Genomic DNA, 55,523 nt, shown 5'->3' with positions numbered 1-55,523 from the left:
TTGTCGGGCTGTACCCGGCAGTCAACGACAAGTATTAAAAAAAAAAAAAAGCAAGGTTAGCAGCTATAAACTGAAGCAATTTACGAAACAAAAGCAAACTGCAACGAAAAAGGAGGCTGCAACACAAAAGCAAAGTACCACAAACAAAACGTGAGCTACGAACAAACGCAAGCTAAATATGAAAAGCTAAAAAAGTGAAACAAATAAGGATACACACCAATCTAGACCAACCGAAACTATAGCACGGGCTCTAATGACAACTAAACAGAAGAATAAGTGGTTTTAAGGTAGAGTGAGTGACCGTTTTGATGAGAGAGTACAGTTCAGTTGGTAAAGAATTGAAAACGTTAGGAACATAATATTTTCTGGTAGAACGACCAAAACGGCTATAACACCGCGGGTTAGTGAACGTATTATGGTGTCAGTGGTCTGGCAGGAATCAACGGAAAAAGAAAATGCCCAACTTGGGATCTTGGAACTGTAGAAAGCATCGTTTATTCATACCCTCAATTTTTTTTTAAGATAAATTCCTGAATATTGCAAGCTTTCAGGAAATTCAAGTATCAAGTTTACCACTCTAACTCGGCAATAACAAGAAAACTATATCGCAGTGCTGTAAAGTGCATCTGCTATAATATAGTAGACCCTCATTGATACCATCTTCAAGGGAACAGGGAAATCAAATTTATGTGAAAATTTTATTATCCAAAGCAAGCTCCAACAAATTAAAACAGGCATACTCGGTGACAAACTCAATATCAAAGGGTTGTATGGCGTCGAGTGATACTGCTGTGCATAACACGCTATGCAGAGCAGCATCACTCGACGGCACAAGAACCACAGCCTACGCAATCTATTCAGCAACGTTTAAATACCTCCTCAATGTGCGCTGAACTTTCTTCTTTTCAGCATCTGTAAAAAAAAGTCTGCAACTTTAAAAGCCGCTGTTTTTTGTACTCAGCTGAGCAGCGGCGCAGTGCCAGTCGGTGTAGCCACGCTGCAGCATTAGCATTTTACCACCAGCAACACGCCGCATGCGTTTATCCTCCAGAGTGTCTGGGGCTTAAGAAGTTCACAGGTCATCAGAACATTTAAGCTAGTACACTGGAACATAAAGCTACGAGTTTTAAAAATGCTAGTACTAGCCCATTTTTGCAATCTTAGTATCCATTTTCTGGTAAAAACGCGATCGCAATAACCCATGAAAATGCATTGCTCCTGTGAAAAGTTGTCCGTGAAATGAAAAACAAAAGTATTATCCTGAAACATGTATTAAGCAGACTCATATTAGATTTCACTGTAGAGCCAAAGAAGACAAATATGGTGCCTTATATTATTCTAAGATATACGCCTACATTGCAAGCAGAACTTTAGCAAAACCCTCATAAACATTATCTTCATGTTCCGAAGGCTCGCTAGGCACACTAGACAATTCTGCACTCATCTTGCGAGTGTGGCGTTTCCTCAAGTTGTAACGAAAAGGGGCAAGATATTCAGCCTGGTGACCTGCAGTGCGGTGGGCCACCAGGTAAGCTAGTGGTCAATTTCATTCATTTCCTGCATTGTCTACAAATAATAAAGTTACAATATAAGAATCACGAGAGAGTCAAAACCAAATTACAATACACACGCACTAAGTGTACTCTGTGCGTACACTTAGTCTTGTGTAGTCATAAACGTGTTATGCCGGTAGTGCTTGGAACGATCCACGCAAAGTGGCATCCAGTGCGGAGCAGTGCTCAGCTTGGCTAGCTAACGTACTGCTCGTATACCAAGCATTTAGTCCAGTGCCTTCATTTTAGGGGAAGATGATCGACAATGTGCACAAGCAACGTGTAGACAGGCTCCTAGAGAAAATGAACCGACAAACGTTTCGGGGGTCGACTCAAGTGACTGCAACGAGGATCATGTTGACAGGGCTGTTAATTCTGTCTTGCAGGTTCTCACCTGTGTATTCAATACAAGCTGAAGTGACAAGTACCTTTAGCACCATTGAAAATTGGGAAAGGAATTTTCAATGAAACAAGTTGCCTTTTGCTTCTGTATCTCCATCTTGCACGTTTCGTCGCTGGCATTGTCCAGGGTGAACGGCGATTCTCTCATTTTGGTCTGGTTTGCAGCTGCCGTGCCACAAGAGAAATGGACAGTGGCTCTTTGGCAGAGCTCAGACAGCAAAAATGAGCAGTACGACTATCTAACTGCAGTACCGGTGCGGAAGCTCACGAGTCAGCAAATAGTCCAATAAACTATGTTGAATTCAAGTTCAAGTGCCTTTCCTGCTTGTCTCGAGACATATTCGAGGACCACGTACAAATACTGGCTTCTCTTGTGAGCATGGACATTGTCGCTGCCGATTGATCAGCAGCGACAATGGCAGCCCAGTCACGTATCCTGGAGCGTCGTCTGCTGCCACGGTACTGCAGAAATGGCCTACCACTTGGCCGCCACAGAAAGTTCAGGAACTGGGCCTGAACTTTACCTCCACTTATCAGAACAAACAGTGCCATGCAGACGATGGTATATTTGCACTGCTGGAGCAAATAGTGAAATGGAGAACTGCCTCAATTAGTTTACTAAACGAATAGACCCACCTCACAGTGTCCGAAAAATGAAGATGACAATACGTTCTTCCTGAAAGAATTTCACACTGCTGCTGTGCTCAGTGCGACTGTCCCCCACCCCCCGCCCCAAAAAACAAATCGTAGAGGTGTAATTGCAGAAATTTGAGTACTCACAGAGAGTCTGCTGGAATCTCGTGAAAGCTGCAGTACAGGGACTCGTTGAAGTTTGTGTCGTCGAGGTGGTCGACAAGTCCGAGGATGTCGACATTAGCCACGAGGTCAAGCTGTGGATCGGGGATTTTGAAGAGTGAACTGTCCATGCAATGTCGAAAATCAATACACATATTTTTCCCCCAGAAGGACCCCTAAAGGCCCTCAGACGGTATTACACAGTGGGTGGGGTTAATACAATTCATAAGTATTACAACAATTAACAAACATTAGCGAAATCCTAACACTTTAGTAGACAGTGTAGACAGTAGGCACTTGTTCCTTGGTCTCTTAGCATTGCATAACAAGAATGTAGCAGGCTATGAGTAACTTAGTTACATAGATGTGAAGATATACAGTACGATTCATTATAGGAGACACCAAATTAGTATGCCAGCGCTGATTACTGCTTAGGTTTAGTATGTGAAAGTCTGGAAATCTTTGTGAGAAATTTGTTTCATCGAATAGTTTCTTTCTTTGTTCCTCTAGAACTAATGAATTGGCGATGTTCTCGGCCTAATAGTGGACCTGTGTTTCGCTGCATAATTTTTGTTCCGCATAGAGCAGGTGCCAATCATTTGATAAGAGGCAGACCACGAAGCTTGCCAAGAATCTGAAATCTGGAGGGTCATGACACGTTGCTCGCTCGCTTTGGCGTAAGATTTGCCGATGATTGGGGGAAAAACGCCACAAAGGCCAACTCTCTCAATTTGCATAGGAGACTCCTGAATTCTGACTGATCCTCCAGATTGCACAGGCACAGCCGTTAACCTTTTCTCACTAGATTGTAAATAAAGGTGTCTTCAGCAATACGGTGCGCCGTTACATTGGGTCATTGCTAGTCTTGGCAACTTTTTGCCTTCCGGCTAACGTCAAGCGATGACAAGCAAGCATGCTTCATCGGATTCGCCCGAGCGTCGCCTTCACTCGACGTAACGTGGCCGCGCATCGAAGCTAAGCAGTGCAGGTGCGCTGGGGCTCAGAGGTAGGGTTTCATGTCGTGTGTCTTCTGCCAAAGCACAGCACGGTGCTCTCCCGCGCATTAGCAGACGACGGGAAGCCCCGCCTTCAAGCCTCTGTGCGCCTGCACCGCTTAGCTTGGAAGTGCGGTTGTGTGCACTGACACTTCGCGGAGCGCGGCTAAGCTGCGCCGTGTTCGTACGAAGTGTGAATAACCCTGTACACTTGTTTCACATTCACTGAGAACTGCCTGTACGCACACCAAGGCATAGGTGGCTTAAGGCAAAGCTTGCGTTGTTCTGCCTAATGTCGCCCAAGGGGCAACAAGTTCCCCAAAATATTATGCATTCTTTATATATCCCTATTCTCAGTACTATGCAACATTTAGTCATAACATAAACGTTTCCTTCGAGTATTTTTGTCTCATCCTTAAAGAGGTAATTGAAATCTAGAAATATGGAAAATAAAAGGGGTGAGACAATTTGCCATTAGTTTAGGATTCAAACCCACAACCTCTGCATGAGACGTGCAGTGCTCTGCCAATCCAGCTACAGCGGCAGCTGTCTGTACACTTGAGTGTACTGAACAAAAAAAAATAGTACAATCTGGTGTGTATCTTGTCCCTAAACAATAACCTTTGTCATTTTCTTTCCTATGATATCTGCTCTAATTTCCTGTGAAGAATGCTACACCAGGCTGACAATGAGCATGTTTGTTTATAACCTGCATAGACTCTGCACGCAGTATTTTAGACAAACCTACACAATATACAGTAGATTTATTTATTCAATACTGCCGGCCACAATCACGGTTATTGTGGACAAAACAAGCTCCAAGGCAGCAAACATTTCTTCCAGTGAATGTGTGTCCTAGACCTTACCCGAGAGTTTTAGCTAGTGCCACTCGCAGCTATGGCAGTGCATTTGGAGCATCCTTTAAACCAGAAGCGTCGCATGATATGTGAACTTGGGGGCAAGCAACTGGCTGCTAAACTCTCATTGGTTACATCAGGCCGCAAGAGTTCGTACTTGCTATGCAATGAGCGAAAGGAATTGAGAGAAACCAAGGGGCTTTGTTTTTTCTGGTGTGGTAGCAACTGTGTGAAGCCAACAGAAGCGCAATAGTTCGTTCTGCTTTACGTTGTCATTTCATTGTTGAATTATCTGCTTTGCAAGGGCAATGACTTAAGGCTGTGGAAGGTACTCAATTTTTCATATGTTTGCATACCACAGCAAGTTCCAGGAGCTACTGTACACTGAGCAGGTGGACTGACATTTATTCTTTATTACTTTTCCCCCACCATTTGTATTCACCGAAATTCATTTTCATCCTCTTCAGCGATAATTTACTGTTTTCGCCTATTGTTTCGCGATACTTGATAATATATATATGCTCCGTACTAATTTTGAATATGTTGTATTAAATTCAGAGCACATATACAATTTTTTTCTTGCTCAGAATTCGTAAGCGTTAAATCCTGCGACAAATTTTTACAACTTTTTTTCTATTCGCACACCCCTAAAAATAGTTGTAATAGGAACTTACGCGTCCATCTCCTCTTCAGCTAACAAGGCTGCCAAAGCTTCAGCAAGGGCACCTAAACGAAGACAAAGGCAAGAAATTGAGGTGACCAAACAAGGAACATGAAAACGCCCCCCCCCCCCCCCCCCCTCCAATACGTGTACAACACTGGGATTGGGACATAATATTGCTCAATATCCAACAACAGATTACTGTGAAAGACAGCTCAGCTCACCGAGATCACTGGGTAATGGGAGAAATTTTTAAGACCCATGAAAGAGGAGCACTAAATCAGTTTGTACTAGTTCTCTCATAACCCTTACTTTAATTCATGTTGTGGCAAGTGGTTCCTTAGAAGTAGGAATGTGCGAATATTCCCAATAAAGTTCCCAATAATACTAAAGTGAACACTTTTCTGTTCATTATTCTAACTATTTAGAAAGTATGTTATAAACCTGCAAACATTAAAATGTAAAAAGCAATACCGTCAAAGCCAAAAAATACTAAAATTTAGCAATAGCTATCAGTATCAGTGAAGCAATGAATATGAAAGCAACATGTTAGAATATTACACAAAGTGCAAGAATCACAGCCGTAGTGGCAGTATGAACTGAAGTAAGCATAAGCCAACAAAGTAGAAACGACCTGTTGTGCTAGGGTTCCTCAGCTTGAATCCTGCCATCACACAATTTCAGTCATGTTTACCACTTTACCAACTTTAGCACCACTTTTCCGTACCGGGTATATTTCAAACTTTCCCAAGCCGATCCCGGAGGTAGTGCACAGCCACATCAATAAAACTGCAACGTTTTCAGGCTTGATCACCATTATTGTTTGCACTTTTAATATTTGAGTCTGAGAAGACTTAAGATGAAAGGCATGTGCTTTCAGTGTGTCACGACATTTGTTTGTGGGCTGCCAGTCTCAAAATGCACAGGAATAATTTTGTCAAGAACGCAAGACCTGGTATGAGCAACTTTAGCGATAGAATGGTGTGTCAATACAACCGGAATGTACCGCATGCCATACAGCATACAAATACCTAAATATATAAAGAACCTCACGGCAAAAGTTAGCTTCGAGTGTCCATATCATTGCTATCACAATAGAAATAGTTAACTCTTCTCTACGCAAGACGTAGACTGGATATTCAAAATAATTTGGCGACTGCTCCACAGGGGTGCCAAAATTAGCGATGCTCTCTATTCGTAGCAGAAGTCATCCGAATCACAGAAAAACAAATGCTCGGGATATTTATTCATGAAGTATTAATGTAACAGCAGCCAAATATTTCACCTGCCATTTTAAAAGCGCCACTGTTGCCAGTAAATCTGACTAACTGAGCGGGCCCGAAAAGTCTGCCTCAGAAAATTGCTCAATGAGCATATCTGCATTTTGTGGAGATCACTTTTGTCCTTGCAGGATGCCTATAAAAATAGTGAAATTATTGGCGTCATTCTGACAATCTTAAGGAGCCACTACAAATCGGACGTTTTACTATAAAATTGGAAAAGCTGGCAAGCATGCATATTTTATTCGTACTGCATTCAAACTCAAAAATTGCTATTTGCACACTCCTGCTTAGAGGAAATAAAGGCAAAATTTCCATTTTCTGAATTTCCTGCTGAAACATCACCGCCAGCATGACAATGGATTTTATAGCAATTAGTCCCACTTGGGACTAAAGGAGTCCTTCAAATGAACTAGTGAAGGAATGTGGAAAATTTTATTACCGGTTACGTCATTCAATCTCAGAGAAGGCCTTGCTAGCACGGGACTCAAGCTAGCCGAGGAACTTAGGTCACCTGACAACAGTATGTCCTCTGGCAACACTAAGCCTTCGGGCCACTTCAAGCAAGCCAGAGAATTTGGGCTATCTTTGGGACTCGAGCTGGCCACAGGAGATGGAGGTAGGCTTCGTAGCTTTGGTCTGTACGAAAAGACAGACCACAAGATGTCCACTCCCGTACTTGCCGTTGATTCGGTTCTGAGCTGCGATGTCTTGCGAGCACTTGCGTCACCAGCGGCTGCCTTTTGCACCACCTTGGCCACAGTACACCCTTCCTGTAACACTTCCTGCCACTTTTTGCCGGTCGATGTGGGTGAGCAGAGGTGGCGCTGAGCCGCTGTCTTTCACACCCGCCTGTGCTGGCCGCCTTTACTTTTCCGTTGACCTGCACTTGTCCGATGACATTGAAGAAGGCGACAACGGCTCGCTCCGCTTTTTCTCGAAAGAGTACCAGTACCAGCTCTGAGTAGTACCAGCACTGGCACCAACTTTCACACGGCTCCCCGGCTGCACAGCGATCTTATTGCTCCTGGAAGGTTGCAACCAATCGTGCAACGTCCTATATGAACAGCTTGCAACGAGGGATGGCTCTGGGATGTCCGTCAGCATCTCTACGTGATTGGAGCGGCCTCCGGTAGAACACTGGAACACAGTGAATGAAGGCGACGATGTATCAAGAGCCTTATGACAGCAGCCATCAACACAGTTAGGAAAAGTCCGACAGCGGGACATGTCCGAACACTGCGTGCGCGAGACTGCGACAGTTCGCATGTTTCGGCAAGAGTCTCGTCTGCAGCTGTTAGTAACGCGACTACCACAATCGCTCTCTGCCATTTTGAGGAGGTCGCGGGCCGATTGTGGGCCCACAAGAGACTGTGGGCCGCCGAGGGACGAGGATCTTCTGGTACAAAGGGTACGTCTCTGTTGCCTTCGTCCACAGTGGTGCCATTGTCAATGCAAATGACTCTGCAGGCAGGTGCGAGCAGGTGCGTGGGCACTAACCCGAGGTTCACTTCGGAGACGTCAGCGCTCGTGGCTGTCATAGGCAAACTTTTTTGAAAGACGAAAGACCGGCAACCGCGTGGTCTTGTTGAGCATCTCCATCTGGCAACGAAATCTTGTCAAGGTTTGCTCAGTCACCATTATCTGTCGAGTGCTGGCCTCGATCAGTCGCAAGATGCGAATGACTGGCACTTGGTTGCTACTGGGCTTTGGTCAGACATTTAGATGCACTTGTACCGACGTGCCGTGCATGTGCATTTGCCTTGGCAACCCTTTCTGGAGAGAACACGTCAGTCAAAAGTGACAGCGAGCTGACGTATTGAGAAGGTATCTCCAGCTGTGCTGTTACGTTGGAAAGGTTTACAGCCGAGTCAGTCAAAGAGTTTAACATCTTGGTCGCAGCTGTCATGTTCACCTTTGAAGCAGCATTCCAGTTCTTTGACATCGACAATGGCACTCCGCTTGCCGTTCTTGTTAGGTGCGGAACTCTTTTGCGACTTTTAGCGATATGGCTAGCAAGATGCTGGAAAGCAATTCTCTTTGCAAGTCAGGACATTGACAGGCAATGCACTAGGAGCAGGAGGGTCAGACTAAGTGCACGACTCTCCCACAGCACTTCTCGTAACCTTTTCCATTATATCGCAGGCATTATTGCGGTGGTTCGATGCCACGAAGGCGGAGAGATCGAATTGCCCAGCCTTGTTTGAAATGTTGCTGGCAGCACAAACACCTCCCGCGCTGCCCGTCTCTTTCACACCGTTCCCCATGCCTACGTCGCTCGTGTTGGAACAAGCTGCACCACTGGGAGCAGGGACAGATGGGCCAGGTTGGGTGCATGATGCATCTGCAACAGATGTGTCATCTTTGCCCAATATGTCGGAGACTTCATTGCGGCAGTTTGATGCCACAAAGGCAGAGAGATCAAATAGTGCAGCCGTGCGTGAAATGGGGCACCTGCATGGGCCACACAGAGGGACACCTGCAGCACCTTCAGAGGCAACAGTGACGTCCCCGTGTTGAGCCAACACGAGATGCGACTGTGCTTTCTCCATTAGAACAGATTCCCTCGTTGTTGGGGACGCAGCCTCGGCATCGCTGTTGTCGGCACCAAGGTAGCAGCTCTGTTCGAGGGGAGTGTGGTCGTACTCCAATTGGACCACCTGGCCCACCAGGTCTTCGGCAGCATTGCCCGGCAGCGTCTTGTTCTTAGCCATGACAGAACAAGTGCAGACCGAGAATGCCACGTCTGAAAATAAAGCACCAACATATGAATCTTGCATCTTTTGTGCAAAAGCCCCAAGGGGCACTGGAGCAGAACTTCCACTTTGTCAACAATGTGCTACAACTGATGTGTAGAGTGTGTCATAATGAAAAAAAAAGGGAATGCGAACATGGTAGGGCCATTAGGAAATGATGACGAGTGCCTTTCTTTGAGTCGCTGTCGCATTTGTGCTAATTTTTTTCATTATGCAGAAAGCTCTACAGCCTACTTGGCTTTTGCAATAAGTTCGTGCTCAATGTCATAATTACACAATGTTTAACAATCTGAAAGTGCACAGTGTTATGTGGGGACACTGTAGGCAAACGCTTCGGATTAATTTTGATCACCCGGGGCTTCTTAAACAGGCAACCAAAGTACGGTACAATTGGAATCAAACCAGCAACCCTGTGCTCGGCTGCATCATCCCGTAGCTTCCACAGCTGCTGCAAGTACCGAAATGTAGTGCATAACTGGCACTATGCAAATTCAAAATAAAGAAAATACAAGGATCCGTGGGAACAAACTTATAGCACATGCCTTAAGCGCTTGCAACATACCCATATCTCTGCCGCTACAAGATTCTTAATTACGAGAGTTCTGCACATAGGCCACCAGTAAGCTTTGCCGTGAAGACCAGTTGGTTTTATGAAGGTCCAAGTTGTGGAAATCGTATTTGTCAAGCACATGCGAAAATTGCACACAATCCGACAACGTAGAACAGCTCATGCCCTGCACTGCAGCAACTTACCCGGCCGAGGTCGCCGAGCCAGCTTCCAGTGCGTTATCTGCAACAAAAAGTGCGAGTAGCTTTACCATAAAGAAGGTGAAAATGAAAAAAATTAATGCTGCAGTAACCAGTCACTGCCTTGGCAGGGCCAAAAGTGTTTTAGCAAGATTCAAGAGATACTTCGAAGTTGCACGTGACATACAGTCTATGACATAGTTCTGCGGAAACCCGCAAGGTGGAGAGAAGTAATGAATAAAGGGAAAATCAGACATCCACCCGTTCGCAGCAATTGCTACAAAGGAAACCCATACGGGTGCCTTACAGTGTAATATTACAGTTCGAGTTACATACAGTCTAACAGATTACAGAAGAAAAATCCTTCACAGATGTATCAGTTGCAGGTTGGCATACATCAAGAGACGGCGAAGCTGCATAATCAAGTTTTTAAAAGGGCGTTTACTAGCAGTTAGATTTGATTCATCAACACTGCCAGCGTGTTCGCACCGATGACGTGGAGGACGTATTCTTGGATGATCACTTTCGGCAATTCCATCACCTTCCCATGATGTAGTGTTCAAGCAGCCAATCAGCTCATCCAGGCTTGCTCAAGCAGCAAATAAGCACGCGCCGACAGAGATAATGCCGAAAGCGATCGTCCGAGAATATATGCCCTGGACCCGCAACTGCTTCAGGGTTCCTACACATAGACTGGGTTGCTGGCTGCTCTGTAACACTGCACCCGTATAAACTCCTCGCCGACCTCGAACTTGAAGCGGTAAAACATGATGGAAGAGATCTTAAATTACCGGCGCAAATGCTGCCAAGAATATGTCGATACATGCAAGGTGCATGCAAGTTATTTTAGTCATTGGTATCAAAGCAAAATTTAGGACTCCAACACAGGTTGGAGTCCCAAACTGACCTCATCTCTAGCAGACGATTTCATCACGAGAGCCACGCCAACACTTTCTATGCCATCAGACGAGCAAACTGCACTTGCACATGCTGTTTGCTAAACGAATACACCACGACGAGTCGGGGAAACAGTCTTGCAGGAAAGCTAGCTTTACAATTGTGAAAAAGGTCTGTCACAAACTAAGTTTGCACAGTGTTACTCAAAAGAACACAAATGCGAAAAATCCGCCATTTGCATCTTCGTTAGGGTGTAACAAGGGTAGAGCAGTCGATGAAACATGCCATGTTGCCAAACATGCAAATTACTTTGAAACCATAAAACAGTAGTGCAATTCAGAGAAAGGCAAAACCAAGCAATTCATGGTCACCACTATTATACACTATGCTTCTAAGGCAACAGGTACTGACAATACCTGTCAAACTGAACTTTAAAATTTGTAATAATACTGTGGAAACTGGACCAGAAAGAGGGTGGCAATACCAGATTTATTTTTCCTCCAAGTATACACACATTTTGTGGGATACATACACACTTATGAAAGATGACCTAGGTGCAGCACTCGAGACCTTTCGCTCAGCACCCAAGTAGCAGCAAATTTGAAACGGCAGAGGTTGACAAACAGTACACTGGTGCTTTGATCACAGCGACTTTGTTGCAAATTTCAACTGCTTAAGGAAGTTGTCCTAATGAACGTGCGTCAAGTAGATGCATCTCTTATAATTCGCGATTTGAAGACTTGCAAGCGTTTGGTTTGCCCAAATTTAAATGCAGCAAAATAGCACTAAATATGCGCAAAATCGTACAAGCCCGAAAGATAAAGCATATGGGCGAATTCGGGAAGGTCGGCAGGTATGCGAAGAGCAACCAAAGAAACAATGTTTTAAAAAAAATACTGGAGGCAAAAATTTAGTATATGTACACTTAAGTGCACCGAGATGTGCGAAGCGTTACTCCAGCAAAGAACAGCTTTTATAAGCGCGAAAGTGACCAATGCCGGAGTAAACTTGTGTCATTGCCGCAAAAGTTATGGAAACCAGCTCGGCTGCAGTGGCTATACATTTAACGACTGATAAGTATCTAAATTCTCGAGTTTTACATGCTAAAACTATGATCCGATTATCTGGTATGCTGTGGGGGGGGTACTCTGAATTAATTCTCACCACCTGGGATCCTTTAACGTGCCCCTAAGTCTAAGCACACGGGTGGTTTTTATATCACTTTTTCAGTATTCAGTGTTCTTTACAATAAACTAGACTAGCGTCATGCACTCACATGGTGCTATTTGCAAATTGGCAAGAGGTAATACGGGGACTTAAGCCAAAGTGCGACACGCCACATGCACTCTCCATGGCATCCTCTGCTGAAATGCACTTCCATATGTCAAATCGTAACAGAGTGCTAAACGGACCAACACTAATACAATGAGAGTCTCACCACATTCGAGTGCACGGATTTGAGGATCGGTCGGGCTGGCTCGAGAATTTCAGAAACGAGTCAAAGAGAATGGCGTAAATGAACCCAAAGGATAAAATTCACATTAAAAGCAAAATTCTTCAAAAGTGGGACAAAATTACTAACATAGGCCATGCCTGGACCACAAGAATGGAAAGTTGAACAGGTTTGTACGAGTACATGGTTGGCATGGGAGTGCACGAGAGAATGAAACAGACGGGAAAACGATTGGACAGGCAATGGCTGCAAAATAAGCGACTGAATGTTGGCCTCAAACAAAACAGCAATTGTAAGTCAGTGCCCATTTCGTTATGTCATCCCCGTTTCTAGTCTACCAAAAAAAACTTCGTTTGCTTTATGCGGGGCAACCCAGACAACAAGGAGTCAAGTCTGACCTCTTGCTTGACAGCTATCGCAGTCCTGCTACAACACCGCTAAACATTTACAGAATTTCTGCCGAGTCTAATACATCCACTTTTGGTGGTCTTTTGGGTTGGACTCCCCTAAATTCGTACGACGCGGAAAGGTCAAACAAAATGGAGGAAATTAGTCTCGTTACCAAAAACTGCACACGAAAGTGTCGCCCATACATCACTTGAGTGGTTTATAATTGACACAAATTGTCAGTCCAGGCTTTAGTGCTGTGAATGCGGATACAAGCAGGACTTCCCATGTACACCATATTTTCCCGCTGACGGGCAGGTTAAAAGTGTGCACACAGCCCTTTAAGTCATGAACTATGGCGAACTGGTGATACAAAAGTCAAACATTTATTGCATAACACTGAACACTGCTGAAAAAAATTTCTTGAAGGTAGTAGGATGACGCTTTATGTGCATTCTAGTGAGGTGCTCATAAGTGCACAGTAACTGAACAGACATTGTAGAAGCAGACACGGAACAATCTTTTTCGTAAAAGAATCAAATTTACGCGAGCAATAATTGTCTACAACCATCATGAGAAAAGCAAAGGCATTATTTTGCTGTTGCTGACAGAACGCAGCACGTCCAACATGCCGGCAAACCTAACCGGCGAGTCGACTCCGGTTAATTCGGGCCTCGCGGAACCGCGAGATTTCGTCAAGTATCCAAAATGTAAAATGAACTAACAGCTAATACAGGCGACGTCATGCTGAGCGGACAAAGCAAACCGGCGAGTATGTGGGCGTGACGACACGAAACGTGTGGCTTCACAGACGGAAGGAACAGCGGCCACTAAAAGAAAAATCAGCAGCACCGTCCGCTAAATTGACATTTTCAAGTTTGATAACGGCTCCACGCATGAGGAGGCGGCGATTGGGGACAAAATAACCGAAGCGGCATGCTTTCTTCTTCGAACTAAATTTTTCCTTCCACAGCCAATGTATGGTTTCTAGACGGAACTTCCCCGTGCGAGCTAAAATTCCAGTGGAAGTCGACTGTAGTGCTTTTAGCAAAATGGTCGAAGTAATCAACCAATGAGCCACAGGGGGTAAGAAAGGCGTTGTATTTACGCTTACCTCTGCTTGCCACTACGGGGCAAAACTGGCGAAAACAACCTGCGTGCACTGATGTGCACGGAGTGACTGATGCGAACATACTGAAAAAGCTTGTGAAGAAACATGGCTACACAGGAGACGGCGGTGCTTGGCGAGCAAGTCCGTGTAGACGAACGCGACTGCAGAAAAATTTCACGCGCAGCAGACTGTAAATAAAGTGCACTACAATCTTCGGCGCACTCGCCGCGATAGCTTGTGCACCAAACCCTTCAGGTTCACAAGACAAAATAAGCAAAAAGAAATGGGTTAACGTTTAAACAAGAATATTTCTCGGCCACTCGTCAACATCGGCGACAGCCTTCACTGGCTGCATGGGCCCGTCAAATATCCTTCGAAACAAGTCACTGTAGCAACTCACCGAAGTACACCGGGGTCGCTTCCGCGAAGTGACGTCGTTAAAAGAAACGGAAAAGAACAAATTACCAATGCCCTTCTGGCTCAAGCCTATACGTGAATGAGGACAAGTAGAATAGAATTGTCGCACACTTACGGTTCTGTGTTCTCGTCGCTTGCACGCTCGCCCACCGCAGGTTATATGTAGTGACGCATCCAGAGGAGCCAGGGCACAGCGCGAGAATCCGAAGCTTGTACACTGTAAGAACAACTGCAATACCGCCACCGTCCGTTAAACACAGCCAGTGCCTTTTATAGAGAAGGCACGGACACAACACGTCCGAAGATTTTGAAGCGCCAACGATTGTGTCACGTGACCTATCGCGGGCGTCACCGTCATGCGCCAAATCAGTGCCGTTTCATCGGGCGAGGAGGATAGTGTGCGCGGCGAGCCTTTCCTCCTCTCTGGCTTGCACGATCCCGCGCGGCGCTGCGTGAAACTATTGCAGTCGCGTGCTGCTGAACGATTTCGACATGTTTTAGATCGTACTTTGTGATATTTACGCCATGTCCGTTGATACAAAATGGTCAGGGAAGCCTTTCGGTGCATCGGTAAGTACAGTAGGCGGAAACATGTCTTGGGGGCGCAAAAATGCGACCCGCATTATCAGCCGCGGTGTACGCACATTATCAGCCACGGTGTGTGTATTTTTTGTGAACTATTTTGCTTATATCGGTTTTAATTCAACAAAGAAAACCGGTGTCTCTGTATTCCCAGCATTAAATGATAAATCAGCTCACTCTCTGATCGCTTGGCGTAGAAAGTAAAACATAAGAGCGCATGCTCGTGCACGGCCAACCTAAGGCAACCATGAAACATTTAAACGGCAGGCGCTATCAAATATTTGTGATGCACCGGCATCGTTCTCGGGCATTTCAAGTCTAGTATACATTAAATTGCTATGTCTACACTATATAGCCTTCCTGCACGAGGCCGATGGTGCTGCTCAACACAGCAATCACTGCGGTTGGTGAACCAGCACGATACGCAGGTAAGCTGTGCGCTTCGGCTTTGCCTCTTTGGCCTTTATACAGCCATAATATATGAGGGAGATCGCATAACAAGAATGCGACAGCTATATTTGAGGACAAAATTTCCGTAATACGTGTGAGTGCGTCGTAGAGAACGGAACGAACACAACCGAAAAAGAAAATTCGGTAATCATCATCTTTCTTGAAGAAGCAAGAGAAAACGGGCTAACGCCGCAATACGACCTCGCATAGTCACGCCGCACAATGTTTATAAATATATAACCCTGATGCCGTATGCTTGGACCATGTGGTATATAGAACAAAGATACCTGCTATCCAGCACCTACCACTGCTTAGGATGCTCGCGCAGTCCGTAAAGAGTCCCTTTGCTGGACAAGCTTAATTCAGACTGTGGGGTATGCTACTATTGCTTGCCAAAACTCTCTTGAAGGCGACCGGTCTGGGCACGCACGACCATTGCATTTCAGCGGTGTGTCTTGGTTGCCGCTGTTTGTTCTGTGCGGTTCTGTTCCGCAAAAGTTCTCATGTGAATGCGGCTATTTGCATCAATGAGTGCAAAGCAACGTCTCAACCACTGCTACGCTCGAACTAACAGCGTTAAGAAGCTGTCGCTATTCAAGGCGCCTGTAGACCCGGAACGGAGGTGCACGTGGGAGAGAAACCTACATAGAGCCGACGAGCCGCTAACCGCAGACTGCGCGGTATGTGAACTGATGTGAAATGATGAAGTAGGTTTGCTTTACCCCTCGGTGGAATTGTTCCGTTTTATCACAAAGCTTGGAGAAATTTTCATAAATTGCTTTAGTACACAAAAAGTTCATTGGGAACGCCTAATGGACTTCCTGCACAAGATTCATTGTGCCGCTCCCTTGAAGGCAGGATGCAGAGCTCATGCAAAGAGCCTGACTCCTCGCATACCCAGCTTTTATGTTGCCGTACGGCTCCGCTTTTTTTATCAGAGGTTTGAACAAAGCACATATTCTGTCAAAAAGAAAGGCAGTACAGCACCTTAAGCTAAGCGGAGTTACTTAGCTCAATTTCTACACTGCTTTTTAAGTGCATTAAAGCTCTCAGGATGATTCTTGTGCTATTGCAGAGCGCCTGCAATAAAATCGTATGGGACAGAGAAAGCAGTTTCGAAGTTGTTCTTCCTTCTTTTTTTTTTCTGCGCGTCATATTTCGTCTTCTGTAGCACGTGCTTTAGAATCAGAGCATCCAAAACCCTCCGTTTCATTAGGCGTAACTTGTAAATCAGGCGACCAAACACTTAGCATACACAACTTTAGTCAGATCACAACTAGAATATGCCGGTTTCATCTGGAAACCGCATCAAGCTTATCTTGCCGATAAACTGGAATCACTACAAAATAAGGCTTCTAGGTTTATCACAAGTAAATACGCTCGCTACTCCAGCATCACAGATATTAAATCATCTCTAAATTTAAGTTCACTTGAAAAGCGAAGACTTGTCACCCTGCTATGTCACTACCTATCACAATCCTTCACCGTTCACAGAATCTCATATCAAACCAGCACATCGCATTTTTCCCCGATCAGACCACTGCCTCAATGAGTAACCCAAGATAGCTCACACCAAACTTATGCGTCATTCGCCATTGTTCCTTGCCATTTATCACTGGAATAAACTACCTGCAGAAATCGTTTGCGAAAATAATTACGACGCATTTGTGAACAAACTGAAGTGATTACTCTGTGCTGGTCCTTAATAGATCATTATCAGAAGTGTATTCATTGTGACATTGTCTTGAGCATTGTGGTCCACCTGTGTACGTGTTGTCATACACTTCTTCTATCCAGATATGTTCCCTGTTTTCCTGAGCGCATGTTTGTTTATGCTTCTCTGATTTTTCACTTTGCTATGCAATATGACCACTTTATTGGGGTTTTTTAACCCCCTATATAATGCCCGTAAAAGGCCCTTAGGGTATGTGAATTAAGAAAAAGTGCTTTCTCGAGTAAATATTAAATCCGCATTAATCGACCGGATTTCCTGCATGTGCACCCTGCAGATACTGTAAACAAGGTGTCTTTTGCGATCGCGAACATCATGCGAATGTTTGGTCCAGCGAATAAGTATTGCTTCGTAAAATTGAGTACTCGCAAATTATGCCGGTACTGCCATCTAGCCCGAGTTAGTCACTAAGCGTGAAAACATAAAAGAAATTGCAGCGCATTGACTGTCCTTCGTCTGCTACTGGTTTTGCTTCGTAAGACACGCCCGAAATCATACGGCCACCTCAAAACACCTCTGTGCACATAAAGTACCCAAAAAATAATTGCAAACCCAAGCTGAATTACGTTAAAACAGCGGCTGTCTACATAACCAAGTACGCTTTCTATTTTTTTGTGTGCCACATATGCTGCAGAGGCGAACCAGGGCGAGCTTTCAAGTACGGTCGTTTGCAGCGCCGCCGCTGCAGGTGCCACCACGCGAGTCAGCGGACAAGCGTAGTGTTCCTGTATATGCTCCCTGCGGGAGCATATACAGGAACACTAGACCAGCGCGGTCATGCCACTGCAAAGTATTCCAGTACACTGTAGTATTGGCTTAGAGCTCCACCACTGGAAAAGCTGGCGCCGCCGTCGGCGTGACGTGACATGAGGGATCACGTGGACACCGCGGCCGCGTCGGCTGCTTCGGAAGCGCCGAAGCGAGCTGAAAACGAAAGTTTAAAGTCGCACCTGCGCCGCGGTTCTGATTAAGTGGTGCGGCTTTACCGCCTTGGGTGTCTGCTTGGCAACATCTGAAACTACTATAATAGGTAGTGGCATGCTTTTGGCGGCGTGCAGCATGGTAGGCTACTGCTTGGTGCCGCACTGCCGGACGTACGCAACGGAGCTCAGTGTCAGCCTTATTCAAACGTAGCCGCAGGGCAAGGAGCTGCGTGAAGCTTGGCTGGCGAAATTTAGAACCGGCAGGCAGCCATCGGCTACAGATCGCGTATGCAGCAAGTACACACGAGAGGAACGTTCCTGCTGCGGCGCCGAGACTGCGCGATGCTCGGTGAGTAGTAGAAAACGCGCACTGAGGCGCTCGCCCGCGCCCGCTGTACAGCTAATGTCAAGACGGTTTGGTCTATGAACTTGTTGATGTTAGATACTGGCAAGTTCTCTGGAACGGAAAAGGAGCGGTAAGATGTATATTAAAGAAAGGCATGGCATATGTCATGTTTGTGTTATGAATTAATGCACTGGATTACAAAAAGGAAGCAGGAGGAAATCTCACGCTGAGAAGACCGATAAACATGCAGTGCGACGCAACTTGAGAAATACTATTGAAATGCCCAAGAATTTAGAAGACAAAAAAAGATTGAATCGTCGCGACGGCACATCACAGTCGCCGTAGTTACGTAGTCTCAGTAACGAAATTATTTTTGAACAGTTCTGATAGCGTCCACGCAACAATGGTTGCTAGTGTACTGGGAAATGTTCATATGCTGCGGCTTAAAGCTAAAGGCACGGTGCGAAAATGCGCTCACAGCGAAAGCTAAACATTGTGCACGGACATGCATGCAGATGCGCAGTCGGTCGCCGTGAACCCGTGCGATGGCTGCACGCATTGAGGCTTCGTTCTGTTATGCGCCATTTGGTTATACAGACCACCCACTATAAGAACATATTTCACATAGTTTGCGCTCCGCGATTGCCGACCTTTCATGCAAGAAGCCGGTTAGGGAGACTCCATCGCGGCGACCGCGCGTAGTGGCGTTACTGTACCTATTCGGTAAAGAGATAGCGTCTGTATACGATTCTGTGCTTTCAGTTTGCCCAAGATTGTTATATCGACAGTCAAAAACTTCCCTCATTTTGAAAGTACCTACATAAATGTCCAGGAGGGCTGCCGCGTGGTGTTTTTTATTGAGCGCCGTAAGCGAAACCTACGGGGAGCGCGCCGCGTGATACCTCATACTACGCAAGGGAGGCGCTTCCGACAGATGGCGACTCCTTAACTCCTCGCCGCCAATAGGCACTGGCCAAGGGCGCTATTCTGGACTTTCCGCCATTTTCTTCGGTGCGTCACGTAGAGGCGACGCGAATAAAATGGCGCTGATAGCCCCATTTTGTTTTCGTAACGTGACGCCTATTTGACGTTTTGCCTAAGAAGCTGAAATGAAGACACTGAATGTAGCGTTATCGGTAAAGCAAAACACTTTTCCTCCGCAGTAAAAATAAAGCAGGTAGCTCAAAGCGTATGATTATTACGTCGAAAACGCTTCTCGCTTCCGTTGTCTGCTGCGTACAAGCCGTCGTCTGCTTCAGTAGCTAGGATGCGTGTCCCCGGGAAATGGAATGAGTCATCCTATGTTGGAGCCAACGCGCTTGTTTTCTTGCTTGAGGCAACATACGCGACCTACCTTTGGTGATGCGCACGTTCTAGGCCACGTTATCGCTATCTCGTGAAACGCAAGTGACTCAGCCTGACTCGGCTGGCTGAGAAACGGCCGAATATCACCGATAGCGTTGCGCGCTCCAGAGATATCCACTAGCGCGACGCAAGCGCCGGCGCTGCCATCTCTTGTTCACCTCGCTGGTTACTCGCACCGCGGGAGGAAACTTCAAGAGCCGCCTTGCGTACATTTCTTTTTATAAACTAGAAAGACGCCGTTGTCATAACATTTGATTGCGCGAAAAGGCATTAATTTTGATTACAATAGAAATGCATCAGTGAGAAGTGGACAGCATTGCCGGAAGTTTGCTATGTTCAACCAATATTATTTTGAATAAACGCGTTTTTTAAAAAAATGATGGCCCCAAAGACAAATTCCAACACGACCCGAGAGCGATGCAAATACTATGAGCACGCGTTATCAACAAAAGATTTTCATGGCGCCAAACGACGGGGAAAATGAGGCGATACGCATTCCTCTCGGCAGCCATTGTATATTGCTGCTCATTAGCATAATTCGCGCGGCTCGTCGCACCACGAATTATGGCGGAAAATCTCAGCACTGGCGGCCCAGCGCAACGTCACGCACCGTCAAAATGACGTTTACGAAACAGCCCTTCCTGTGACGCTCCTCACGAGATTCCTTCAGCAAATCAGCAAGCTGGCATGACGCGTATCTTGTATTGCCACCACATATTCCCGAAATTGCAGATGCATTGCACTGGCTTCTGTACGCTACCGTTCACATTCTTTTTGAAGCGCTAACGTCGCAATATAGCTGCCAAAGACCCAAAAGATGTATTAGACGATATAATTTGCAGCCCCACGTAACGTTTCCTCATCTCGATGAAAACGCAAAATTGCATTTTGCAAAACTTCCACTTCCCGGCACAAATTTCAAAGCACGTGACCTCTCGACAGCCCATCAGAGAGCAAACATGGCGGATAATGGCGGCCGTGCAGGCGCCATGTCTGTCGAGAATAGCGTCCTAAATCAATGTAAGAAACTTTATGCCATGCGCTACTTTCGTTACGGGTGTTGTGTGGCGCTACTAGTTCATTTTAACGTGTTCTGCTTTGACATGCTTTACAAAAATTATCAATTATACCACTATGTTGAACAGTGCGCTAAAATTTTCTACATTTTGTATTACGTTGTATTTTTTTGTCGTCCCATTGCATCGCCGCAAGCCCCTGTCGACAGTGAAGTTCAGTCCCGATGGCAAATACTTCGCTGTCGCCAAGGGCAACTCTGTCTTTGTGTACCACACGCCCGGCTACGCCAGGCGCGATTTTATGCCGTTTGCGCTGGAGCTAGTGCTAAGTACCACCTACGATGCGCTCACGTGCAGTGAGTGGTCCTCCGACTAGCGCCTTTTCGCTATCGGCAGCAAGAACATGTCGGTCCAGGTGACAGCGCTTCACAAGATGAATAACTTCGGCATCAACACCTTGTCCAGCCACAGCGACACCATCGTCAACTGCTTCTTCGGCACAAGACTCCGCAGATGTCTTTACGCTCAGCCGAAACAGACAGCTTTGCGTTTTGGAGGCGTATTGTGACTTGGGATTCGTGATCGCAGACGACGCGGCCTCATCGTTGTCGAGCAGACGACGGTGTGTTGCGACGTCAGAGCAAGATGATGGTGACGCTGAGGACAAAACAGGTGACGACATACCCGACGATGACGCCGGAGGTGACGTTGAGGTGGAGAGGGTTCGGTACCACCGAACAGGGAAGCATTCCTATTGTTGGCAGCATGCCACCATGGCGGAAATCATATGCTGGTCACCGCCTTTTCCAATGGATCATTCCTCCTGCGCGAGATGCCCGACTACAACCTGATCCAGTGCCTGAATGTTTCGGACCACGAAGTCACAGCAGCATGCTTCAACATACGGGTGACTGAATTGCGCTAAGTGGGCGACGTCGATAGTTGGTCGTCTGGGAGTGGCAGTCGGAGTCGTTTGTCCTCAAGCAGCAGGGGCATGCCAACAACATGGCTTGCCTCGCATACTCTCGACAATGCAAATCTTGTGACTGGAGGAGATCATGGCAAGGTCTGTTGTCTTCTCTAGAGTCAATTCATCATCATTATTACGGCACTACTTTGTTTCGCTTGGTAGTGATGGCAGTCGAGACATCGTTTTCATGTTAAACCTAACCGCACATGACTTCGCAATGTCAAAGATTGGGCTACTTGGTTCTGTGAGATTCAGAGTACAACAGCGCAACTTCTTGAACGAGAACAGAAGCAAAGAACACAGACAAGTAGTTGAACGTCAGCACTTGCCTGTGGTACTTTGGTTTTGTCCTCATTCCAAAGTCGCGCTGTTATACTTTGAATCACGCACATGACCACAGGCATTTTGTGACATCATTCTTAGCATTTTCCATGTGTATGTTACAAAGCAGTATCCGGAAAGCCCTTGACAACCAATACATCGAAGTTCAATGTCCTCCACTCTCGCGTCAAGATGATCATCATCATTGATTGATCTAAACTCACAGAATCCTTGTAGCAGATGTCATATTCCGTTATCTCAGAAGGCAGTTGAAACTTCGGCATCTTCATCAGTCAACTCATTCATTGCACTTTTTTAAACACAACATTAAAAAAATAATGTTAGCATAACCATCTTTTCATTTGTGATAAACACATTTTCATTATTATACGTTTTCTTTACATTACTTTTATTACTGTATTGATAGGCTTCATATTTTTGCCAAACACATCTTATTTTTCCTTGTTAGTAGTGTGTAGAAAAGCACATTTTTTGTACATTACTAGACAATCCTGTTTGTGAGTGTTTATTGTGATATTATTGCATAGCACTGTTTTAATGCATATCTGATTGTTTACTACTTTTATAACTTGTTCCCTACCAACTGTATTTCTTGATGCTTTTTGTTTTTGTTCACCCTGTTCTTGCTGCTCTAATACTGTTTATTTAGCCAAGAATGAGAGGAGGCCCCCTTGGCAGCTTCTCGCTCAGGGAGCTTCTGATGCTGTATATAATATATAAGCTTGCGTTTTGCACATACAGTAACAAACAATAAACTTCAACTTCTCTTACATTACAATGCAGGTGAAGCTGTGGCACACAGGGAATGGTTTCTGTTTCGTGACTTTCACGGGCCATGCCACCGCAGTGGCTGCGGTGGCCTTCGCTCAAAATGGCAAAGCCATTCTCTCGGCATCTCTTGATGGCACTGTTCGCGCCTACGACCTGAAGCGGTACCGCAACTTCAACACGCTGACGGCTCCAAGGGCTGTCCAGTTCGCATCTCTGGCTGTCGACACAAGCGGCGAGGTTGTTTGTGCTGGCTCACGGGTAATATCATCCATCTTCTGACTGTTGTTGCCTTGATATTTGCTTAAGTTAGGTTAACCTATGCTAGAATACTAAAAGTTAGGTTAGGACAGTAAAGGCAAAGAGCAATTAAATTTCGGGTAGCGTCGAATGCATAGCGTTGAAATGTGTAAATAAATAGCAGTTCCCGAATCAAAATTTTACGCCCTGAAGTACATACAAATGGATGCTTGACCAAAAGTTTACAAAAGTGGACATCTTTGATACCAGAACTAGAAAGAAAAGGAGGCACCTAAGGAAACTGTCTGGGTTTGACACCCAAGATTAGGCTACACCCGTGGCACATACGGTATTTCAGACTCCCGATTATTCAGACTTTCTCGCAGTTCATGTCAAGTCCGTATTAACGATCAGCGGCTGTATTTCAAAACATATTCCTAATGGGAAGGGGGGGGGGGGGGGTTGCAGCGCAACCTGAACGAAGCACAAAAGGAAGTGGACGATACAAGCGCAGAATAACAAGTGGTTTATTTTTTTCCAAACAAGGGATTAAATATACAGAGAATGGGATCATGTGATGAAGAGACGCATACAAGATAGGTGTCAGCCTATCTTGCCGTTCAAAAACTTTGTCGGCTAACCAGGCTAACCAAATACTCGCAACAACCTTAAAGTCTTATTGATGTTCTCTGCCTGCTAAACAAAGACCAGTAAGGCCCCATAAACTTGAAGTTATAAAAACCAGAAATTTTTTTTTGATAAGCGGAGTTCTTAGATAAGCAAATTCACAAAAATGTAAGCCCCTGGTGGCGCATGGGCCACCTAGAGCCATTCCAAACAGTCACTAGTAGCCACTAAATTTCTCGCAGATCAGTATGACAGGAGCAGTAATTTTGGTAGATCACCTTTGCGAGATATGCGACTCAGCATCCGGTACATTGGGCATATGCGGGCAACAATGATGAGGGCAACCTTGCGCTCCAACATCAGAGATTTGCGCTGCTTAGAAAGCACCATCCTCGCACAATTCTTGTAGCATTCACTAAATCCCCAGTGAAGCATCACAACTTAATAAGGCGTAGCGTGCGGATCCACAAACCTAGAAACACAAGAGCACAACGAATAAGCAAACTGACGACGCTTCGTCAGGGGCCAGAGTGGTGCTCCAGCCGCATTACCAATGATATCGCAGCCAGCCGTGAATGGTGAATGAATAGAGTGGCATAGAATCAAACGGAATTTGCTAAAAACTTCCGGTCCTGTCACTTTTTGGTGATATCGCAGCCGCACACAAAGTTTGAAAACATTTGGGTAGTGACATTTTCTTGACATTTTCGCAGTTGAAATATCGACAATACGGCGTGCAATCATTTAGAGATAAGAGGTTAAAAGTACATAGAGTTGACGCCAAGCCAGGAGAAAATGTTCACTTAACTGATATTTCGAGATCTCATAGTTCGAGTTAACAAGATTTTACTGTATTGCAAGGTATCGGAAGGTAAATAGCGATCAATGTTTTCAGAGGAATGCAAGAACAAAATCAGTAATTCAAGTTTCATTTTCGGCTTCATGCCAGAAGCCTACATGGCAGTCTGTGAGCTTTTCTTGTCTATCATTTAGGAGTTTCCAACAGTTTTGTTATGTAAAATTTTTATCTTTTATGCTACGACGAGTGATGTTTTTCTTGCAACAGGTCCTTTTACATGTATCCGTGGTGCACAAGTCTTTCAGCAGCTTTTTTTATTTATTTATTAATTTATTTTGCTAAACTATCAATATTTTGGTGGCGATCATCTATATAGCACGTTTCTATAGCTCCATTTCATACAGCACCCATTTATTCTTGAAAAACGTGTTTGCAAATTGGCTCTAAAAAGCTTCAGAGGCTTTTTGTGTATTTTTTTAATGACAGGTAGTGTCTAAAATGACCCTTTGTTCCTGATGGTCAGCTGTCCTTTCTTAGATTAGTTGGTGCAGGTGTGGTAGCAAATTATACACGAATAAATATTCCAGCTGTAAATAAATATGTATGTCTGCATTTTACTATTTGATATTCGATACTTCATATTTGTATTTAGGTCGTATTCGAAAAATTTGATCATTGCCCACCTTTATCTACAAGTGTGAATTATAAATAAAAACTTCAAGCCACTCCTGAAGTGAGCACATGATGCCTTCTACGGACAACCTTTTGGAAGTTGTCCGACATATACTGGCTACCACAGCATCCAGGCATGGCTTTTTAAACCAACAATACGTCCAACTCGGCGAATTTTCGGCTTTAGTTGCCAATGGTTTAACCAATCAACCTTTGTAATACATGTCCCAGCAGCTTGGCCTAGTAGTCGGGCCAGTTGGTGCTTACTGTGAAACATAATTGTCAATAAATGGACGTCCATTTGACTGCAGTTATGATTTCTGGCAGCAGATATATGTACTGCGAAGCCAGCGCTTGACTTTGACGTTCATCCTTTGATGATTTCTGCTCAATTTATTGCAGGCCACCTTTGAAGTGTTTGTATGGGCGCTAGAGACGGGCCGTCTACTTGACGTCCTAGCGGGGCACGAGATCTGTGTCTCCGGTCTCGCGTTTGCTCCTGGAATGGAGTCTGTCCTGGTCAGTTCGTCCTGGGACAAGACGTGTCGTGTTAAAACACTGTAGTACTGGCTACGAGCTCCACCACTGGAAAAGCTGGCGCCACCGTCGGCGTGACGTGGCATGAGGGATCACGTGGACACCGCGGCTGCTTCGGAAGCGCCGAAGCGAGCTGAAAACGAAAGTTTAAAGTCGCACCTGCGCCGCGGTTCTGATTAAGTGGTGCGGTTTTACCGCCTTGGGTGTCTGCTTGGCAACATCTGAAACTACTATAATAGGTAGTGGCTGCCTTTGGCGGCGTGCAGCATGGTAGGCTACTGCTTAGTGCCGCAGTGCCGGACGTACGCAACGGAGCCTGGTGTCAGCCTTATTCACACGTAGCCGCAGGGCAAGGAGCTGCGTGAAGCTTGGCTGGCGAAATTTAGAACCGGCAGACAGCCATCGGCTACAGCTCGCGTATGCAGCAAGCACACACACACAGGAAGATTTCTGCTACGGCGCCGGGACTGCGCGATGCTCGGTGAGTAGCAGAAAACGCGCACTGAGGCGCTCGCCCGCGCCCGCTGCACAGCTAATGTCAAGACGGTTTGGTCTATGAACTTGTTGATGTTAGATACTGGCAAGTTCTCTGGAACGGAAAGGGAGCGGTAAGATGTATATTAAAGAAAGGCATGGCATATGTCATGTTTGTGTTATGAATTAATGCACTGGATTACAAAAAGGAAGCAGGGGGAAATCTCACGCTGAGAAGACCGATAAACATGCAGTACGACGCAACTTGAGAAATAATATTGAAATGCCCAAGAATTTAGAAGACAAAAAAAGATTGAATCGTCACGACGGCACATCACAGTCGCCGTAGGCGTCGAAGTCTCAGTAACGAAATTATTTTTCAACAGTTCTGATAGCGTCCACGCAACAATGGTTGCTAGTGTACTGGGAAATGTTCATATGCTGCGGCTTAAAGCTAAAGGCACGGTGCGAAAATGCGCTCACAGCGAAAGCAAAACATTGTGCACGGACATGCATGCAGATGCGCAGTCGGTCGCCGTGAACCCGTGCGATGGCTGCACGCATTGAGGCTTCGTTCTGTTATGCGCCATTTGGTTATACAGACCACCCACTATAAGAACATATTTCACATAGTTTGCGCTCCGCGATTGCCGACCTTTCATGCAAGAAGCCGGTTAGGGAGACTCCATCGCGGCGACCGCGCGTAGTGGCGTTACTGTACCTATTCGGTAAAGAGATAGCGTCTGTATACGATTCTGTGCTTTCAGTTTGCCCAAGATTGTTATATCGAAAGTCATAAACTTCCCTCATTTTGAAAGTACCTACATAAATGTCCAGGAGGGCTGCCGCGTGGTGTTTTTTATTGAGCGCCGTAAGCGAAACCTACGGGGAGCGCGCCGCCTGATACCTCATACTACGCAAGGGAGGCGCTTCCGACAGATGGCGACTCCTTAACTCCTCGCCGCCAATAGGCACTGGCCAAGGGCGCTATTCTGGACATTCCGCCATTTTCTTCGGTGCGTCACGTAGAGGCGACGCGAATAAAATGGCGCTGATAGCCCCATTTTGTTTTCGTAACGTGACGCCAAATTGACGTTTTACCTAAGAAACTGAAATGAAGACACTGAATGTAGCGTTATCGGTAAAGCAAAACACTTCTCCTCTGCAGTAAAAATAAAGCAGGTAGCTCAAAGCGTATGATTATTCCGTCGAAAACGCTTCTCGCTTCCGTTGTCTGCTGCGTACAAGCCGTCGTCTGCTTCAATAGCTAGGATGCGTGTCCCCGGGAAATGGAATGAGTCATCGTATGTTGGAGCCAACGCGCTTGTTTTCTTGCTTGAGACAACATACGCGACGTACCAGTGGTGATGCGCGCACGTTCTAGGCCACGTTATCGCTAAAAGAGGAAGCCTGAGGGCGCGATGTCAACGGCGGTAAAGTTGTAGCGGCTCTCGATAGGCAGCGTTTCCGATTTGTTGTTGCGCAGATCGAAGAGCGAGAGTCGGTTGCCGAGCGGCGCTACAATGGTGATATCACCCTGTGGGTCAACAAGGGCAGTGACGGTCAGATAGAATGCACCTTACAAGCGGCGGTCTCTGCAGTCGAAACCAACCTCCAAGACACAGGTCTCCGACTATCTCCACTGAAATCGGAGCTGCTCGTCTACCGCCCGCGCCGCCGGCCCAAGCCTACAGCCGAATCGCGCCAATGTGACGACATAATCCTCTATACACAAGACGGCTCCTGCATTCCCCGAGTCCCGAAGATACGCATCCTAGGCATGCATATAACAGCCAACGGGTCAAACATAGAAGCTATTCGCAAAATCGAAGGCAAGGTTACAGCGGCTACCCGCCTGATCAAACGCATTACAAACAAGCACACGGGCATGAAGGAGGACAGTGTCACGCGCCTCATACACTCTTTTGCAATCAGTCACATCATTTATGTGGCTGCCTTCCACAACTGGAATGTCACTGAAAGGGAGAAAATCAACACCCTTATACGCCAGACTGACAAGATTGCCCTTGGCCTACCGGAGTCCACAAGCACTGCTCGTCTGCTACAGCGGGGGGTATATAACACGCTTGAGAAAATTGTGGAAGCGCAAAGAACATCTCAACTCGAACGCATGTCTCTGACAGCCACGGGCCGGTACATCCTGCAGAAACTCGGCTTCAACTACCACGTCCAACACGGTCAGAAACAGGTCATTCCACCCGACCTCAGCGACACACTGCTTGTCGCCCCTATACCTCGAAACATGCACCTCGAATTTAATCGGGGTCGACGCCAGGCCCGTGCCAAGACACTGCTGCGCTCCTTGGGTGGAAAGAGGACTACGCGCTTTGTAGACGCCGCAGAATACACACGAGAACACCGGTTCACGGCGGTAGTCGTAGACGTTAGCTCCCGGCTTACGCACGCGTGTAGTGTCGCAACGGAATACCCCGAAACAGCGGAAGAGGTAGCGATTGCGCTTGCACTTACCGACCCCCTCTGCGAGGTAGTTTAGCGACTCACAATCCGCAGTTCGCAACTACGCGCGGGGGCGCATTTCCTCCGAAGCTCTCCAGATTCTAAGGAAAGCTGGTCGACAGCACTTCGATAACACCGCGATCATATGGTTTCCAGCGCACGTCGCCACAACCCCCCCCCCGCCCCCCCCGATAAAGGCCGCATTAACTTGAACGAGGTAGTACACCGCTCTGCGCGAGAACTGACCCGCCGCGCAGAATCGGAGACCACCTCTTCGAGTTCGGAACTCCTGGTTCGAAACCCGCGAGAACGCCTGGTCAGGTACAATGACATCACCAAGCACTACCAGCTAGGCAGGCGGTTGCTGCCCCCACCTCACCCTATGCTGAAACGTCGCCAGGCAGTCATCTGGCGACAATTGCAAACACAAACATTTCCCAGTCCGGTGCGATTGCAGCACATTTTCCCCGCACAATACCCGACTGCTATTTGCAAATTATGTCAGTTAACTAGAGCGACGCTGTCACACATGTTGTGGGAGTGTCGGGTTACATCAGCTACAATGGCAGTAGCTCCGGAGGCGATTGCGTCGAAGTGGGCCGCCGCTCTGCGCAGCTCCAACCTCAGGACACAAGAGTGGGCCGTCCAGCAAGCCCGAGAGGCGGCGACGAGGCAAGGCCTCGAAGTCCCCTCATGGGAGACCTGAGCCCGGGTCGTCAAATTTGCCGGATTCAAAATAAAGTTGTTTCCATCCATCCATGGTGTTTCCATCCGGCGTTAACAGCAAGTTCCCCTTGCGGTACACCGTGCCGATCAGGTTGGAAAACTTGACCGCGAACTTCATCGTCACAGCGGGGGTTTCTCTCGGTACGGAATATATGCACGGTACACAGATGTCAGAGAAATACACACGGGTTTCATAGCACTATTATCGTACGCCAAAGACGCAACGAGCTTTGCACTGTGGGCGCCGCCATGTTACTGCTAGTAGGCACGATCACTAAGATGTGTCGCCAGCGTCGCGGTTGCATGCTGTACCACATATGTGATGCAAAGGCGATGCAATGGGATGACAAAAAAATACAACGTAATACAAAATGTAGAAAAATTTTAGCGCACTGTTCAACATAGTGGTATAATTGATAATTTTTGTAAAGCATGTCAAAGCAGAACACGTTAAAATGAACTAGTAGCGCCACACAACACCCGTAACGAAAGTAGCGCATGGCATAAAGTTTCTTACATTAATTTAGGACGCTATTCTCGACAGACATGGCGCCTGCACGGCCGCCATTATCCGCCATGTTTGCTCTCTGATGGGCTGTCGAGAGGTCACGTGCTTCGAAATTTGTTCCGGGAAGCTGAAGTTTTGCAAAATTTTTGCGTTTTCATCAAGATGACGAAACGTGACGTGGAGCTGCAAATTTTATCGACTAATACATTTTTTGGATTCTTGGCAGCTATATTGCGACGTTAGCGCTTCAAAAAAATGTGAGCGGTAGCGTAAAGAAGCCAGTGCAATGCATCTTCAATTTCGGGAGTATGTGGTGGCGATCCAAGAAATGCGCCATGCCAGCTTGCTGATTGGCTGAAGGAATATTCCCTGATGAGCGTCACAGGAAGGGTTGTTTCGTAAACGTCATTTTGACGGTGCGTGACGTTGCGCTGGGCCGCCATTGCTGAGATTTTCCGCCATAATTTGTGGTGCGACGAGCCGCGCGAATTATGCTAATGAGCAGCCATATGCGATGGCAGCAGAGATGAATGCGTATCGCCACATTTTCCCCGTCGTTTGGCGCCATGAATATCTTTTGTTCGTAACGTGCTCATAGTAGTTGCATCGGTCTCGGGTGGTGTGAGAAATTGTGTTTGGGGCCATCATTTTTTAGAAGAACATGTTTATTCGAAATAATTTTGGTCGAACATAGCAAACATGCGGCAATGTTGTCCGCTTTTCACTGCTGCATTTGTATTGTAATAAAAATTAATGCCCTTTCGCGCAATCAAACGTTATGACAACGGCGTCTTTCTAGTTTATAAAAAGAAATGTACGCAAGGCGGCTCTTGAAGTTTCCTCCCGCGGTGCGAGTAACCAGCGAGGTGGACAAGAGATGGCAGCGCCGGCGCTTGCGTCGCGCTAGTGGATATCTCTGGAGCGCGCAACGCTATCGGTAATATTCGGCCGTTTCTCAGCCAGCCGAGTCAGGCTGAGTCACTTGCGTTTCACGAGACCATGAACTATCCATGAACCATGAACTATCAATATGTCATTCTGTTAGAAAGGAACTGTGTATTTTGAGAATAATCTAAGCATTTTTTTTTGGTTGAGATGTCGATATGTACGCCTTAAAACGATGTCCTTCAGTGTATTGGTTCACATGTGAACAATTTATTCACAATGTCTGCTGCCAAATACAGTATAGGCAGGGGCCTTTGTCAAGCTTCTGGAAAAGCAGCTTCCTGCCCTTGTCCCTGGCATTTGTACTGTTCTTCTTGTAAAGAATGAATGAATAATTGACAAAGTTTAACAACCAGGCGATATGCATTTACATCATTTTCAGACATGCACAATATATGTATACAGTACATCGGCCTTGTGAAAATGGGAAAAATGGCTCTTGCTCACAGATACATGTAATTATGTGTTATGTGTTCTTGCAGAAATAAGAGTAGCTGAAACTCGACTCTCCTCCTCTATGTGACTGTCTCGTCAAACATGACCCATTGTTGTTTTTTTTTCTCTCAGTTGCTCACGATAGCTTGTAAAGTTGTTTCCTTGAGTCACATAACTTCCGTCCTTGGAAAAACAACAGAAGATGTTTAGCATGCATCTGTAACTCGCAAGCTTTTGCTATACAGTCAAAACCTCCAGTAACAAAATTCCACAACAAAATTCTCGCTACAATGAAATATCTTCGTATCCCTGGCGAACGCACATAGGAGTGTATTTCATACCTTTCGACAACGAGATGTCGCTGTACTACAATCCTGCATCAACTAAATTATCCAGAATGTAACCCCACATATTACTTACTCACTTAGCGCTAGTAGGTTCCAAAATGTGGTCAAATGCGATTGTGCACTAAAATTGTGCAATATACCACCAAATTACACTTGCGTGGGCGCCGCCATTTCGTTTACAAAAACAACCAAGCGCTGGAAGCGATCGCATGCGCTGGAAACACGTCATTACGACCATCATGTTTGTTGATCGCCCGTTTAAAGCGACATGCATGTTGCTACCAGCATGTGACAACGGTTTTTGCACACCTAGTAGAATGCGTAATGTGCGCCTCGGCGAGAAAAATGCAGCGCAAACAAGGAAATCCACATCCCACCGACATGGAATCGTTTATGGCGCTTGAGATGGTGGTAGAAGCATCGAATGCCACGCATTGGGTAGTAATTGAGCGATCGTCCAAGAATACGAATCCTTTGCTTCAGGAACGCTGGTTTTGGTGCCACCCGACAGGCATTGCTTGTGGATTTGGCGCCAGACGTAGATTTGCGCAAAGGGGCTATAATCTCGACCGATTGCCTTAAAGCATACGAGATGATCACTCTTGCGCTCGGCGCCGGACACGTCGGTACCTAGGAGCGACAGCGTGTGCAGAAGAAATGCTGCTGCATGCGTAGAGCGCTGTTGCTCTGCGTCCGGGGTTGAGAATCTCGCAACAGTGATCGTATCTCCGAAAGCAATTGATCGAGAATACTGCTCCACACAGTGATGCCACAACTGATTGACGCATGCATCGCACTTTGTACTGTCGGCAATGCGGTTCTTTATTCTAGAGCAAAGCTTGCCAAAGTAGGCTAACGGAATTTTGACAGTAAAGTTCTGTTCTGTGACGCATTACCTATCTGTGCTGTGTCATTTCGCAACAACGAAATTCTCGATCAAGCTAACTTTTTTGCGTTCCCCGCCAATTTCGTTATTGCGAGGTTCAACTGTATCAGCACCTGCGTGCCAGTGGGAACCATTTAAAAAGCCCCTCACTAGGTTTGGGCATTGCAAGCAGACAAGCGCGGATCATAGATCATGCAGCGGAAATAGTTTCTGCAAGACATAAAGCAGCTATGTGATGTGGCACAAAAACAAAATTTCAAACAGAAGCCTGCACGCCCTTCTTCTCGAGGGAGCCTCGCTTCCAGTGAGAGAGTCGAGGTCACACACACAGATGCGTCTACGCAAGACCCGCTGCCTGCAGTGTCGCCGGTAATGGCGCGTGTCTTCGGTAAATCATCCAATGTAGAATGCGCAGCACTGTAGAAAAAGGAACAGGAGCAAAATAAAATAAAAGAGGCGGGGTTTGCAATGTAAATGTGACGCTGTCCCTTGGCTGTGGTATGGGATAAGGCAGGAAAGAAAAATCACTTGCAGAAGCTGGTCGATAAAAAAGAGTGTGTCTACGTTTGCAGTGAAACTTGCCTCCTGGCAGCATGGCAACACATTTAGGTTTCTCTTATCCCTTCTAATACAATCAACCAGTTTGAAAAAAGTTTGCAGTAAGACGCTCCCTAGATGGTGCCCTACAACTTCTAGTGTATAACCAGAATTTGAAATTGGGATTGCTTGCTTGCTTGAGTCATCAGTTCACTTCTTTTTCTACTGTGCATTGCTGGTCTCAGCAACTATGGTAAATCTGCTTACGTCTCTGCAGGCAGACGTGACTTGACAAGCGGTCGGCGAGACACGGTCATCATTACAGCCAAGAGGCTGGCGCAGACACAGGCATTCACCACCCTTTGTTACTCGGCTGATGGCCAGTGCATTCTCGCAGCAGGCCGTTCCAAGTTCGTGTGCATCTACCATGTCCACGAGCAGCTCTTGCTCAAGAAGTTCGAGGTGACGTGCAACCATTCGCTCAACGCCGTCGACGACTTCATCAGCCGCCGGAAGATCACAGAGTTTGGCAACATGGCGCTCGTCGAAGAGCGTGCTGCCTCAGAGGAAACCGCTCTTTCTTTGCCTGGCGTCAAGTAGGGTGACCTTTCAAGCAGCAGCTTCGAGTCCGAAGTGAGAGTCAGTGCGGTGTCTTTCTCACCGACGGGCCGGGCGTGGGCCGCCGCAACCACCGAGCGGGTGTTCGTTTACTCCCTTGACAATGCCCTGGTGTTTGACCCTTTCGAACTGGAGCAGGACGTGACGCCGGCAACTATACGGGCAGCGGCGCGAGAGAAGGACTACGTCCGGGCTGTTGTGGTGGCATTTCGACTCAACGAAGATGAGTTGACTACGGAGGTCATCGACGGCATTCCCGTTGGACAGGTTGACCTCGTGAGCCAGTCGCTGCCGCAGGTTTACGTTGCGAAACTACTCAACTTCGTGGGTGCAAAACTGGAGCCCACCACGCACGACCCACGCACTACGTCACGTGGGTCGTGACGCTGCTGAAAGGTCACGGCGAGGTGTTGAAGGAGAGGTCACGGAGCATCATGGCAACATTGAGGACAGTGACGAAGAATGAGGGGCTGAGGCATACAGAGCTGTCGGAGGTTTGCGATCACAAGTACCTGCTGAGTTACATTGAGGCACTCCGCAAGTTCAAGGAGAAAGAGGGGAAAGAGGAAGGGATGTCCGAAGGAGGCAGTGAGGACGATGATCTCGGTTCTGAAATAGACAGTGCAGACGAACTGCTGGTGTTGTGATTGGAGCTGTGGGAGAAAGGTCATTTCTTGTAAATAAATGTTTCATGATCACAGCATTAACGACTATTGTTGCAGTGCTGCCACGTGGGCATTTGAGAGCTTTAAATCAATAACATGTTGGCTCAATGATGGAATGGCATTGTTACGTGGGCAGCTTTCACCACTGTCAAGTCAATAACTAGTCTGCCTAGTTGATGGAGTTTCATGCAACTGTATAAAAATCTTGCAATCCTTAGAGCAGACGGCACGGGTACCATCGGCAGTGTGTTTACAATATTGCAACATTGAGTTCACAGTAAAATGATAGCCAGAAGCTACGTTCCTTATAAAAGTGACTTATTCGCTTGCACCTACAATGAATTTTAAACTCAAGCCAGGATAGAAACACTTCAGCCAGCAGCCCATCATTGCCAGAGCGCTCAAAACAAAACTGACTACTGTCTGTAAATCATAAAAGAATCTGATCTGATGATAACGTAAATTAAAATAATAAACTACTTTAAATGTTTAGAAACTACAGCAATGAAAATGTGCTGTTTAAAAAGATGTTTAGATAACTTTCAAGACTGAACACTTTCAAAAATGCAGAACCTTGCGATGGAAGCATCGCAAGCGCTTGGTGTCAAATTATTGTCCATTTGGTTTGCTATGTAGCAGCGATGCCTCTGTTACGAACATTATAAGTATCATGTTCAACTAATCGGACATTGATTAACCTTAGTGAGCAAAAATTCATGAAAGAGCTATCGACATCTGGTCGTTTGCAAAATTGGCTTACTTGTGGTGCAAGAAACTTGCAGTGAGATATTTTAAGCTAAGTGCAAGTTTATACATTTGGTCAATTTCTTCAACTTTTGCAACTAAATGTGGGCTTTTTGCAAGTGCAACTCGAATTTATATAGAGTACTAAACATTTTCTTAAAGTTTGCTTTTGCTTTTCTTGCACCAGAAGGTATCGCAGAGGAGAAGAGCTGAGAAAAATGCATTGTGGATGTATATTCTTTCTTCTATAGGGCTAACATTTGGAAGCTGACGAAATGATTTTGCAAAATTATGCAAAAACCACAATCTGACAACGAGGCTCACCATAGTAGCGGGCTAGGAATCAATGTCGACGACCTGGGGGTTTCTTGACGTGTACCCAATCAACACTGTAGACGAGTTTTCGGATACCACACCCATAGGAATGCGGTCATCGCGACCTGGCGCTTAGCAACATTGTGCAATGGTAGTGATTTGGAGCAACACCACCTATAATGGATAGCAAGCCCGGTTTTCATGACGTCGTGCTACTTGCCCGAATGTTTTCCCATTGCGAAGCGCAGCGCGACGACAGCAGCGGGGTAATAGTCAGCACGGCTGCGTATTTCGTGCGCCCATCCAAGATCCGAATTCTAATTTTGGATTTCGCAAAATTGGGCCGTGCCCGGTGGTAGTGCAGTGCCGGGTCGACCCGTAGCGCGGCAGGAGCAAGCCCCCGCACACGGCGCCCCCTTGCAAAAATGCGTTTAATATCGAAAGAGCCATACAGGGCCCTATCAGATATTAAGCTGATAAGAACAGACACTGTTTAGGAAAAGTTTATTTACACTGTTTACAAGACAGCATAAAAGCAATCGTACGTTCAACACTATGTACAAAGGCAACACAGAAGTATACAATGTGAAACAGACACTTTGCATGTATGATTATAAGGAACATTGTGTATAAATGAAATTGGAAATAGTAACTCTGAAGTTTCAATTGAAGTGGCATATTTATCGCCACTCCTGACGGAAGACTAGATGCACTCGGCCGTTCTGAACACAAACAAACGGGTACGACCAGTGGCGGAGAAACTCCTGTTCCCCGAGGAAGAAAAGTTCATCCGAGAGGAAAGCGAACACCTCTCGCCTCAAGCGGTCAATTATGGGCCACATTGCTCGACGGCGACAGTTACCTGCCACTGCTGCACAGCAATTACGCCAAAGGCTGAACAGGGCTGCCACCAGCAGAAGGCCCGCGAAGTGCCCGCGCGGAAACCTTCCACTCGATACAAATTCCCGGACGCCCTGGCCTCGAAACCCCCCATGGACGGCGTGCCAAAATACACGTGCGACAACGCACTCGAATGTTGCGTGTCCGTTTTTCTCCACCGACTTGCAGTTGGGACATGTGGAGACACGCACCAAGTCCCAGCGCTCTAGCCTGTCCTGGGTTGGGAGCAGTCCCCAGCCGAGTCTCCAAATAAAATCGCGAAGGTGGCCAGGCAGCGTAGCCGTGGCAATGCACTTCCATTGAAAACGATGCGCTATGGTACGCCGGTCAGGGGGCACCAAAGGAAGCAGGACAGCACCCATTATTTCTAAGACCCTGTCAGAGCAGAGGTCGACGTACGGACACGTGGCTGACAGATGTCTGCGGAAGGCTACGCTTGTCCTGTATACACTGCAGGTGAATCCGTCGACTGCTGTCCACGATTCACGGGGCTCGCGGGAAGTAAAACTCGTAATGAAGTACCAAGGAAGTACCTTGCAAGTGTCTGCGCGGGGGTGCTATCATTGGCCAGGGTCCGCATAAGAGTGCGCAGTAATAGTATGGAGGCTATTACTGAAACATTCGGAAAGGAGAAACCGCCGCGATCGCGAGGCTGGGTTAACCGGTTGTGCCGATAGCTGAGTGCCACCCACCCAAAAAAAAACGAGTTGGCACAGCTTTCCTCAAGGCACGAAGGGGGGGGGGGGGGGGGTGCCTAACAACGTGTCATCAGTACCAAAAGCTTCCTAAGAAAACCGCCTGTATAAGGTAACGCCGTTCGAGAAGAGGCAAGTCGAAATCACGGGCTGCCTGAACATTGTTCTTTAATGTATTTATGAGAGACATCCACACGCCATCCCTAAATGTCCGATGTATCAAAACACCAATCCAAAATCTTTACTTTAGGATGCCACTGTAATGACGAGGCGAGGTGGAGACGTGCGTTTGGATAAGCAATGAAAAAACATTTGCTTTTGCAATAATTTAGCCTTGCATCAGATATTGAACCATAGTCCTGAGATGTATTAGGGCATACAGAAGCGACTGTTGGTTGTGGGCAAGTAGCACGACGTCATGAAAACCGGGCTTGCTATCCATTATAGGTGGTGTTGCTCCAAATCACTACCATTGCACAATGTTGCTAAGCGCCAGGTCGCGATGACCGCATTCCTATGGGTGTGGTATCCGAAAACTCGTCTACAGTGTTGATTGGGTACACGTCAAGAAACCCCCAGGTCGTCGACATTGATTCCTAGCCCGCTACTATGGTGAGCCTCGTTGTCAGATTGTGGTTTTTGCATAATTTTGCAAAATCATTTCGTCAGCTTCCAAATGTTAGCCCTATAGAAGAAAGAATATACATCCACAATGCATTTTTCTCAGCTCTTCTCCTCTGCGATACCTTCTGGTGCAAGAAAAGCAAAAGCAAACTTTAAGAAAATGTTTAGTACTCTATATAAATTCGAGTTGCACTTGCAAAAAGCCCACATTTAGTTGCAAAAGTTGAAGAAATTGACCAAATGTATAAACTTGCACTTAGCTTAAAATATCTCACTGCAAGTTTCTTGCACCACAAGTAAGCCAATTTTGCAAACGACCAGATGTCGATAGCTCTTTCATGAATTTTTGCTCACTAAGGTTAATCAATGTCCGATTAGTTGAACATGATACTTATAATGTTCGTAACAGAGGCATCGCTGCTACATAGCAAACCAAATGGACAATAATTTGACACCAAGCGCTTGCGATGCTTCCATCGCAAGGTTCTGCATTTTTGAAAGTGTTCAGTCTTGAAAGTTATCTAAACATCTTTTTAAACAGCACATTTTCATTGCTGTAGTTTCTAAACATTTAAAGTAGTTTATTATTTTAATTTACGTTATCATCAGATCAGATTCTTTTATGATTTACAGACAGTAGTCAGTTTTGTTTTGAGCGCTCTGGCAATGATGGGCTGCTGGCTGAAGTGTTTCTATCCTGGCTTGAGTTTAAAATTCATTGTAGGTGCAAGCGAATAAGTCACTTTTATAAGGAACGTAGCTTCTGGCTATCATTTTACTGTGAACTCAATGTTGCAATATTGTAAACACACTGCCGATGGTACCCGTGCCGTCTGCTCTAAGGATTGCAAGATTTTTATACAGTTGCATGAAACTCCATCAACTAGGCAGACTAGTTATTGACTTGACAGTGGTGAAAGCTGCCCACGTAACAATGCCATTCCATCATTGAGCCAACATGTTATTGATTTAAAGCTCTCAAATGCCCACGTGGCAGCACTGCAACAATAGTCGTTAATGCTGTGATCATGAAACATTTATTTACAAGAAATGACCTTTCTCCCACAGCTCCAATCACAACACCAGCAGTTCGTCTGCACTGTCTATTTCAGAACCGAGATCATCGTCCTCACTGCCTCCTTCGGACATCCCTTCCTCTTTCCCCTCTTTCTCCTTGAACTTGCGGAGTGCCTCAATGTAACTCAGCAGGTACTTGTGATCGCAAACCTCCGACAGCTCTGTATGCCTCAGCCCCTCATTCTTCGTCACTGTCCTCAATGTTGCCATGATGCTCCGTGACCTCTCCTTCAACACCTCGCCGTGACCTTTCAGCAGCGTCACGACCCACGTGACGTAGTGCGTGGGTCGTGCGTGGTGGGCTCCAGTTTTGCACCCACGAAGTTGAGTAGTTTCGCAACGTAAACCTGCGGCAGCGACTGGCTCACGAGGTCAACCTGTCCAACGGGAATGCCGTCGATGACCTCCGTAGTCAACTCATCTTCGTTGAGTCGAAATGCCACCACAACAGCCCGGACGTAGTCCTTCTCTCGCGCCGCTGCCCGTATAGTTGCCGGCGTCACGTCCTGCTCCAGTTCGAAAGGGTCAAACACCAGGGCATTGTCAAGGGAGTAAACGAACACCCGCTCGGTGGTTGCGGCGGCCCACGCCCGGCCCGTCGGTGAGAAAGACACCGCACTGACTCTCACTTCGGACTCGAAGCTGCTGCTTGAAAGGTCACCCTACTTGACGCCAGGCAAAGAAAGAGCGGTTTCCTCTGAGGCAGCACGCTCTTCGACGAGCGCCATGTTGCCAAACTCTGTGATCTTCCGGCGGCTGATGAAGTCGTCGACGGCGTTGAGCGAATGGTTGCACGTCACCTCGAACTTCTTGAGCAAGAGCTGCTCGTGGACATGGTAGATGCACACGAACTTGGAACGGCCTGCTGCGAGAATGCACTGGCCATCAGCCGAGTAACAAAGGGTGGTGAATGCCTGTGTCTGCGCCAGCCTCTTGGCTGTAATGATGACCGTGTCTCGCCGACCGCTTGTCAAGTCACGTCTGCCTGCAGAGACGTAAGCAGATTTACCATAGTTGCTGAGACCAGCAATGCACAGTAGAAAAAGAAGTGAACTGATGACTCAAGCAAGCAAGCAAGCCCAATTTCAAATTCTGGTTATACACTAGAAGTTGTAGGGCACCATCTAGGGAGCGTCTTACTGCAAACTTTTTTCAAACTGGTTGATTGTATTAGAAGGGATAAGAGAAACCTAAATGTGTTGCCATGCTGCCAGGAGGCAAGTTTCACTGCAAACGTAGACACACTCTTTTTTATCGATCAGCTTCTGCAAGTGATTTTTCTTTCCTGCCTTATCCCATACCACAGCCAAGGGACAGCGTCACATTTACATTGCAAACCCCGCCTCTTTTATTTTATTTTGCTCCTGTTCCTTTTTCTACAGTGCTGCGCATTCTACATTGGATGATTTACCGAAGACACGCGCCATTACCGGCGACACTGCAGGCAGCGGGTCTTACGTAGACGCATCTGTGTGTGTGACCTCGACTCTCTCACTGGAAGCGAGGCTCCCTCGAGAAGAAGGGCGTGCAGGCTTCTGTTTGAAATTTTGTTTTTGTGCCACATCACATAGCTGCTTTATGTCTTGCAGAAACTATTTCCGCTGCATGATCTATGATCCGCGCTTGTCTGCTTGCAATGCCCAAACCTAGTGAGGGGCTTTTTAAATGGTTCCCACTGGCACGCAGGTGCTGATACAGTTGAACCTCGCAATAACGAAATTGGCGGGGAACGCAAAAAAGTTAGCTTGATCGAGAATTTCGTTGTTGCGAAATGACACAGCACAGATAGGTAATGCGTCACAGAACAGAACTTTACTGTCAAAATTCCGTTAGCCTACTTTGGCAAGCTTTGCTCTAGAATAAAGAACCGCATTGCCGACAGTACAAAGTGCGATACATGCGTCAATCAGTTGTGGCATCACTGTGTGGAGCAGTATTCTCGATCAATTGCTTTCGGAGATACGATCACTGTTGCGAGATTCTCAACCCCGGACGCAGAGCAACAGCGCTCTACGCATGCAGCAGCATTTCTTCTGCACACGCTGTCGCTCCTAGGTACCGACGTGTCCGGCGCCGAGCGCAAGAGTGATCATCTCGTATGCTTTAAGGCAATCGGTCGAGATTATAGCCCCTTTGCGCAAATCTACGTCTGGCGCCAAATCCACAAGCAATGCCTGTCGGGTGGCACCAAAACCAGCGTTCCTGAAGCAAAGGATTCGTATTCTTGGACGATCGCTCAATTACTACCCAATGCGTGGCATTCGATGCTTCTACCACCATCTCAAGCGCCATAAACGATTCCATGTCAGTGGGATGTGGATTTCCTTGTTTGCGCTGCATTTTTCTCGCCGAGGCGCACATTACGCATTGTACTAGGTGTGCAAAAACCGTTGTCACATGCTGGTAGCAACATGCATGTCGCTTTAAACGGGCGATCAACAAACATGATGGTCGTAATGACGTGTTTCCAGCGCATGCGATCGCTTCCAGCGCTTGGTTGTTTTTGTAAACCAAATGGCGGCGCCCACGCAAGTGTAATGTGGTGGTATATTGCACAATTTTAGTGCACAATCGCATTTGACCACATTTTGGAACCTACTAGCGCTAAGTGAGTAAGTAATATGTGGGGTTACATTCTGGATAATTTAGTTGATGCAGGATTGTAGTACAGCGACATCTCGTTGTCGAAAGGTATGAAATACACTCCTATGTGCGTTCGCCAGGGATACGAAGATATTTCATTGTAGCGAGAATTTTGTTGTGGAATTTTGTTACTGCAGGTTTTGACTGTATAGCAAAAGCTTGCGAGTTACAGATGCATGCTAAACATCTTCTGTTGTTTTTCCAAGGACGGATGTTATGTGACTCAAGGAAACAACTTTACAAGCTATCGTGAGCAACTGAGAGAAAAAGAAACAACAATGGGTCATGTTTGACGAGACAGTCACATAGAGGAGGAGAGTCGAGTTTCAGCTACTCTTATTTCTGCAAGAACACATAACACATAATTACGTATATCTGTGAGCAAGAGCCATTTTTCCCATTTTCACAAGGCCGATGTACTGTATACATATATTGTGCATGTCTGAAAATGATGCAAATGCATATCGCCTGGTTGTTAAACTTTGTCAATTATTCATTCATTCTTTACAAGAAGAACAGTACAAATGCCAGGGACAAGGGCAGGAAGCTGCTTTTCCAGAAGCTTGACAAAGGCCCCTGCTCATACTGTATTTGGCAGCAGACATTGTGAATAAATTGTTCACATGTGAACCAATACACTGAAGGACATCGTTTTAAGGCGTACATATCGACATCTCAACCAAAAAAAAATGCTTAGATTATTCTCAAAATACACAGTTCCTTTCTAACAGAATGACATATTGATAGTTCATGGTTCATGGATAGTTCATGGTCTCGTGAAACGCAAGTGACTCAGCCTGACTCGGCTGGCTGAGAAACGGCCGAATATTACCGATAGCGTTGCGCGCTCCAGAGATAACCACTAGCGCGACGCAAGCGCCGGCGCTGCCATCTCTTGTCCACCTCGCTGGTTACTCGCACCGCGGGAGGAAACTTCAAGAGCCGCCTTGCGTACATTTCTTTTTATAAACTAGAAAGACGCCGTTGTCATAACGTTTGATTGCGCGAAAGGGCATTAATTTTTATTACAATACAAATGCAGCAGTGAAAAGCGGACAACATTGCCGTATGTTTGCTATGTTCGACCAAAATTATTTCGAATAAACACGTTCTTCTAAAAAATGATGGCCCCAAACACAAATTCTCACACCACCCGAGACCGATGCAAATACTATGAGCACGTTACGAACAAAAGATATTCATGGCGCCAAACGACGGGGAAAATGTGGCGATACGCATTCATCTCTGCTGCCATCGCATATGGCTGCTCATTAGCATAATTCGCGCGGCTCGTCGCACCACAAATTATGGCGGAAAATCTCAGCAATGGCGGCCCAGCGCAACGTCACGCACCGTCAAAATGACGTTTACGAAACAACCCTTCCTGTGACGCTCATCAGGGAATATTCCTTCAGCCAATCAGCAAGCTGGCATGGCGCATTTCTTGGATCGCCACCACATACTCCCGAAATTGAAGATGCATTGCACTGGCTTCTTTACGCTACCGCTCACATTTTTTTGAAGCGCTAACGTCGCAATATAGCTGCCAAGAATCCAAAAAATGTATTAGTCGATAAAATTTGCAGCTCCACGTCACGTTTCGTCATCTTGATGAAAACGCAAAAATTTTGCAAAACTTCAGCTTCCCGGAACAAATTTCGAAGCACGTGACCTCTCGACAGCCCATCAGAGAGCAAACATGGCGGATAATGGCGGCCGTGCAGGCGCCATGTCTGTCGAGAATAGCGTCCTAAATTAATGTAAGAAACTTTATGCCATGCGCTACTTTCGTTACGGGTGTTGTGTGGCGCTACTAGTTCATTTTAACGTGTTCTGCTTTGACATGCTTTACAAAAATTATCAATTATACCACTATGTTGAACAGTGCGCTAAAATTTTTCTACATTTTGTATTACGTTGTATTTTTTTGTCATCCCATTGCATCGCCTTTGCATCACATATGTGGTACAGCATGCAACCGCGACGCTGGCGACACATCTTAGTGATCGTGCCTACTAGCAGTAACATGGCGGCGCCCACAGTGCAAAGCTCGTTGCGTCTTTGGCGTACGATAATAGTGCTATGAAACCCGTGTGTATTTCTCTGACATCTGTGTACCGTGCATATATTCCGTACCGAGAGAAACCCCCGCTGTGACGATGAAGTTCGCGGTCAAGTTTTCCAACCTGATCGGCACGGTGTACCGCAAGGGGAACTTGCTGTTAACGCCGGATGGAAACACCATGGATGGATGGAAACAACTTTATTTTGAATCCGGCAAATTTGACGACCCGGGCTCAGGTCTCCCATGAGGGGACTTCGAGGCCTTGCCTCGTCGCCGCCTCTCGGGCTTGCTGGACGGCCCACTCTTGTGTCCTGAGGTTGGAGCTGCGCAGAGCGGCGGCCCACTTCGACGCAAGAGCCTCCGGAGCTACTGCCATTGTAGCTGATGTAACCCGACACTCCCACAACATGTGTGACAGCGTCGCTCTAGTTAACTGACATAATTTGCAAATAGCAGTCGGGTATTGCGCGGGGAAAATGTGCTGCAATCGCACCGGACTGGGAAATGTTTGTGTTTGCAATTGTCGCCAGATGACTGCCTGGCGACGTTTCAGCATAGGGTGAGGTGGGGGCAGCAACCGCCTGCCTAGCTGGTAGTGCTTGGTGATGTCATTGTACCTGACCAGGCGTTCTCGCGGGTTTTGAACCAGGAGTTCCGAAATCGAAGAGGTGGTCTCCGATTCTGCGCGGCGGGTCAGTTCTCGCGCAGAGCGGTGTGCTACCTCGTTCAAGTTAATGAGGCCTTCATCGGTGGGGGTGGCGACGTGCGCTGGAAACCATATGATCGCGGTGTTATCGAAGTGCTGTCGACCAGCTTTCCTTAGAATCTGGAGAGCTTCGGAGGAAATGCGCCCCCGCGCGTAGTTGCGAACTGCGTATTGTGAGTCGCTAAACTACCTCGCAGAGGGGGTCGGTAAGCGCAAGCGCGATCGTTACCTCTTCCGCTGTTTCGGGGTATTCCGTTGCGACACTACACGCGTGCGTAAGCCGGGAGCTAACGTCTACGACTACCACCGTGAACCGGTGTTCTCGTGTGTATTCTGCGGCGTCTACAAAGCGCGTAGTCCTCTTTCCACCCAAGGAGCGCAGCAGTGTCTTGGCACGGGCCTGGCGTCGACCCCGATTAAATTCGAGGTGCATGTTTCGAGGTATAGGGGCGACAAGCAGTGTGTCGCTGAGGTCGGGTGGAATGACCTGTTTCTGACCGTGTTGGACGTGGTAGTTGAAGCGAGTTTCTGCAGGATATACGGGCCCGTGGCTGTCAGAGACATGCGTTCGAGTTGAGAGGTTCTTTGCGCTTCCACAATTTTCTCAAGCGTGTTATATACCCCCAGCTGTAGCAGACGAGCAGTGCTTGTGGACTCCGGTAGGCCAAGGGCAATCTTGTAAGTCTTGCGTATAAGGGTGTTGATTTTCTCCCTTTCAGTGACATTCCAGTTGTGGAAGGCAGCCACATAAGGGATGTGACTGATTGCAAAAGAGTGTATGAGGCGCGTGACACTGTCCTCCTTCATGCCCGTGTGCTTGTTTGTAATGCGTTTGATCAGGCGGGTAGCCGCTGTAACCTTGCCTTCGATTTTGCGAATAGCTTCTATGTTTGACCCGTTGGCTGTTATATGCATGCCTAGGATGCGTATCTTCGGGACTCGGGGAATGCAGGAGCCGTCTTGTGTATAGAGGATTATGTCGTCACATTGGCGCGATTCGGCTGTAGGCTTGGGCCGGCGGCGCGGGTGGTAAACGAGCAGCTCCGATTTCAGTGGAGATAGTCGGAGACCTGTGTCTTGGAGGTAGGTTTCGACTGCAGAGACCGCTGCTTGTAAGGTGCATTCTATCTGACCGTCACTGCCCTTGCCCTTGTTGGTGATATCACCATTGTAGCGCCGCTCGGCAACCGACTCTCGCTCTTCGATCTGCGCAACAACAAATCGGAAACGCTGCCTATCGAGAGCCGCTACAACTTTACCGCCGTTGACATCGCGCCCTCAGGCTTCCTCTTTTAGCGATAACGTGGCCTAGAACGTGCGCGCATCACCACTGGTACGTCGCGTATGTTGTCTCAAGCAAGAAAACAAGCGCGTTGGCTCCAACATACGATGACTCATTCCATTTCCCGCGGACATGCATCCTAGCTATTGAAGCAGACGACAGCTTGTACGCAGCAGACAACGGAAGCGAGAAGCGTTTTCGACAGAATAATCATACGCTTTGAGCTACCCGCTTTATTTTTACTGCGGAGGAAAAGTGTTTTGCTTTACCGATAACGCTACATTCATTGTCTTCATTTCAGTTTCTTAGGTAAAACGTCAATTTGGCGTCACGTTACGAAAACAAAATGGGGCTATCAGCGCCATTTTGTTCGCGTCGCCTCTACGTGACGCACCGAAGAAAATGGCGGAATGTCCAGAATAGCGCCCTTGGCCAGTGCCTATTGGCGGCGAGGAGTTAAGGAGTCGCCATCTGTCGGAAGCGCCTCCCTTACGTAGTATGAGGTATCAGGCGGCGCGCTCCCCGTAGGTTTCGCTTACGGCGCTCAATAAAAAACACCACGCGGCAGCCCTCCTGGACATTTATGTAGGTACTTTCAAAATGAGGGAAGTTTATGACTTTCGATATAACAATCTTGGGCAAACTGAAAGCACAGAATCGTATACAGACGCTATCTCTTTACCGAATAGGTACAGTAACGCCACTACGCGCGGTCGCCGCGATGGAGTCTCCCTAACCGGCTTCTTGCATGAAAGGTCGGCAATCGCGGAGCGCAAACTATGTGAAATATGTTCTTATAGTGGGTGGTCTGTATAAGCAAATGGCGCGTAACAGAACGAAGCCTCAATGCGTGCAGCCATCGCACGGGTTCACGGCGACCGACTGCGCATCTGCATGCATGTCCGTGCACAATGTTTTGCTTTCGCTGTGAGCGCATTTTCGCCCCGTGCCTTTAGCTTTAAGCCGCCGCATATGAACATTTCCCAGTACACTAGCAACCATTGTTGCGTGGACGCTATCAGAACTGTTGAAAAATAATTTCGTTACTGAGACTTCGACGCCTACGGCGACTGTGATGTGCCGTCGTGACGATTCAATCTTTTTTTGTCTTCTAAATTCTTGGGCATTTCAATATTATTTCTCAAGTTGCGTCGTACTGCATGTTTATCGGTATTCTCAGCGTGAGATTTCCCCCTGCTTCCTTTTTGTAATCCAGTGCATTAATTCATAACACAAACATGACATATGCCATGCCTTTCTTTAATATACATCTTACCGCTCCCTTTCCGTTCCAGAGAACTTGCCAGTATCTAACATCAACAAGTTCATAGACCAAACCGTCTTGACATTAGCTGTGCAGCGGGCGCGGGCGAGCGCCTCAGTGCGCGTTTTCTGCTACTCACCGAGCATCGCGCAGTCCCGGCGCCGTAGCAGAAATCTTCCTGTGTGTGTGTGCTTGCTGCATACGCGAGCTGTAGCCGATGGCTGTCTGCCGGTTCTAAATTTCGCCAGCCAAGCTTCACGCAGCTCCTTGCCCTGCGGCTACGTGTGAATAAGGCTGACACCGGGCTCCGTTGCGTACGTCCGGCACTGCGGCACTAAGCAGTAGCCTATCATGCTGCACGCCGCCAAAGGCAGCCACTACCTATTATAGTAGTTTCAGATGTTGCCAAGCAGACACCCAAGGCGGTAAAGCCGCACCACTTAATCAGAACCGCGGCGCAGGTGCGACTTTAAACTTTCGTTTTCAGCTCGCTTCGGCGCTTCCGAAGCAGCCGCGGTGTCCACGTGATCCCTAATGCCACGCCATGCCGACGGTGGCGCCAGCTTTTCCAGTGGTGGAGCTCGAAGCCAGTACTACAGTGTACTAACACGACACGTCTTGTCCCAGGACGAACTGACCAGGACAGACTCCATTCCAGGACCAAACGCGAGACCGGAGACACAGATCTCGTGCCCCGCTAGGACGTCAAGTAGACGGCCCGTCTCTAGCGCCCATACAAACACTTCAAAGGCGGCCTGCAATAAATTGAGCAGAAATCATCAAAGGATGAACGTCAAAGTCAAGCGCTGGCTTCGCAGTACATATATCTGCTGCCAGAAAACATAACTGCAGTCAAATGGACGTCCATTTATTGACAATTATGTTTCACAGTAAGCACCAACTGGCCCGACTACTAGGCCAAGCTGCTGGGACATGTATTAGAAAGATTGATTGGTTAAACCATTGGCAACTAAAGCCGGAAGTTCGCCGAGTTGGACGTATTGTTGGTTTAAAAAGCCATGCCTGGATGCTGTGGTAGCCAGTATATGTCGGACAACTTCCAAAAGGTTGTCCGTAGAAGGCATCATGTGCTCACTTCAGGAGTGGCTTGATGTTTTTATTTTTAATTCACACTTGTAGATAAAGGTGGGCAATGATCAAATTTTTCGAATACGACCTAAATACAAATATGAAGTATCGAATATCAAATAGTAAAATGCAGACATACATATTTATTTACAGCTGGAATATTTATTCGTGTATAATTGGGTACCACACCTGCACCAACTAATCTAAGAAAGGACAGCTGACCATCAGGAACAAAGGGTCATTTTAGACACTACCTGTCATTAAAAAAATACACAAAAAGCCTCTGAAGCTTTTTAGAGCCAATTTGCAAACACGTTTTTCAAGAATAAATGGGTGCTGTATGAAATGGAGCTATAGAAACGTGCTATATAGATGATCGCCACCGAAATATTGATAGTTTAGCAAAATAAATTAATAAATAAATAAAAAAGCTGCTGAAAGACTTGTGCACCACGGATACATGTAAAAGGACCTGTTGCAAGAAAAACATCACTCGTCGTAGCATAAAAGATAAAAATTTTACATAACAAAACTGTTGGAAACTCCTAAATGATAGACAAGAAAAGCTCACAGACTGCCATGTAGGCTTCTGGCATGAAGCCGAAAATGGAACTTGAACTACTGATTTTGTTCTTGCATTCCTCTGAAAACATTGATCACTATTTACCTTCCGATAACTTGCAATACAGTAAAATCTTGTTAACTCGAACTATGAGATCTCGAAATATCAGTTAAGTGAACATTTTCTCCTTGCTTGGCGTCAACTCTATGTACTTTTAACCTCTTATCTCTAAATGATCGCACGCCGTATTGTCGATATTTCAACTGCGAAAATGTCAAGAAAATGTCACTACCCAAATGTTTTCAAACTTTGTGTGCGGCTGCGATATCACCAAAAAGTGACAGGACCGGAAGTTTTTAGCAAATTCCGTTTGATTCTATGCCACTCTATTCATTCACCATTCACGGCTGGCTGCGATATCATTGGTAATGCGGGTGGAGCACCACTCTGGCCCCTGACGAAGCGTCGTCAGTTTGCTTATTCGCTGTGCTCTTGTGTTTCTAGGTTTGTGGATCCGCACGCTACGCCTTATTATGTTGTGATGCTTCACTGTGGATTTAGTGAATGCTACAAGAATTGTGCGAGGATGGCGCTTTCTAAGCAGCGCAAATCTCTGATGTTGGAGCGCAAGGTTGCCCTCATCATTGTTGCCCGCATATGCCCAATGTACCGGATGCTGAGTCGCATATCTCGCAAAGGTGATCTACCAAAATTACTGCTCCTGTCATACTGATCTGCGAGAAATTTAGTGGCTACTAGTGACTGTTTGGAATGGCTCTAGGTGGCCCATGCGCCACCAGGGGCTTACATTTTTGTGAATTTGCTTATCTAAGAACTCCGCTTATCTAAAAAAATTTCTGGTTTTTATAACTTCAAGTTTATGGGGCCTTACTGTTCTTTGTTTAGCAGGCAGAGAACATCAATAAGACTTTAAGGTTGTTGCGAGTATTTGGTTAGCCTGGTTAGCCGACAAAGTTTTTGAACGGCAAGATAGGCTGACACCTATCTTGTATGCGTCTCTTCATCACATGATCCCATTCTCTGTATATTTAATCCCTTGTTTGGAAAAAAATAAACCACTTGTTATTCTGCGCTTGTATAGTCCACTTCCTTTTGTGCTTCGTTCAGGTTGCGCTGCAACCCCCCCCCTTCCCATTAGGAATATGTTTTGAAATACAGCCGCTGATCGTTAATACGGACTTGACATGAACTGCCAGAAAGTCTGAATAATCGGGAGTCTGAAATACCGTATGTGCTACGGGTGTAGCCTAATCTTGGGTGTCAAGCCCAGACAGTTTCCTTAGGTGCCTCCTTTTCTTTCTAGTTCTGGTATCAAAAATGTCCACTTTTGTAAACTTTTGGTCAAGCATCCATTTGTATGTACTTCAGGGCGTAAAATTTTGATTCGGGAACTGCTATTTATTTACACATTTCAACGCTATGCATTCGACGCTACCCGAAATTTAATTGCTGTTCGCCTTTACTGTCCTAACCTAACTTTTAGTATTCTAGCATAGGTTAACCTAACTTAAGCAAATATCAAGGCAACAACAGTCAGAAGATGGATGATATTACCCGTGAGCCAGCACAAACAACCTCGCCGCTTGTGTCGACAGCCAGAGATGCGAACTGGACAGCCCTTGGAGCCGTCAGCGTCTTGAAGTTGCGGTACCGCTTCAGGTCGTAGGCGCGAACAGTGCCATCAAGAGATGCCGAGAGAATGGCTTTGCCATTTTGAGCGAAGGCCACCGCAGCCACTGCGGTGGCATGGCCCGAGAAAGTCACGAAACAGAAACCATTCCCTGTGTGCCACAGCTTCACCTGCATTGTAATGTAAGAGAAGTTGAAGTTTATTGTTTGTTACTGTATGTGGAAAACGCAAGCTTATATATTATAAACAGCATCAGAAGCTCCCTGAGTGAGAAGCTGCCAAGGGGGCCTCCTCTCATTCTTGGTTAAATAAACAGTATTAGAGCAGCAAGAACAGGGTGAACAAAAACAAAAAGCATCAAGAAATACAGTTGGTAGGGAACAAGTTATAAAAGTAGTAAACAATCAGATATGCATTAAAACAGTGCAATGCAATAATATCACAATAAACACTCACAAACAGGATTGTCTAGTAATGTACAAAAAATGTGCTTTTCTACACTCTACTAACAAGGAAAAATAAGATGTGTTTGACAAAAATATGAAGCCTATCAATACAGTAATAAAAGTAATGTAAAGAAAACGTATAATTATGAAAATGTGTTTATCCCAAATGAAAAGATGGTTATGCTAACATGATTTTTTTAATGTTGTGTTTAAAAAAGTGCAATGAATGAGTTGACTGATGAAGATGCCGAAGTTTCAACTGCCTTCTGAGATAACGGAATATGACATCTGCTACAAGGATACTGTGAGTTTAGATCAATCAATGATGATGATCATCTTGACGCGAGAGTGGAGGACATTGAACTTCGATGTATTGGTTGTCAAGAGCTTTCCGGATACTGCTTTGTAACATACACATGGAAAATGCTAAGAATGATGCCACAAAATGCCTGTGGTCATGTGCGTGATTCAAAGTATAACAGCGCGACTTTGGATTGAGGACAAAACCAAAGTACCACAGGCAAGTGCTGACGTTCAACTACTTGTCTGTGTTCTTTGCTTCTGTTCTCGTTCAAGAAGTTGCGCTGTTGTACTCTGAATCTCACAGAACCAAGTAGCCCAATCTTTGACATTGCTAAGTCATGTGCGGTTAGGTTTAACATGAAAACGATGTCTCGACTGCCATCACTACCAAGCGAAACAAAGTAGTGCCGTAATAATGATGATGAATTGACTCTAGAGAAGACAACAGACCTTGCCATGATCTCCTCCAGTCACAAGATTTGCATTGTCGAGAGTATGCGAGGCAAGCCATGTTGTTGGCATGCCCCTGCTGCTTGAGGACAAACGACTCCGACTGCCACTCCCAGACGACCAACTATCCACGTCGCCCACTTAGCGCAATTCAGTCACCCGTAGGTTGAAACATGCTGCTGTGACTTCGTGGTCCGAAACATTCAGGCACTGGATCAGGTTGTAGTCGGGCATCTCGTGCAGGAGGAATGATCCATTGGAAAAGGCGGTGACCAGCATATGATTTCCGCCATGGTGGCATGCTGCCAACAATAGGAATGCTTCCCTGTTCGGTGGTACCGAACCCTCTCCACCTCAACGTCACCTCCGGCGTCATCGTCGGGTATGACGTCACCTGTTTTGTCCTCAGCGTCACCATCATCTTGCTCTCACGTCGCAACACACCGTCGTCTCCTCGACAACGATGAGGCCGCGTCGTCTGCGATCACGAATCCCAAGTCACAAGACGCCTCCAAAACGCAAAGCTGTCTGTTTCGGCTGAGCGTAAAGACATCTGCGGAGTCTTGTGCCGAAGAAACAGTTGACGATGGTGTCGCTGTGGCTGGACAAGGTGTTGATGCCGAAGTTCTTCATATTGTGAAGCGCTGTCACCTGGACCGACATGCCGATAGCGAAAAGGCGCGAATCGGAGGACCACTCACTGCACGTGAGCGCATAGTAGGTCGTACTTAGCACTAGCTCGAGCGCAAACGGCATAAAATCGCGCCTGGCGTAGCCGGGCGTGTGGTACACAAAGACAGAGTTGCACTTGGCGACAGCGAAGTATTTGCCATCGGGACTGAACTTCACTGTCGACAGGGGCTTGCGGAAGTGATGTCGGTGGATGACAGTTCGCGACACGAGGCTGCGCAGCAGGGCTTCGCCGGTTTCGTTGATGGCGATAAAGAGGAAGCCTGAGGGCGCGATGTCAATGGCGGTAAAGTTGTAGCGGCTCTCGATAGGCAGCGTTTCCGATTTGTTGTTGCGCAGATCGAAGAGCGAGAGTCGGTTGCCGAGCGGCGCTGCAATGGTGTTTCCATCCGCCGTGAACAGCAGGTTCCCCTTGCGGTACACCATGCCGATCAGGTTGGAAAACTTGACCGCGAACTTCATTGTCACAGCGGGGGTTTTTCTCGGTACGGAATATATGCACGGTACACAGATGTGAGAGAAATACACACGGGTTTCATAGCACTATTATCGTACGCCAAAGACGCAACGAGCTTTGCACTGTTGGCGCCGCCATGTTACTGCTACTAGGCACGATCACTAAGTTGTGTCGCCAGCGTCGCGGTTGCATGCTGTACCACATATGTGATGCAAAGGCGATGCAATGGGACGACAAAAAAATACAACGTAATACAAAATGTCGAAAAATTTTAGCGCACTGTTCAATATAGTGGTATAATTGATAATTTTTGTAAAGCATGTCAAAGCAGAACACGTTAAAATGAACTAGTAGCGCCACACAACACCCGTAACGAAAGTAGCGCATGGCATAAAGTTTCTTACATTAATTTAGGACGCTATTCTTGACAGACATGGCGCCTGCACGACCGCCATTATCCGCCATGTTTGCTCTCTGATGGGCTGTCGAGAGGTCACGTGCTTTGAAATTTGTGCCGGGAAGTGGAAGTTTTGCAAAATGCAATTTTGCGTTTTCATCGAGATGAGGAAACGTTACGTGGGGCTGCAAATTTTATCGACTAATACATCTTTTGGGTCTTTGGCAGCTATTTGCGACGTTAGCGCTTCAAAAAGAATGTGAGCGGTAGCGTACAGAAGCCAGTGCAATGCATCTGCAATTTCGGGAATATGTGGTGGCAATCCAAGATACGCGTCATTCCAGCTTGCTGATTTGCTGAAGGAATCTCGTGAGGAGCGTCACAGGAAGGGCTGTTTCGTAAACGTCATTTTGACGGTGCGTGACGTTGCGCTGGGCCGCCAGTGCTGAGATTTTCCGCCATAATTCGTGGTGCGACGAGCCGCGCGAATTATGCTAATGAGCAGCCATATACAATGGCAGCCGAGAGGAATGCGTATCGCCACATTTTCCCCGTCGTTTGGCGCCAGGAAAATCTTTTGTTGATAACGCGTGCTCATAGTATTTGCATCGCTCTCGGGTCGTGTTGGAATTTGTCTTTGGGGCCATCATTTTTTAAAAAAACGCGTTTATTCAAAATAATATTGGTTGAACATAGCAAACTTCCGGCAATGTTGTCCACTTCTCACTGATGCATTTCTATTGTAATCAAAATTAATGCCTTTTCGCGCAATCAAACGTTATGACAACGGCGTCTTTCTAGTTTATAAAAAGAAATGTACGCAAGGCGGCTCTTGAAGTTTCCTCCCGCGGTGCGAGTAACCAGCGAGGTGAACAAGAAATGGCAGCGCCGGCGCTTGCGTCGCGCTAGTGGATATCTCTGGAGCGCGCAACGCTATCGGTGATATTCGGCCGTTTCTCAGCCAGCCGAGTCAGGCTGAGTCACTTGCGTTTCACGAGATAGCGATAACGTGGCCTAGAACGTGCGCATCACCAATGGTAGGTCGCGTATGTTGTCTCAAGCAAGAAAACAAGCGCGTTGGCTCCAACATAGGATGACTCATTCCATTTCCCGGGGACACCCATCCTAGCTATTGAAGCAGACGACGGCTTGTACGCAGCAGACAACGGAAGCGAGAAGCGTTTTCGACGGAATAATCATACGCTTTGAGCTACCTGCTTTATTTTTACTGCGGAGGAAAAGTGTATTGTTTTACCGATAACGCTACATTCAGTGTCTTCATTTCAGTTTCTTAGGCAAAACGTCAAATTGGCGTAACGTTACGAAAACAAAATGGGGCTATCAGCGCCATTTTATTCGCGTCGCCTCTACGTGACGCACCGAAGAAAATGGCGGAAAGTCCAGAATAGCGCCCTTGGCCAGTGCCTATTGGCGGCGAGGAATTAAGGAGTCGCCATCTGTCGGAAGCGCCTTCCTTGCGTAGTATGAGGTATCACGCGGCGGGCTCCCCGTAGTTTTCGCTTACGGCGCTCAATAATAAACACCACGCGGCAGCCCTCCTGGACATTTATGTAGGTACTTTAAAAATGAGGGAAGTTTTTGACTGTCGATATAACAATCTTGGGCAAACTGAAAGCACAGAATCGTATACAGACGCTATCTCTTTACCGAATAGGTACAGTAACGCCACTACGCGCGGTCGCCGCGATGGAGTCTCCCTAACCGGCTTCTTGCATGAAAGGTCTGCAATCGCGGAGCGCAAACTATGTGAAATATGTTCTTATAGTGGGTGGTCTGTATAACCAAATGGCGCATAACAGAACGAAGCCTCAATGCGTGCAGCCATCGCACGGGTTCACGGCGACCGACTGCGCATCTGCATGCATGTCCGTGCACAATGTTTTGCTTTCGCTGTGAGAGCATTTTAGCACCGTGCCTTTAGCTTTAAGCCGCAGCATATGAACATTTCACAGTACACTAGCAACCATTGTTGCGTGGACGCTATCAGAACTGTTGAAAAATAATTTCGTTACTGAGACTTCGACGCCTACGGCGACTGTGATGTGCCGTCGCGACGATTCAATCTTTTTTTGTCTTCTAAATTCTTGGGCATTTCAATATTATTTCTCAAGTTGCGTCGCACTGCATGTTTATCGGTCTTCTCAGCGTGAGATTTCCCCCTGCTTACTTTTTGTAATCCAGTGCAATAATTCATAACACAAACATGACATATGCCATGCCTTTCTTTAATATACATCTTACCGCTCCCTTTCCGTTCCAGAGAACTTGCCAGTATCTAACATCAACAAGTTCAGAGACCAAACCGTCTTGACATTAGCTGTACAGCGGGCGCGGGCGAGCGCCTCAGTGCGCGTTTTCTGCTACTCACCGAGCATCGCGCAGTCCCGGTGCCGCAGCAGAAATCTTCCTCTCCTGTGTGCTTGCTGCATACGTGATCTGTAGCCGATGGCTGTCTGCCGGTTCTAAATTTCGCCAGCCAAGCTTCACGCAGCTCCTTGCCCTGCGGCTACGTGTGAATAAGGCTGACACTGAGCTCCGTTGCGTACGTCCGGCACTGCGGCACCAAGCAGTAGCCTACCATGCTGCACACCGCCAAAGGCATGCCACTACCTATTATAGTAGTTTCAGATGTTGCCAAGCAGACACCCAAGGCGGTAAAGCCGCACCACTTAATCAGAACCGCGGCGCAGGTGCGACTTTAAACTTTCGTTTTCAGCTCGCTTCGGCGCTTCCGAAGCAGCCGACGCGGCCGCGGTGTCCACGTGATCCCTCATGTCACGTCACGCCGACGGCGGCGCCAGCTTTTCCAGTGGTGGAGCTCTAAGCCAATACTACAGTGTACT

General features: G+C 46.7%; 3 pseudogenes; 1 reads left to right on the top strand and 2 right to left on the bottom strand.

Annotated features, from left to right (window-relative positions):
* The first annotated feature begins 13,411 nt into the window (after positions 1-13,411).
* LOC126540115 (periodic tryptophan protein 2 homolog) lies at positions 13,412-34,310 on the top strand (annotated as a pseudogene).
* A 1,381-nt stretch (positions 34,311-35,691) lies between these two features.
* Positions 35,692-35,898, bottom strand: LOC126541044 (U2 spliceosomal RNA; annotated as a pseudogene).
* A 2,724-nt stretch (positions 35,899-38,622) lies between these two features.
* LOC126540116 (periodic tryptophan protein 2 homolog) lies at positions 38,623-52,267 on the bottom strand (annotated as a pseudogene).
* Positions 52,268-55,523: the final 3,256 nt, after the last annotated feature.

This window comes from Dermacentor andersoni, chromosome 2 (genome assembly GCF_023375885.2).
Source record: "Dermacentor andersoni chromosome 2, qqDerAnde1_hic_scaffold, whole genome shotgun sequence".
In the NCBI taxonomy this organism is placed as follows: Eukaryota; Metazoa; Arthropoda; class Arachnida; order Ixodida; family Ixodidae; genus Dermacentor; species Dermacentor andersoni.
The sequence above is the reverse complement of the archived record's forward strand: the minus strand, read 5'-3'. Positions and strand labels throughout refer to the sequence as shown.